Genomic DNA, 72089 nt, shown 5'->3' with positions numbered 1-72089 from the left:
GTCCCCCATTTGGGACTCTCCTTTCAAGAGCAATGAATGAAACTCTACTGTTAATGTCAGTTAGCACATGTTCCTGGAGACATGGGGGGGTTTTCCCCAGTCACCTATTGTTTGAGGAAGAGGAAAGTTGTTGAGAAATATTATAGTAACATGGAAAGATTAACTAATGATGATAAGCATGTTGTGCTTTAATTATGTAAGGAAATAAATGAGAGGATGGGGGATTAGAATTTATAGTTGATATCAAAAGGAAAATTAGAAGAGAACAAAGACCATATAATTATATTTATAGTTGATATCAAAAGGAAAATTAGAAGAGAAACAATCATATAATTATACTAATAGTTGATATCAAAAGGAAAGTTAGAAGAGACACAAAGAACCATATTGGCTTTAGTGAACTGCTCTACACCAGAATAACCTGTGTCAATACAGTATGACTGTTTCCAGCTCCCTTAATTACAACTAGATTTGAAAAAACAACAAGAAAAGATTGTTACTGTAAATCAGCAATATTATTGTGCTCCATTGTATCATTTTAATTATAATGTTTGAGGTATAAAATTTGGAGAGCAGAAAATAACCACAGTCTAATCTATCCAGAGTTCTCCTTTTTTTTTTTTAATTATTTTATTGTTGGTTGTTCAAAACATTACATAGTTCTTATTATACCATATTTCACAGATTGATTCAAGTGGGTTATGAACTCCCATTTTTACCCCGTATACAGATTGCTGTGTCACATCAGTTACATTTCCATTGATTTACAAATTGCCTTTCTAGTGACTGATGTATTCTGCTGTCTATCCCATTCTCCACTGTCCCCTCACCCCTCCCCTCCCCTCCCCTCCCCTACTCTCTCTCCATCCCCTCTACTATAAATCGTTTCTTCCACTTATATAATTTTTCTCCTACTCCTCCTTTCCTCTTATATGTAATTGTGTATAACCCTGAGGCTCACCTTCCAGTTCCATGCAATTTCCCATAACTCTCACTTTCCCTCCCGCCTATCATCCCTGTTTAATGTTATTCTTCTTCTCCAGCTCTTCGTCTCTACCCTGTCCTTGGTTACTCCCCTTATATCAAAGAAGACATTTGACATTTGTTTTTTAAGGATTGGCTAGCTTCACTTAGCATAATCTGCTCTAATGCCATCCATTTCCCTGCAAATTCTATGATTTTGTCATTTTTTATTGCAGAGTAATACTCCATTGTGTATAAATGCCACATTTTTTTAATCCATTCATCTATTGAAGGGCTTCTAGGTTGGTTCCACAATCTTGCTATCGTGAATTGTGCTGCTATGAACATCGATATAGCAGTGTCCCTGTAGCATGCCCTTGTTAGGTCTTTAGGGAATAGACCGAGGAGGGGAATAGCTGGGTCAAATGGTGGTTCCATTCCCAACTTTCCAAGAAATCTCCATACTGCTTTCCAAATTGGCTGCACCATTTTGCAGTCCCACCAACAATGAACAAGTGTACCCATTTCCCCGCATCCTCGCCAGCACTTGTTGTTGTTGGATTTCTTAATGGCTGCCAATCTTACTGGAGTGAGATGGTATCTTAGGGTGGTTTTGATTTGCATTTCTCTGACTGCTAGAGATGGTGAGCATTTTTTCATGTACTTGTTGATTGATTGTATGTCCTCCTCTGAGAAGTGTCTGTTCAGGTCCTTGGCCCATTTGTTGATTGGGTTATTTGTTATCTTATTATCTAATTTTTTGAGTTCTTTGTATACTCTGGATATTAGGGCTCTATCTGAAGTGTGTGGGGTAAAGATTTGTTCCCAGGATGTAGGCTCCCTGTTTATCTCTCTTATTGTTTCTTTTGTTGAGAGAAAACTTCTTAGTTTGAGTAAGTCCCATTTGTTGATTCTGGTTGTTAACTCTTGCGCTATGGGTGTCCTATTGAGGAATTTGGGGCCTGACCCCACAGTATGTAGATCATAGCCGACTTTTTCTTCTATCAGACGCCGTGTCTCTGATTTAATATCGAGCTCCTTGATCCATTTTGAGTTAACTTTTGTGCATGGCGAGAGAAAGGGATTCAGTTTCATTTTGATGCAAATGGATTTCCAGTTTTCCCAGCACCATTTGTTGAAGATGCTATCCTTCCTCCATTGCATGCTTTTAGCCCCTTTATCAAATATAAGATAGTTGTAGTTTTGCGGATTGGTTACTGTGTCTTCTATTCTGTACCATTGGTCCACTCGCCTGTTTTGGTACCAGTACCATGCTGTTTTTGTTACTATTGCTCTGTAGTATAGTTTGAAGTCTGGTATCGCTATACCGCCTGATTCACACTTCCTGCTTAGCATTGTTTTTGCTATTCTGGGTCTTTTATTATTCCATATGAATTTCCTGATTGTTTTATCTATTTCTACAAGAAATGCTGTTGGGATTTTGATTGGGATAGCATTGAACTTATAGAGAACTTTTGGTAATATCGCCATTTTGATGATGTTAGTTCTGCCTATCCATGAGCAGGGTATATTTTTCCATCTTCTGAGGTCTTCTTCTATGTCTCTTTTTAGGGTTCTGTAGTTTTCATTGTATAGGTCTTTCACCTCTTTTGTTAGATTGATTCCCAGGTATTTTATTTTTGGGGGGGATATTGTGAATGGAGTAGTTGTCCTCATTTCTGTTTCAGAGGATTTGTCGCTGATATACAGGAATGCATTTGATTTATGCGTGTTGATTTTATATCCCGCCACTTTGCTGAATTCATTTATTAACTCTAATAGTTTCTTTGTAGACCCTTTTGGGTCTGTTAGGTATAGAATCATATCGTCTGCAAATAGTGATAATTTAAGTTCTTCTTTTCCTATTTTTATGCCTTTAATTTCTTTCGTCTGTCTAATTGCTCTGGCCAGTGTTTCGAGGACTATGTTGAACAGAAGTGGTGAGAGAGGGCATCCCTGTCTTGTACCAGATCTTAGAGGGAATGCCTTCAATTTTTCTCCATTCAGGATGATGCTGGCCTGTGGCTTATCATAGATTGCTTTAACAATGTTGAGGAATTATCCTGTTATCCCTAATTTTTCTAGAGTTTTGAACATAAAGGGATGCTGTACTTTGTCAAATGCCTTTTCTGCATCTATCGAGATGATCATATGGTTCTTATTTTTAAGTCTATTGATGTGGTGAATAACATTTATTGATTTCCGTATATTGAACCAGCCTTGCATCCCAGGGATGAATCCTACTTGATCATGGTGTATAATTTTTTTGATATGTTTTTGAATCCGATTCGCCAGAATTTTATTGAGGATTTTTGCATCTAGGTTCATTAGAGATATTGGTCTGTAGTTTTCTTTCTTTGAAGTGTCTTTGTCTGGTTTAGGAATCAGGGTGATGTTGGCCTCGTAGAATGTATTTGGAAGTTCTCCCTCTTTTTCTATTTCCTGAAATAACTTGAAAAGTATTGGTGTTAGTTCCTCTTTAAAGGTTTTGTAAAATTCTGCTGTATACCCATCCGGTCCTGGGCTTTTCTTAGTTGGTAGTCTTTTGATGGTTTCTTCTATTTCCTCTATTGTTATTGGTCTGTGTAGGTTGTCTATATCTTCCTGACTCAATCTGGGCAGATCATATGACTTAAGAAATTTATCGATGCCTTCACTATCTTCTATTTTATTGGAGTATAAGGATTCAAAGTAATTTCTGATTATCTTCTGTATTTCTGAAGTGTCTGTTGTGATATTGCCTTTTTCATCCCGTATGCTAGTAATTTGGGTTCTCTCTCTTCTTCTCTTCGTTAGCATGGCTAAGGGTCTGTCAATTTTATTTATTTTTTCAAAGAACCAACTTTTGGTTTTGTCAATTTTTTCAATTGTTTCTTTTGTTTCAATTTCATTAATTTCAGCTCTGATTTTAATTATTTCTTGCCTTCTACTTCTTTTGCTGTTATTTTGCTCTTCTTTTTCTAGGATTTTGAGATGAAGTATGAGATCATTTATTTGTTGGTTTTTTCTTTTTTTAAGGAATGAACTCCAAGCAATGAATTTTCCTCTTAAAACTGCTTTCAATGTGTCCCATAGATTCCGATATGTTGTGTCAGTGTTTTCATTTATCTCTAAGAATTTTTTAATTTCCTCCTTGATGTCTTCTATGACCCATTGGTCATTCAATAACCTATTGTTCATTCTCCACGTGGTGCATGATTTTTCCTTCCTTCTTTTATCGTTGATTTTCAGTTTCATTCCATTATGATCAGATATGATGCATGGTATTATTTCTACTCCTTTATATTGTCTAAGAGTTGCCCTGTGACATAATATATGATCTATTTTTGTGAAGGATCCATGTGCTGCTGAGAAAAATGTGTAACTACTTGATGTTGGGTGGTATATTCTATATATGTCAATTAAGTCTAGGTTGTTAATTGTGTTGTTGAGTTCTATAGTTTCCTTATTTAACTTTTGTTTGGAAGATCTGTCCAGTGGTGAGAGAGGTGTGTTGAAGTCTCCCATGATTATTGTATGGTGGTCTATTAGACTCTTGTACTTGAGAAGAGTTTGCTTGATGAACGTAGGTGCACCATTGTTTGGGGCATATATATTTATGATTGTTATGTCTTGTTGGTGTATGGTTCCCTTGAGCAGTATGCAGTGTCCCTCTTTATCCTTTTTGATTAATTTTGGCTTGAAATCTATTTTGTTTGATATGAGTATGGACACTCCTGCTTGTTTCCGCAGTCCATATGAGTGGAATGATTTTTCCAAGCCTTTCACCTTCAGTCTATGTATATCTTTTCCTATCAAATGCGTCTCCTGTAGGCAACATATTGTTGGATCTTGTTTTGTGATCCATTCGACTAGCCTGTGTCTCTTAATTGGTGAGTTTAAGCCATTAACATTTAGGGTTATTATTGAGATTTGGTTTGTTCCTCCAGTCATATTTGTTTATTTATGTTACTAAACCTGATTAGTTTTCCTCTTTGGTTACTTTCCCCCCTTTACTGTCCTATCTCCCACTGATGGTTTTCAATGTTATTTTCAGTTTCCTCTTCCTGTAATGTTTTGCCAAGGATTTTTTGAAGAGATGGTTTTCTAGCTGCGAATTCTTTTAACTTTTGTTTATCGTGAAAGGTTTTAATTTCATCTTCCATCCTGAAGCTTAATTTCGCCAGATACACGATTCTTGGTTGGAGCCCATTTTCTTTCAGTGTTTGAAATATGTTATTCCAGGATCTTCTAGCTTTCAGAGTCTGTGTTGAGAGATCAGCTGTTATCCTGATTGGTTTGCCCCTAAATGTAATCTGCTTTCTTTCTCTTGTAGCTTTTAAAATTCTCTCCTTATTCTGTATGTTGGGCATCTTCATTATAATGTGTCTAGGTGTGGATCTCTTATGATTTTGCACTTTTGGCGTCCTGTAGGCTTCTAGGATATGGGATTCTGTTTCATTCTTCAAGTCTGGGAAGTTTTCTCTTATTATTTCATTGAATAGATTGTTCATTCCTCTGGTTTGGAGCTCTGTGCCCTCCTGTATCCCAATGACTCTTAAGTTTGGCCTTTTAATGTTATCCCATATCTCTTGGATGTTCTGCTCATGGTTTCTTAGCAGTCTTGCTGAACTGTCTATGTTCTTCTCAAGTTGAAATACTTTGTCTTCATTGTCTGATGTTCTATCTTCTAAGTGATCTATTCTGCTGGTAGTATTGTCAATTGAGGTTTTAAGTTGGTTTATTGCTTCCTGCATTTCTAGGATTTCTATTTGTTTGTTCTTTATTACTTCTAGCTCCCTGTGAAATTGATCTTTTACTTCCTGGATTTGTTTCTGTAGTTCCTTGTCAATGTGATCTTTCATTGTCTGATTTTGCTGTCTCATGTCTTCCTTGAGAGTCCAGATCATCTGAAGCATGTATATCCTGAACTCTTTATCTGACATTCCATCTGTTGCAGCTATTACCTCTTCTAGGGTTGAGTTGACCTGCATTGCTTGTGGTCCTTTCTTTCCTTGTCTTTTCATGTTGCTTGCGTTTCTTTCTGCTTTGTGAAACTGTTGTGTTTTTGAAATTTTTCCCCCTGTTTATTTTTGTTGCTCTTGTATATTTGGGATATCTCTCTTATAGGGCGGGTAGTGGCTGTGATCCTCCTCTAATCAGGGTGATCTATATACTACGCTGGTTGGTCGTAGGTCTGCCCGCCCTGCGGGCACGGGTGGCTGCTCTACTCTGCCCCCACTCCAATTGCGGTGACGTTCCTACCACGTCCTCGGATCGTTGGTCCTGATCCGGACGTGGGCAGCAGCTCTTCTCCACCCCTACTCCAATTGATGTGACGTGTCTACCACGCTGGTTGGCCTCCAAGCCTGTTCCGCCGGTGGGTCTCAGATCTGCCCACCCTGCGGGCCTGGGCGGCAGTTCTGCTCAACCCCCACTCCCAGTGGGGGTACCTAACTGCCTCTCCAACGGGTCTCTGGGCTCCTTCCAGATGCTGGCGGCGGCTCTGTTCAACCCCCACTCCAACCAGTGTGACGTGACTGCCTCGATGCTACTCGTCCACTACACTGGCCGGCTGCCGAGCCTGTCCTGCCAGTGGGACGCAGGACTGCCTACCTTGCAGGGTCAGATGGCAGCTCTTCACGGCCTCTACTCCAAGTGGGTTGACTTGGCTACCCTGCCGTCGGGTCGCTGGTCCTGTTCCAGGCGTGGGCGGCTACTCTCCTCGGCCCCAGCTGCAGTTGGGGTGTCGTGATACCACACCGGCGGGACCCTTAGCCTGCTCTGGGCACAGGAGGCAGCTCCACTCTGCCCTCCAGGCCCCCGCAGTACCCAGCAGGACCCGGACCAAGAAGCAGTCCCTGTAGGATCCCCAACCCTGAGCCAGAGCCGCTTCGGGAGCCAGGAGCCGGTCTCTCCGATCCCCGCCACTTTCTGCTAGGAGCAGGCTCCTCAGGGCAACCGCCGCGGGTTCCCCAAACCCAGGCCAGAGCCGCCCCGGGAGCCCAAGCCTGGCCGCACCAGACTCTCCCTGCTAGGTGCCCAAGCCTGGCCGCACCAAACTCTCCCTGCTTGGTGAACGCTCCCCTTGGAGCAGAGTCTAAGACGCACTTCCCGCGGGCTCTCCAGCTCCAGGTCAAAACTGTTCCAGGAGACAGAGTCCCGCTGCCCCTCGTCACAAGTTTCACTTGTGGCTGGCCTCAGCTCCCGGTCCCCACAGGCTCCGCGGCCCTGGGCTCAAGCAGCCACGAGGGCCAGAACCCAGCCTCTCCGATCCCTGCCACACTCTGCTCGGAGCAGGGTCCACAGAGGTACCCCAGCCTCAGGCCCAGGCGGCCCCCGCCCGGGCCTGGCAGCTCCAACCTCTCCCAGCTCAGTGTACGCTCAGACAGGGGCAGGGTCAAAGACACAGTCGCCGTGGGTTCCGTAGCCTCGGGCCAAGAAGGATCTCCCGCCCTGGGCCAAAGCAACCCGGGGAACTAGAATCTGGCCGCTCAAAGCCCGGCGCCCGCCTTGCCAGGGGTGAGGCCTGAAGAGTATTCTCCTCAGAGTTTCCAATCCCGAGCCTGAGCGATCTGTCTGCGCGACGCAGGCAAATACCAGCCTGGAATCACCTGTTCTGTAGTTGAATGAGCTGAGATCAGTAGAAAACAGGGATGATTGCGTCAGCTCTCCATGATGGCGGCTGCAGTTCTCCTCCGTGTTCCGACCGGTGTCGGGAAACGAACTGGGCCGATTCTCTCCTGTATTTCAAAGCTGGAATTCAGCACTCAGCGCGGCTAGTGTGCCACTGTTAGGAGCCTGCAGAATCCGCTTCGCTGTAATCCCTCTCTGGTACCTCGCGGCTAATTAACTCGGGCGCATCCCAGACTCCATCCACGGGGCGGTCCGCCGACCAAGTCGGGATCTGGCATGCGTACGGCCCGGGTTTGATCCTCAGCACCACATGCAAACAAAGATGTTGTGTCCGCCAAAAATCATCATGACTTGCCCTAATCCTGCTGTTCCGTTCCCAAACTGCTGTATTACCACAATTTTTCCAGATGCTGTGGCCAGTGTGTACATTCACGTGAGCAGCATTTCAAGAATTTCAAGTTAGAATCACTGTTTCATTCCCTGTGCTTGCTCAAAATGTTGTTTTGTTCTTTACTATTTCACATACTATCTTCTCTTTAATCCAGACCCATTTTGTCCTTTTTCTTTGGGGTTGCTGTGACGCTGTGACGGCTCCTCTGAGCTTAAGGGTCCGCAGAAAGAGAGCAGAGTTCTCCTTTCTCAACCAATGGGAAGCAACATCACAACCCTAGGCCACTTGAATTCCAGAAAAAATAATTTTAATTACTTTGGTGTGGCAAAGACATTAAAGGGAAAGAGAATATTTTTAGAAATAATAATAATAAAGATTAAACCTGAGGACATAATTGTGATAATCCCTTGGCACTATTTACCTCGCCCCCTTGTGATAATGCCTTGGAACTATTTATCTTGCCCTGCTCCCCTTTGTGTTTTAGGCTATTCAGCACAATGAATTTTGGGGATGAAACTACTGTCCAGAACTCAATACAACAGAAAGCAGTAGCTGTTCCAACTATGTGATATAAGTTTGCATTCAGTGTCACATTGGAATTGCTTACTATCATAGTATTATGTGGAAAGATCTCTGGGCTTAGAGCTGGTAAGGATTCTTTCACAGTGAATAAGCTTTTCTGAGCCTATGTTTTCTCACTTGTAAAGTGAGTGTTGTACACTAGTGTATGTGATCATGCCGTGTGATTCTTGTTCTCTTAACAGTAAAATATTATCTAATGTGAAAAAATGAGTTCTTTTTCAGAAACTTTTGAATTTGTAATAGACTTTTTTAATGGTTTAGCAAGGGCTTATAGACTTTGAACCTGTGGATTATTGGATGAGCCCTACTCAGGTGCTTCTGACCTGTAACGGATACTCACTCTATCCTGTTGTGCTCCAGCTGCTACCTAAGGTTCGAGCCTGATCCTGGGCCTCCTGGTATCTTCCCATAACTGATTATCTACAATGCTCATTACAGGCTTGGTGCAAGAGCTGATAGAACATGATTTTGTTCAGAAGCCCTTTCTCCCCTCTGATCCTGGTTTTAGAATTCTTAGCCTTTTTTTGTATTGACTATCTTGTGTGTAAGCAGAACTATAAGGAGCTTTGATCATATGGGCAGGAGCCACAGGTGACATCAGGTAAACTGAGGTTTCCCAACCAGGTGTAAATGAAATTACTCCAACAGTATTTCCTTTGAGGAGAGCAGCATTATAGATTTGAAGACAAGTGAATCTGAGGAGCCTAGGAAATTGGTTCACAGTATGACTGTGTAAACATGGCCAAGTAAGTTAAGCTTGCATCACTTCTTTTTTGAAATGTGTATAATATTTATATTTCTTTAGATTGTTTTAGGAATTAACTAAGCTGTCAGGCACAAGATGCTTAGTATATCTAGCCAAATGTTAAATATTCAACAACTGTCACCTATTATATATGAAATGGCAACTACTGAAGATTTAGGTGACCTATAGACTTCTTTAGGAATAGCAACTATATTGAGTAAAATTTGAAAGATTCTTAGAATATAGTCATATATTTTTGTGTTGAATTTCAGATGTACTTGTGAAGAACCCTTGACAAACCAGGGCATCAATCTCTCACCTTGGAGTTTATGGAAGAATCATGTGGCTTTTGCTTTCTCATAATTGTCTACCTAAAGTTATGATTTCTCAAAAGAAGTTATTAAGCTCCCCTTTAATATACTATGAATTAACTCTTACATTAATAAGAAGCACCTTAATTTAAGTATCCAATGAAGATTTTTGTTTTCTTGTGCATGATTGCCAAACATACTGTCAAATTATTTTCAATAGAAAATATTTTCAGGGCTGGGGATGTGGCTCAAGCGGTAGCGCGCTCGCCTGGCATGCGTGCGGCCCGGGTTCGATCCTCAGCACCACATACCAACAAAGATGTTGTGTCCGCCGAGAACTAGAAAATAAATATTAAAAATTCTCTCTCTCTCTCTCTCTCTCTCTCCTCTCTCACTCTCTCTTTAAAAAAAAAATAGAAAATATTTTCAGAAAAAAACACAACTAATGGAATTACACAAGAAAGAATCTAAGCCAAAAACTATTGTATATTGTCATTAGACAGTAATTGTGGGGAAGAAATCCAGTTGAATTTATTGTTCAGAAAAAAAATTGAATTCTGGATATTCTTGTCTAGTTACTAATATCTCTGGAATCAGTTTTCTCATTTTCAAAATTAATACATTGATTAGTAGCCCTTCGGTTTTAATAGATTTGCTATTACTTAATAAATAACATATGTTAATATATTAATGCTATAATGGTAGAATGAAATGTAATATAGGCTGAAAAAACAGAGATATATCCAGGGTAAAAAAAATAGACAATTCTTAATACACCTTTATAATAAGAATAATAAGAATTGTATGCAAAAAAAAAGAGAGCTCATGTATAATGACACAATTTGGTGTGAGCATACTTTATATACAGAGTTACAAAAAATTGTGCTGTGAATGGATAATTATGAATGTAATGCACTCCACTATTGTCATGTATGTAAGAAATAAAGAAAAAAAGAAAAAAAAATGATGATAGAAAAACATGTTTATGATAAGTCTATTAAGATTGTGGAACTTACTGTAGTTCTCTATTGGAATTATACAGTTTCAGTAGTCTTGGCTGTGGGCTTTGAGATTTGGTAGAGGGCCAGGGGTCTGTGAATACAGTTCTTGTGCATTTTGGGCACATTTGGCCTCTGAAGTCACTTCTCTCCCCAGATGTCTCGGTTGCATTTATGTGTCTGGCCCTGTCTGTCCACCACAGCAGCACCTGCAAACCTGCCTTCTTGAAGAACTTGCCAGGACTGGATTTGGCCATGTACAAGGTCCATTAGCTCTAAAAGCTTTAGATTTATAGTCTAATGACCGTTGGATCTGGGTCCACACAGGATCCCCCTACTTGTACACCTCTTTTATTTCCATATACTGTGATCATTCTCCCCTTTACCAGGAATGGAAAAGTATTTACAAGTATACTGAAGTATTTTAAATCATTTCTTTTACTGAAGGGTAATTAACCAAAAGTACAGTTCAGTGAATTACCAAAAAAATGAAGACATGTGTGCAACCTCCAGTTTAGGTCATGAAGTAAAACATGACCAGAACTGGGAGGCCCAGGTGCCCCTCTCCCAACCAGTTCCCATGCTCCCCTTTCCTACCCCACTATGAGTCAGCCACCTTATATCAGAGAAAGCATTCAGGATTAGTTTTTTGGGATTGTCTAACTTCACTTAGCATTATCTTCTCCTACTCCATTCATTTACCTTCAAATACTATGATTTTATTCTCTTTTATTGCTGAATAATATTCCATTGTTTATATATGCCACATTTTTAAATCCATTTCTACTTTTAAAATATGAATTTAATAAGAATATATACTACTGTCTTTATCTCCCTTTTCTTTTACAATTGTCTTTGTAGTTTTATATTTTTTTATTTTTGGTGATACTGGAAATTGAACTCAGTGACGCTCTGCCAGGGAGCTTTATTTTCAAGACAGCTCTTGCCATGATCCTTCCATTTTCTTGGGTGAACAATATCCAGTGATTACTCTCTTTGGAAGTTTCATAGTGAAAGGAGCCATACAGTCATTTTTTCCATCCTCTGGGTGAACTATATGGCTCAAGTGGCTAATAGCACAATTTCAATGAAAATTTGCCTTGTCTTCACAGTGATTTTTGTGATAAAAGTTAGTGTTTTAATCACACCTTGGGTCTACCTTTCCCCCAAAAGTATTAAATATTTTCTAGAGTCAGTAGAATCAACAGTTCATAAAAGAAAAAAATATAAATGATTAGCATGAAAAAATCCAAAACCTTAAGGAATTGTAAATTTGATGCCATTTTGGCATATTCACTGATTAAAAATATTCTTTCTTATTTAGAGAAGTTTCTTTTCCCCTTTTAGATATCGGTGGTAGACTGTGATTTTTTAAAAAATTATTGATTGTGTTTTATTCTCTGGAAAATTTTTATCCACTATAAAGAAATCCCTGCCTTAAAATTTTAAATATGTCCCTTTCTTTTTAAATTCTGGAAGAGGTTTTAGGGAATTCTGTCTCTTGTGAGGCAACATCTGAGGTTCTGAAATTTATTCCTATTCGTGTATAAAATTTTATTTAAATTAAAACACAAATAAATAATTTTCTAAACATCTGCTATATTTGCAGGTGGGCAGATAGGAACCATGTGATTTTTTTTCCTTTTATGAATGGGTATAAACATTTTGGAAAATCGTTTGGCAAGTGGCATCTAAACCATGAGTTGACACTTACTGACCTAATTAGTAAATTTCCACACAGTTTTATAAAGAATTCTGTAAAGAAATTCTAAGTCAGCTTTTATTATCTGGTAATATTAGTCCCTGTTATTTGCCTCTTCAATTTGAATAGCCAAAAATATGAAAGAAATATTGATGTTTGTTATTGAGAGCATTATATATAATAATGAAATCTGGAACCATTTAAATATCCAATGCCAGGGATGACATTGATATTTTTCAGTAATTTCATATGAATCATAAGTTTAAAGCTTTTCATTTTTTATATCTAGACATCATGTTTATTTAATATATATTAATGTTCTATAGCCATTAACAAAAATCAGGATGCCATGGTAGATTCATGATATAATATGAAGTGAGTTGATAATACAAACTGTACAATTAGGACAAATAATAAGTAAATAAATAAATTTTTAATTTTTTTAAAATTTTTTTAGTTGTAGTTGAACACAATACCTATATGTTATGTATTTATTTTTATGTGGTGCTGAGGATCGAACCCAGGGCCTTGCAGAAGCTAGATGAGCACTCTACTGCTGAGCCACAACTCCAACCCCAAAATAAATAATTTAACAAAAAAACACTGTATCCTATTTGTCATGTTCACTTTCTAAAGGTCACATTACTGAACATTATTGAAAAATAATGTTTTTATCTTTTATTGAGAAATAAATTTCCCCATGTAAATTGGGGGAGACACTCTCCTATTGGAAAAATAGCTGGTAACTCAAAATTTGGCTGATATTTACTGATAATGCATAAACTTTCAAACTATAGACTCCTTTTAATTAAATTAAACTTCAAATGGATAATGAAGTCTAGTTTTGAATAAAAGATCAGCAGTATTTGAGAACTATATTGTTTTGCTTATCTTTTTATTAAATTATTTATTTATTCTTATCTATTATACATAATCACAGAATGCAATTCATTTCATATTACACATATAGAGCATGATTTTTCAAGTCACTGATTGTACACAAAGTATTTTCACTACCATTCTTGCCTTCATACATGTCCTTAGAGTAATGATATTTAACTCATTCCATCATCATTCCTACCCCCATACCCACTCCTTTTCCCTCCCTCCCCTTTGTCCTATCTAAAGTTCCTCCATTCCGCCCATGCTCCATTCCCCTCATCTCCCTTATGAGTCAGTATCCTCATATCAAAGAAAACATTTGGCCTTTGTTTTGTTGGGAATTGGCTTGCTTCACTTAGCATTATATTCTCCAACTTCATCCATTTACCTGCAAATGCCATGATTTCATTCTCTTTTAATGCTGAATAATGTTCCATTGTGTATATATACCAAAGTTTCCCTGTCCATTCATCTACTGAAGGGCATTTCGCTATTGTGAATTGAGCTGCTATAAACATTGATATGGCTGTGTCCCTGTAGTATGCTGTTTTTAATCCCTTTGGGTATAAACCCAGGAGTGGGATAGCTGGGTCAAATGGTGGGTCCATTCCAAGTTTTCCAAGGAATCTCCATACTGCTTTCCAGATTGGCTGTACCAATTTGCAGTCCCACCAGCAATGTATGAATGCGCCTTTTCCCCCACATCCTGACCAACGCTTATTGTTGTTTGTATTCTTGATAGCTGCCATTCTGACTGGAGTGAGATGAAATCTTAGAGTAGTTTGATTTGCATTTGTCTTATTGCTAGAATGTTGGACATTTTCTCCTGTTTGTTGATCGATTGTATATCTTCTGAGAAGTGTCTGTTCACCTCAAAGTGGATGAAGGATTTAGGAATTAAGCCAGAGACCTTGCATCTAATGGAAGAAAAAGCAGGCTCAAATCTCCATCATATCAGATTAGTCCCCAACTTTCTAATACAACAAGAATTAAAACCAAGAATCAATAAATGGAATGGATTCAAATTAATAAGCTTCTTCTCAGCAAAATAAACAATCTGTGAGGTTACAGAATGGGAGCAAATCTTTACCACAAGCACATCAAATAAAGCACAAATTTCTAGGATACATAAAGCATTCAAAAACCTTATCATAAAAAAACAAATAACCCAACCAATAAATCGGCAAAAGAACTGAACAGACACTTCTCAGAAGAGAATTATATTCTTGAAACAGTGTAAAACCACAACTTTAGTTTTATAATGGCTTATGAAATTTCTTTAAAATCTTGCTTACAATTAATATTTGCTGAATTAAAACTTTTATTACATATTAAAAAGTAAATCGGTTCTATTTTATTAGTATAAAATTAAATTCAGTTGCAAATTAATTGAGACACATGGGAAAGAAAATAAATGGAGTACTTTTTATATTAAACAAGATATTGAAAAGTGACATTTTTAAGTTTCTTCCAATGTTTTTGTTTATAGACACCATTTTATCTTATAATTGAACTCTGTTGGTTTTCTCAGTTCATTTAGAGAGCTAAAATAATATGAAAATGAAGCTACACAGCTATTCTCATAGACATTAATTATGAGAAAATGATAAGAAAAATATAATACCTAACATTTATCTTAACTCTTTATAGAAATTCTAGCATAGTAGCTGTATACATTCTATGGTTTTGTGGCCTTTTTTCTTCCATGTTTTAGCAAAGTTCACAACAGAAATATAGTTGTACTAAAATATTATTTTTGTTCAAATTGTTCCCATAAATTTTTGTCGGTACATTACAGTCTTACATAATGGTGGGATTTGTCATCATATATTCATAAATACATGCAATATAATAATGTTATTTGGCCTATATTTACCCCAGTGTTTCCCCTTTTCCTTCTCTTCTCCCTTTATGTTGTCCCATCAGCAAATACATAAAATGAAAAATTAATGGGGCAAGTGTCCTTATAAAGGACTTGTCATTTATGTGTCCTTATAGACAGAGAGACAGAGTGAGGACACCACGTGAGGACAGGGGATCAGAATAATATAGCTACACCAAGGAGGGCAAGAGTTTCTGCTACCACCAGAGACTAGAAGAAGCAAGGAAGGATCCCCACATTTTCAGAGTTAGCATAGCCCTCCCACACTTTGATTTTGGACTTCTAGCTCCAGAATTCTTATAAAATAAACATATATTGCTCCAAGCTATAAAACAATGTAAGAAATCTCTCTCCCTAAGACTAAACAAGAAACAAATCATGAACAATCTAAACACAGGCAACATTTCATAAGCCATTAATTCTGAAAACTAATTAACAGAAGGATAAACTAGCATAATATAAAAAAAGTTAAGCTATTTACAAATTTATTTATTTTCAAAGAAGATATTAAAGTGCCGTAAAAAATATAACTATATCAGATATAAAGAGAGTAGAACCAAGAGGTCTTCTTTGGTCCCAGATTACAGTCCATATGCCACAAAGTGAAGCTGCCACTTTCATAGGGAACCTAAATACTTTGCTAGCTCTATGTCACACTGTATTCTTACAATGCTATCATAGAGATGAAATAAGGGCATATGGATTGGACATAATGGTTCACACCTGTAAGCCAGCTATTCAGGAGACTGAGGCAGGGTATGGCAAGTTTGAGTCAGCCTGAGAAACTTTATGAGACCTGTATCAAAAAAGGGGAGAGGGGGCTGGGAATGTTAGTCAATCGATAGAGCATTTGCCTAGCATGTCCAATCTTCAGTACCAGAAAAAAAAAAAATAGAAAGAAAGGAAAAAAGAACATATATTTGAAGAGATTACAAAAAATAGAAGTAACATATATAAACCAAATAATTATTAGCCTGGAATTGATTTACTTGTCATTAACCTCAAGGAAGGCTCTGTGCACCAGTGAAAGATAAATACTGGTGAACAAGAGGGAAAGGGGCAATGTTGCCAACCATAAGTGAGAAGCTCCATGTGCCAACACTGCCATGTGCATGATGGAGTCCTTTCCTCCCTCCCTGTGAGGGTGATGAGTGCATGAACCAGTATGACAATCCCGCCTGAGGATGCATGAAATGCCCAGAACATCAGTAAACCTCAGAAGGGGCTGCTTCATTTGCACAGCAATAAAGCTTCTCCCTGGATCTGGTCCTGAACTGATCTTTAAGAATGACAGGTGACAAAGAGTCTTTACTGTAGTCAGTCTCCTGAAGCTGCTCTTAGGCCCATCTGTGCACTTCCTTGTAAAGTCCAGCTTTAACAAAGAACTTGGCTAAATCACTTTATCAAGATGACTGTTTGTAATTTGAGTCAAATGTATGAAAGATGATATATCATGAGCTATTTAAATAATCAATAAAAAAAAAGAAAAAAAAAGATGACTGTTCAGATTCCTTAGCTGAGTGACATCACTCAGGTTATGTTTGATCACTCTGGTCAATCTTCAACAACAATCCTGTCAGGTGGGATTAGCCAGAATCCCCCTAGCCCTTGATGTTTCCTCTTAGTAACTTTCCATCCCCTGATTCCACCTTACATCCTGACTATAATTTCGCATTCTCTGAATGCTCATGCTGCATTCAGAGTCCAGCTCAGTCTCTCTGTCCACTGCAAGATCCTGTTGCATTTTCCCCATACGTATCACTATGGTCCTGAGTAAAGTGTACCTTATGGGGTCTTAAAACTTATTGCTGAATATTTTTTTCTTTATCAATAGGAACTAAACAAACAAACAGGAATGTAGTAGTATGCCTGGAAATCTTTTTGAGGATCAAAATTGATGAGTTGAAGTACCAGGTATTTATTGGGGTTAGCAGTTCTGAATAAGTAAACAAAGACCATATAGTGGAATTCTAGTCTGTTATCCAGGTTTCATCTTCAAGGTGAGGTGACTACAGCATGTCAGCTGGAAGAACAACCTGCATTAATCAGCTGTCAGAAGCAGTAGTGCTGGACACCCACATGAGGATGCTGAACTACAAAGAGGAATGGCTACCATCCAACTGTGGTTCCCATGGTTTTCAGAGTCTTAACATTTTAATAAATTGTATCACACCATACTTAAACCCCAGCTTCCCATCATAAGCCCCTTATCAATGTTCACAGGATTTACAGGATCTGGCCCCCATCACCTTTCCATTTTCATCTCCTGGCACTGTGTGATAACTGGCTTCACTCAACTTCTGGAATGTTCTGAAGGTTTTTCTGCCTTAGAACATTCATTCCTGCAGTTCTGTCCTCCTCTGAATGGTTCCCATTCTTGCTTCAGGTTTCAAAGCCTTTTCCCTATAGGGGAACCATCTTCCCCAGTCATATTCTTTCTTTTTTTTTTTCTTCAAAAGGTTTCACATATTTATTGCTGAACTAATCTGATCTACTACTACTGCCAGACAGTGGTGACATTTTCAATATGACATGGTAAAATGATCATGACCTAGATTGAACATAAACATCAGTGACATCTCAACTTACAGATCTTATAGACCCAGCTTCAATCTCCTCCAAAGTCTCCCTTTGAAGGGGTACCCAAGTTTATTACCATTTTTTTTTGTCTGAATTTACTGAGAAATAGAATATGTTTCTTTTCCTTGCTTGGCCAGGAAACGTTGTTACAGAATCAAGTGTGTGTACTACAATTGCTGAGAAAATGTGAAGAAAGGGAAGTCAAAGGAAGAAGGCATTATCCCCCTCCATTTCTTTCATATCACCCACCACACTTAAGGGCCAGGCCTGAATACATTCACAACTAATTGTTCCTAAACAATCAAATTAGTGAAAAAAAAAAAGAGTAACTCAGGAAAGAGAAGATGAGGGCTTAACTACTAATAAGAATACCATATAACAGAAGACCTCTCAGAAGTGAGAAGTCGTAAGGAAGTAGAAGGATGTTATAAGAAGGATAAGGGAAGACTTTTCAAATGCCACTCAGGTTGAGATAAGGTGTTCAGGCAGGTGATGGTAACATTGATTCAGGTAGAGATTGTGACTGAGTCATGTTTGGATGGGGGGGATGATGAGACAGGTTTAGGACTATTAGGGATAAGATGCCTGTGAGACATCCCATCAGGATGTCAGGTAGAATCTGGCACAAGGTGTCCAGCTCATGAAAGAGGTGAAAGACTTGGAAGTCATCACATACCAGTACTAGTTGATGCTTTGCTATTGGAAAGATCATCTAAGAGAAAGCTAAGGACCTAGTCATAGAGAATACATTGTCTAAACAAATTTAAGAAAGAAAATGAAGAAAGCGAATATGGCAAGGAGAAACCCAGGAAGAGTGAGAGAGAATCCAAAAAGGAAAATTTCTTGACTATCAAATGGCATGAGATCAAATGCCAGAGAAGCTGAAAAAAGCCCAGAGAATTTGGCAATGAAGAGATCCTCAGTGACTTTGTTGAGGACCTATGTGAGGGACGGAGGAAAGACTGCAGAATCAACAAGAGAATGAAGAAAGTTATTTGAATCCTCACAGGATGTGGATATATCTCAGTAATGGAGTTAGTGTATGAGTAAGGCCCTGGGTTCAATCCACAGCACCATCTAAAGCACTAATATTTAAATAAATAAATATTAAACAATGTAAAACAGACAAAAACTAATGTATAATGCACAGTGGTAACCTCTGTAAAGGATAATGGCTAGGATGGAGTGTAAGAGAAGCTTCTGAGGTATTATTAAGGCCCTTTTGAAAATTGGGGTAGCAGATATACAGATATACACATTACAAATATACATTAAGCTGTCTACTGAGATTTTCTGTACTTTATTTTATAGGCACATTTTACTTGCATAAAAATATATGTAAATAAAATACTTGTATGAGTATTGAAATTTTATTTTATTTTATTTTATTTCTTATATTTATCTTTTTTAAAATTTATTTATTTTTATTGGTTGTTCACAACATTACAAAGCTCTTGACATATCATATTTCATACATTAGATTGAAGTGGGTTATGAACTCCCAATTTTTACCCCAAATGCAGATTGCAGAATCACGTCGGTTACACATCCACAATTTTACATAATGCCCTATTAGTAGTTGTTGTATTCTGCTACCTTTCCTATCCCCTACTATTCCCCCTCCCCTTCCCTCACATCTTCTCTCTCTACCCCATCTACTGTAATTCATTTCTCTCCTTGTTTATTTTCCCATTCCCCTCACAACCTCTTATATGTAATTTTGTATAGCAATGAGGGTCTCCCTTCATTTCCATGCAATTTCCCTTTTCTCTCCCTTTCCCTCCTATCTCATGACTCTGTTTAATGTTAATCTTTTCTTCCTGCTCTTCCTCCCTGCTCTGTTCATAGTTGCTCTCATTATATCAAAGAAGACATTTGGTATTTGTTTATTAGGGATTGGCTAGCTTCACTAAGCATAATCTGCTCTAGTGCCATCCATTTCCCTGCAAATTCCATGATTTTGTCATTTTTTAGTGCTGCGTAATACTCCATGGTGTATAAATGCCACATTTTTTTATCCATTCATCTATTGAAGGGCATCTGGGTTGGTTCCACAGTCTAGCTATTGTGAATTGTGCTGCTATGAACATCGATGTGGCAGTATCCCTGTAGTATGCTCTTTTAAGGTCTTCAGGGAATAGTCCGAGAAGGGCAATAGCTGGGTCAAATGGTGGTTCCATTCCCAGCTTTCTCAGGAATCTCCATACTGCTTTCCAAATTGGCCGCACCAATTTGCAGTCCCACCAGCAATGTACAAGTGTACCCTTTTCTCCACATCCTCGCCAGCACTTGTTGTTGTTTGACTTCATAGTGGCTGCCAATCTTACTGGAGTGAGATGGTATCTTAGGGTGGTTTTGATTTGCATTTCTCTGACTGCTAGAGATGGAGAGCATTTTTTCATGTACTTGTTGATTGATTGTATTGAAATTTTATTATGTTGAACTCTCACCATTTAACATTTCAGCCTATGAAGCAGAGACTATTGTTATATCTGCTGCTGTATTATGTGACTCTCCAAGTTAATTACCAACATCAGTATTTGTTTTTCTCAATGTATTCACTGGATGTAGTTGTTAACCTTATAACCAAATGAATTATTTTTGTTTATTTAGCACTGCTAAGGATTGAACCCAGGTCCTGGCACATAGTAGGAAACCATTCTATTATTGAGTTACAGCCCATTTCATTTTATTTCATATTTTCAGATAGGATCTCCTAACTTCTCCTGGCTCACCTCATATTCGAAAGGCAGATTTGAAAGCCTTCTCAGTAGCTGGGATTACTGGCCTGCACCACCAGACCAAGCTCAAATGAGTTATTTCTTAGTTGTTCACTATCTGCTGTATAAAGCAAATTATATGAACCAAGGTGGCCCTATCCTGGCATCCGTGGGTCTTATCCTCCATTACAACATAGACACACTCTGTGTCCGTCTCTATTTTAATCATATACCCATTTTCTGTTTGTAAAAAGGAGGGAATGGAGGAGGAGGAGGGAAGAGGAGGGGCAGGGGAGAGAAGGAGGGGGAGGTGGGAGGAGGAGGGGCAGGGGAGAGAAGGAGGGGAAGGCGGGAGGAGGAGGGGGAGGGGAAAGGGGAGGCAGAAAGAAAAGAAAAAGAAAAAAAGAAAAACAAGTTTTGGGTTGGGCACTCTTCTTGAATCTGGCTGTCAGGTCCCTGGATGTTTATTGCTGACTGGCAGGGGGTGCTGTGCCTTCCTCTTTCTGTCCCTTGGCCAACCAGGGAGAGGCCACCTGTGCCCTGGCCTGGGACCAGTGCCCCACTTTGGCAAAGCCGCATCCACGCGGTCCACTCTGCCTCCTCATGGCCTCCAAGCCGCTTCCTAGCCCCCTGCAGCCCTGAATGGGGAAGCTTCTCATCTTCCCAGGCAGCCGCTGGCGGTGAGTGTCTGGCACCAGGTCAGGGCCCTGGTGGAGTCATCTGGTCCTTGATCTGGAAGGGTCTCTGCTGCAGCTGTTGGCTGTATTCCTGGGTCCACAGACTGCACTGTCCTCAGAACTTAGGAGGGAAGGGCAGCCCGCAGGCCACCACTAAGGGATTGTGAGACAGGAATTTCTGTCTTTGTTGGCAAAACGAAAGTGAATCTAGTGAAGCTGTATTGCACTTCTTCTGTAGCCAGAAGGGAGGCCCAGCTCTGACCCTGTTAGGCTGGCTGGTTGCTTGAGAAAAGACAGGGACTGGTTCTTTTTCACATGTACCTGTTGTAGGCATGGACTAGAGTGCAGGGATTTTTCATTGGTTGGGTGTACATTTTCAAAGCATGAGTGCTGTTTTTGTATGCAAGCACTTCTGCCTGGACTAGTAGACTGTCAGTTTGGAGCCCAGGAGCATGTTTGCTCCTTGTATTGGTGCTATCTTGTAAGAAATCCTTGCCTTGTGATAGGAGGAGTCCTGGCAGTTGTTAAGAGAACACAACATGGGGAAAGTACAAATCATGTACAGTAACAAGTTAAAGAAAGGCCCTGGGAGTTTGCCTTTACCCTTTGCAGAGATTCCCCAACAGTTTCATTCTTTATCTAGTTTATCCTCAGACATATTAGGAGAAGGCATCCAGGCTTTAATGATGTATCTGGGTTTGAGGTCCATAAGATTGCTTGAGAGGGTGAGCAGCAGGAAGGAACACACACCACACTTTTAATGGCAGACAGGCTGTAAGTTAAGGTCCTGGGTGTGCCTTTCCTCTAGCTGGGGTGGAGGGCTGGGGTTGGGTCTGACTGTCTCATTTCCCCTCTCATAGTTCCTACTCTCTTAGTCTTAAGGGGGTGTGTTTTTCATGGGGATTCCCAACTGTCTCTGGGACACACTGGAAGGGAGCAGACCTGGAAGGGAGCCAATGATATTTGGGGAAATCCCTTCAGGAACTGCACAACACAGATGTTTGACATCATTGCTGACAGGAAACTACTTCTTTGGGTCTGTTTGGAAGGTCCAGCTTACTCCTTTGAAAGTTTATTTAAAGACTGTTGATGCTCTGTTTCTGAGCACATCCATCCTGAGACCTAAGCTCTTGGTCGCTTGAACCATTATTAAGTCAAGTGAGCAAATTTGTGTGGCAGGAAAGGAAGATCGATATTATGTGCTCTTTTTTTTTGTGAGAAAATAGCACACAGCTAGAATGAGATGACTGAGTTTGTATTGCTAGAGTCCTAGAGCAGAGCTTCAACTCTGGGAGTCCCAACAAATGAGGTGTGATCACTTGCCCCCAAAATCAAATGGAAAAATTAATTATTAAAAGCAGGAAAGGAACTTTAATCAGTGCAGCTACATGAGAAAGACAAAGGGGACCAGTGTCTCCAGCATTGTCTTCGGGATATTGACAAGAACTTCTAGGATCTACAGACAAGTGGATCAGAAAAAAGCATAGTCCATCTGTCTTGATCCAAATGTGGCCTGGATGATCATTAGGTCAGGACTAATCGGGTGGAGTCTTGTTGGAGACAGTAAAGTTGCTGTTGCCTGGGTGGCAGTTCTTATTCTCCATAAGATGTTTATCCATTAGACATGTTGGTCCTAGAATCCAAGTTGACTCAGAACAAAGGAGAAAGATGAAAAAAGGAGGCAGAGAATACATTTTTTTAAAAAAATCCTATGTTTAGTTACCCATTGGGTATTTGTAGGTTCCAGTGAAGTCTGGGTCCTTGTTACATTTGTAACACCTGCCAGTTTCACTTGAAAGTCAGCATGAAATACAAACTGACAATTAAAGGTTTGTGGGATGCCTTTTCAGAAAATGATGTGGTGGTGCAACTGACTCTGGGTCTTGTCGTGTGTTAGGTGTGTCTTGGTTCAGGTAAAACCTTACCTGTGTCCAAACATAGGGTTGATATTGGATGGACAAAAACTTACTGAGCATGGGCGTTACCATGGATGGAAGAGAAATTCATTAACATTATTTGAAAAGTATTGACAAATGTATTCTGTCTTTTACTTATTCCCAAGACACAAAGTTTCTTCACAAGTTTGGATGATTTGCTGAAGAGTTAGTGAGCTCCTGTTTGTAATTTTTCTGTGACTAGTTGTGAATATTGAGTTTTAATAACTAACTTTAAAAATTAACCAGCTTATTACAATGCACATTGAAATCAGTACTAAAAAACACAAATAATACAGAAAAATATAAGACAAATATTCAGGTTCTGAATTTCTAAAAGTATAAATAAGCATCCCCGATTTTCTAATCTGACAAAAGCCCTCCCCCTGATAAATTCTGACATAATGATCCCCCAGACCACAGCTTTCCCAAGACTCCTGCTCTCCCTTTGTCTACTTGTGATCTGAAGGCTCATAGTTAATACACCCAAAGACAGTGCTGAAATGTGGTCTCCTTTGTTTCCTGGTATAGCTGTACTGATTGAGGTGTAACTTTAATCAGTGTAGTCCAGTTGGGGTCCAAGTTCTTCATGTCCTGAACAAAGAACTGAGCAACACACACAGGAGTAGCAGGCAAAGCACAGATTTGTTGAGGTGAGGGTGGAAATGGCACTCTGTAAGGTAGAGTGGAGTGGACACAGCAAAAGAGGGAAGCTCAAGACCCGAGTGAGTAAAAATTAGTGTCTTGCCTACTGAGCTGTGGGGCATTGTTTTCCTTACCCCATTTGCTTCTACTGGTCATTTTATAACCACCGATTAGAATAGTGTTCAGTATTACTTTAGAAAACCTAATTAGAACACTGTCCACCTTACTCCCATTGGTTGTTTGAGAAGACCAATCCTGTGACATAAGTTTTCATGGCCATAAGACCTCCATGGTGGGAGATGGCATGATAATTGGACTTATAAATAGGGACAAGATGCCTCATCTCCCTGTATTGTCCCCCAGTGGCATTTTTCTTATACTCTGCCTCCATAATCTTGATGTCCCTAAATTCCTGCCCAATACCTGCTTTTTGCTATTACTTTTTTCTGTTTGGTTTTTGAGGCAAGTGCCCAGACTTGATTGATTGGGACACAAAGTCAGTCAGTTGTCAGATTTAGGATTCTGACAAGAAAAATTGCAACTACAATAAACCATCTTAAGAAGCTCACTTAGATCATTCAGTGTTTTATGCATTATAGGTTAGCACCGAGGATGTTCCCATTATGGTTACTCAGTCTCCTCTATGTTCCCATGTGACACACACAAGATGTCTTCAAAAGTTAATGCCAGAAGTGTCTAGAAAGTTAATAAGGCTTTGAATCTCCCTCTGGGTCCATTGGAAGTTAGTGACTTACAAAGAAAGAGAAAGGACTACCCAGACCTGGTGGTGCATACTAGTAATCCTAGCTATTCAAGATAGAAGCAGCCTGATTTCACGTTCAAGGACAGCCTGAGCAATTTAGTAAGACTCTGTCTCAAAATAAAAACAAATGGCGGGAGAGCCTAGCATTTGTGAGTCCTTGGTTTCAATTCCCAGTAGAAAAAAAAAAATGAGGAAATATAGGAAGCCAGTCTGAGAGATACCCAAACTTATCATATCTTCAGCTAAAGGTCAATTCCTTCTGCTTCCCTTTTCCAACAGCACTACCTCAATCATGCCCACCTTGCTTGTACTTTAGGGTGGGGAGAAGGGACGGCAGAATACTAAGAAGGAAGAAGAAAACATTATACTTTACCTTACCCTTTCCATGAGTTTGAGATGGCTTAAGATCTTTAGATCTTATATTGGCCAAATAATATTGTTATATTGTTTTCATGTATGGATACATAACAAAACCCCACCATTATGTATTACTATAATGTACCAATAAAAATATGGAAAATTTTTCAAAAAAAAATTCTTTAAGTCTTTCACATAATAGAAGGAAGTGGCCATTAATGAGCAACTGAATGCTACTGTGTGCATTTGTCATTTATAATCATTCCCATGTTCACTCTTAGCTTCCAGGTAGGAATTTTAGTCATCACATATGTATAGGAGGAATTTGAGAATTCCTAGGGTCACTCAAAGCTGGGACAAGTTAGGAGATAAAGGCAGAGCTCAGTGGTAGAGCACATGCTCAGTATGTACGTTGCCCTGGTTCTGTCCCTACCTTGTCTGTGTGCATGTGTGTGTGTGTACCCCCTCCCCCCCACACACACATACAGCTTGGGTAAAGCTTTTCCTGGTAGGTGTTATGGTGCAGTATTAATAGATAAGGAAGGTGAGAGTTCATTGGTAACAAAATACTGCTGAACTTTGTTAATGTGCACCATGTCTGTCTGTCCATCGCTATGTCTTTATTCCTCCATGTCTCACTTTGTTCCTATCATCCTCTTTTATTTTCGTCCTTCCTTCTCTTCTTCCCTTGCCCTAACCTGGTAGTGAGTTTATATCTCCCCTAGTTGTTCATAGAGCAGCTCATGTTGAAGGCCAACAAGGAGGAGGAAACGATAAGCTTCCTGCTCTGTGTCCTTTCTCAGTGTGCCAGAGACATCTCCACAAGCCTGATTTCTAGAGGAATCTCATTGTTCATGTCATTTGAATATCAGTTAATTACAAACATGCCATATTAACCAGGAAGGGAGATTTTTGCTATGTCATTCTTCACAAAACAATGTTTCATAGAATAAGCTTTGACTGGGCTGTATAGATTTTGATAAGGAAAACTTCAGGAACAATGATGGTAGATTAAGTCCAATACTACACTTCTAATACAAATATTGAAAAATGTTACTTGTTTTATATTTAATTTTATTTTATTAAGGAGGTGGTACCAGAGATTGAACTCAGGAAAGCTAATCACTGAGCCACATACCCAGCCCATTTTATTTACTTAAAAAAAATTATGTATGACAGCAGAATGCATTACCATTCTTATTACACATATAGAGCACAATTTTTCACATCTCTGGTTGTATACACGGTACATTCACACCAATTCATGTCTGCATACCTGTACTTTGGATAATAATGATTATCACATTCCACCATCATTAATAACTCCATGCCCCCTCCCTTCCCCTCCAGCCCTTCTACCCTATCTAGAGTTCCTCTCTTCCTCCAATGCTTTTTCTCCCTATTGCACTATAAATCAGCCTCCTATACCAAAGAAAATATTCAGCATTTGGTCTTTTGGAATTGGCTAACTTCACTTAGCATTACTTCTCTAACTCTATCCATTTACCTGCAAATGCCATGATTTTTTTCTCTTTTATTGCTGAGTAATATTCCATTGTGTATATAAGCCACATATTTTTATCCATTCATCTGTTGAAGGGCATCTAAGTTGGTTTCATATTTAGCTATTGTGAATTGTGCTGCTATAAACATTGATGTAACTGTGTCCCTATAGCATGCTGTTTTTAAAGACTTTGGGGATATAGACCAAGGAGAGGGATAGCTGGGTCAACCATTTTATCTCCTTTTTAAAAAACAGAGCTTCATTAAGTTACTCAGAGCCTCACTATGTGGCCGAGTTTATTTAATTTTGAAATAATTTTTGACTTAATGAAAAGTTTAAAAAAGTGGAAAATCTTCATAACATCTTGCATAATTAGAATACAATCATCAAAACTAATAAACATCCATTGCAGACTACTATAGTATTATTAATTAGATTCATATCACTAATTAAATTATTTGTAATACATTAGTTATATACTTTATTCCAAGATTTATTGTCCCTCTACTACCCTTTTTCTCTTCAGGATCCAATCCAGTTTTTCACATTATAGTTCACTGCTATAGATCTAGTTTTCTCCTCCCTATAATAATTTTTCAGCCTTTTTTTCCCCTAAGATCTTGATACTGTTGAAGATACCAATTAGTTTATGGGTAGAAGCACCACATTTTATTTGTTTGATGTTTTCTCATGATCACCTTGAGGTCCTGCCTTCTGAGAAAAATACCACAGCAGCGAATGGCCTTCCCAGGCATCATATCAGGGGTGTGTGATGTTGGTGCCTCTCATTGCTAATGATGTCAGCCTTGGTGGAGGTGATGTTGGCCAGGAGTCATCATCTTCCCCTTGTAATGAAGACATATCTTGGGAGAAAAACTTGTGTTATGTAAATATCCTGTTTGTTCTTAAACTTCCTCTGATGAATTTTGGCATCTACTTTTGGAACATGTTGTAAATGATATTATGTCAATCTCAGGATGGGTTTTTAAAAAATGGTTCATTTCTTCTACACTTTTATATTTTCCTGTAAGGAAGAATTTCCCCTTTCCTTCTTTTATTCAAATTTATATTAGTATTGACTCATGGGTATTTATTTTGTTTTATGGGTTGCAATCCATTATTACCTTTATTCGATTTGCTGTTCTTATTGCATTGGCTTTTGCCACTAAAACCTCTTCTTTCAGACTTGCCCTGTGACATTTGTGTGTAATAGATTTGTGACTACTAAGTACATCACCCCTCTCTGCTGTTGGTCATCTTGTCACAGTGCCAGATTGGTGAGGCCAACCTTGGGAAAGGAAAAGAGAAAGAGTGATCATGACGGATAACAGATGTGAGTGGTGGAAACATGGGGTTCAGGGGGCAATTCTATAAACTGTGTTGACCCCCACGTGCTTTCTTTTTGAAAGCAATTTACCTGAAGCTCTGTCTGGCTGGTATTACCTTAAATTTTATCCACTACATAGGACCTGATTGCAGTTGGCAATTTGGATTCAGCCTTTTAAGGGTAAGGAGATCAATTTGCTAGCACTTTGGAATTTTTAAAAGTTCCCAGCTTATCTCAAATGATGACTTGTAAGTGTTAACAGAACAATCAGTGTACACATGAGCTGTTTATTTGTCACTAGTAAGAAGCCCAGAATATTTTATTAGCTTACGAGCTTGATTAAACTTCATCTTGACTAATAATTGACTGTATGTGAAGGGAAGATATAAAAAAAAATCCTGTTCTTGAGATGTTTAAAATATTCTCAAATGAATTATGATATTTACTCGCTCTCTGTCATATTGGGGCAAGCCTGTGAGTCTGGGTCCTCATTCCAGAAATAAAGATTTTAGGCAATAGTTTTTGGCTCCCATGCTCTTCTTGCATGCTCAAAATACCCCTTAATATCCAAAACATTTGGGATACTACCTCTATTTTAGTTTTAATTTCAGTATCTGCTGACTGAATACACAGTGATAAATGAACTCAGTTAAAATTTAAATCCATATTTATTTTAGTCATAAGAGCACTGATGTTATTGATACTAGCAATTCTAGTCCTGCACACATAATGAGACACACATAATCCTTGCAGACCAGATTAGGCTGCTTACTCTTTTATAAAAGGCAAGTGATGTAAAAAGAAAAAAAATGTATTTTATGCACTTTGATCAAACTGTGGAGAAGTAGCTATATTGCTTTTATGCTGGTGCCAAAAGAGGTTAACATTTATAGAAAAGATAGGTAAGTGATATAAGTATAACTAGGCTGTGTTTAACCAGAGACTGTGTCAGTTTTAATTTTCTTGACATCTATCTTCAGCCTGTGCGAGTTTTTATTCTCATGTGAAATTTAGGAGCTCTCTGTTTCAGAAGGACTGGGTTTAGATCCTGTGATGTAAAGCTTCTGGTAAATTCTAACTCAAGTATTCAGCTTGATCTTAGCCTATTCCTCTTGTTTTCCCCTTGGATCTCCTGATTCTACAAATTTCTAATCATCCCTCTTTGCTGTTGGTCATCTTGTTACAGTGCAGATTAGTGAGGCCAACCTTAGTAAAGGAGAAGAGAAAGGAGAAGAGAAGATGATGATGGATAACAGATGTGAGTGGTGGAAACATGGGGTTCAGGGGGGCAATTCTATAAACTGTGCTAACCTCCACGTGCTTTCTTGCCTAAGATTCATCAGTAAGCAACATTTTATCTGCTGGAGAAATGCAGGGCCAAAGACTCCTTCCTGTTAATAAAAAGAACACAAGTTCTCTGAAGGAGGGATTTTGTGACTTTTATACAGGGCAGATTCCAGGACTCAATGAGACAGAATAATGGAGTATTACACAGCCATAAAGAAGAATGAAATTTTGGCATTTGCAGGTAAATGGATGGAACTGGAGAATATCATACTAAGTTAAATAAGCCAGTCTCTCCAAACCCAAGGCCAAACATTCTCTCTGATATGTGGATATTAATCCACAACAAAGGAGAATGGGGAAGGGAAGAATAGAAATCCATTGATTAGACAATGGAAAATGAAGGGAAGGGAGTAGGGAGGGAAATATCAAGGACAATAGAATTAATGAGACATACTTTCTTAGCCTTTTATTTGAATACACAATCACGGTATCTCCACATCATGTTCAACCTCAAGAATAGGATCCTAATTAGAATAAGTTATAGTCCCTGTATGTATAATATGCCAAAGTACATTCTTTGTTATGTTTATATAAAAAGAACAAATAAATTTAAAAAAAGAAAATGTGATCTTAAATGACACTTCTTAAAAAAAAGAGACAGAAAAATTAAAAGCAAAGCACACTATCAATAAAATTTGTAAGAACAAGTTCTAATTAAAACTGGACAGCATGGGCCAAAGTGACTCAGAGTTGCTTTGGATTTTTAACATATTGTTATAATATTAAAATGTCTCCTCATGGCAAAAGACCCTGTGCAGTGGTGACTTGATAGTCTAATGCAATCCTTCTATCAGTGAGAAGTCAAGAGGTGGACCTGGTGTGACTCTGGAAACTTCCCTGGATCCCCAATAAAACTAGAGGTCAGGAGGGCTGCACCTTCCCTCTCTTCTTTGAGAAGATCCATTGTCTCCTTTTTTCCCTGTCTCTTCTAATAAACTCATGCCTTAGCTATTCTGAGCAACTCCTCTGAAATCTTTCCAGCACGATCACAAAGAACAAGTGACCAAAGACATCTAGAGGAATTTTGGCTCCATAGATGGCCTTGATCTCTAACAATGACTTTCCCTGGGGGTTTCATAAAAAGAGTGAAAAGAGGTGGGATTTGAGTTTGTTGAAGATCTTTCCTATTCCCAGAAAATATATGGATATTCCTCATTTTTAGTAACCTGTCCCCCTTCCTCATTATTTGTATCCTATATTTGTAACCTCTAGAGTCCAGAAACTGATTTATGAGTAAATATTCCCCTTCTTTATTTTTTGAACTCTGAATAAAACCATCTCTTAAACATTGATTTTCCATGGGATGAGCTTCCATACCTAGGAAGAAAAACACTACAATAATCTATCATCCCTAGAGAAGTTCTACAAATCTAATTCTTAAGGTGATTGCTCCTGACTTCTTGCTAGTGACTATAGTAGTTGTGGTTCATTGTGTTCATAGTAGTTGTGGTTCATTAGTCTTTTATTCTATATGAATCTTTGAGAATAGGGTGTGAGGAGATCCAAAGGGCTGAAATAACTAGATATTATGATATTAAGTGAAAATTCAATTTTCAAATGCAATTAATTTTCAAATACAAATATGATTTTTAGAAATTGTGGTTTTGCAATAAAAAGCTAAAGGAGATATTTCTGTTAATATTATTATTTTATTTACTTTAAATAGAGGAGACAGGCTAGAGCAAAGAGGCAAAAGTTCATACTCTATGACTGAACTCGAAGACCATTTTAATGCTAAATGGAATCATAATCTAAATACTGGCATACATGCTTAGGAATCTTTGGGACTTTTCTAGGAAAGGCCTAAGGGTGGGAATTCCTGGAAAGGTTATAGGTATTGGAATTGTTCTTGTTTTGTTTTCTTTTTTTCTTTATCTACCATTGCTATTGGAAATTTGGAATACAAAAATATGAATCTCACTTCAGGAATGAAGATGTTATGTTTTGATGAAAAATAATGTGAATTATCTTTAGAGATCAGATTTAATTCTTTGGATGAATCTCTTTTGTTTTGCTTGAAGAAATGGATTGCATTTAGCTCATAGAAGGCAGTAGGGGCATTTTCTTTTAGATTTTTCCCACACTTTCTAATTTTGCACATTTAATATTTTGAAACTGAAGTACACACCATTTTTGTTACTAGTACTGCAGGTTCCTGTGTTCCCCCAAAGTAAAATCAGGCAGGAATACTGTTTGGCAGGAACAAGGCTTTGATTCTTAAGCTCTAATATAGGGAAGGCAGCAGGTGGGAATGGGATTAACAGTCATTCAATAAGAAAGAGAAATACACAGTTTGTTGTTGTTGTTGTTTTTTTTTTGTGTGTGTGTGTGTGTGTTTAATTGCATATATAGGCAGGCAGAAACTCAAGTGATGTCATTTCATATAGAGATGCAGTCTTAGAGCCCACCTGGGCTCTTTGCATCATAGAAGAAGTAGTCTTCATGTGCTACCTGTCTCATTATCATATTAGGTCTCTGTTCTGTGATATAATTTTAATATGCTAGTAAGGAAATGGTTATCATGGTTTATTCCAGTGACTAGTTTCCACATGGCTTTCTCCTCTTTAATTTAGGAAAGCCCTTAGTACTGTGTTAGAGGAAAGTACAATATTAATATGTATGCCTGTGCATCATTGATAGTTAGCTTTATAACTTTGCTTTTCTCAGTCTTCTGTTTCCTGATGTTTGCTGACCCCATAGTCTTAAGGACTGAGTGTGCTACCTCTTTTTCCTACTTAATTCTTTTTTAGAATTTTGTTATTTTTGAAAAAAAAATAGGGGCAGAGAGAAATTTCTTCATGGATGACATTGTCTTTTCAAAAACAAAGCTAGGTTTTTTGCAGGTAACATTTCAAACCTCTTGCACAAGACCAGTTCGAATTAATGTCTTACTCTAATTAAATATTTTAATGGGCCTTTGCAACTTATTTAGTGAAATGTTGTAAATCTACTTTATGAATGTAATATTCAGTTTTTGCTTTAAAGTATGGAGCTTCTTAACTCTTGGCTTGATTTACTTAATAATTTTCATAGTTAATTTAAAATTTTGCTAGAATTTAAATGACCATTAAGGAAATGATTTGCCATTGTGAAAAATTATGATGAAGTTTACTTTCTCAGCTGATTGAAGGTGCATAACAACCAGAAATATAAAGTCTAGAATTATAAATTCAGAGAGCTTTCTCCTGTGCTTGACTGCTTGACTAAGGTTGTATTCATAATAACAATGTTATAAACTCAAAAAAAATGTGGCACATGATGATGGTGTAGGCTATCCCTCAATGTAAGTTGTGTCATACTATGTTTTCAAGTACTATGCCAGGCACTTAAAACTCTCACCTGTCTTTTCCCTCCATTATGAGTTTTGGGTACTTTTTAATTATCAGGAAATTATTTGGCATCTAATTTTGAGTGTTTCATCTAATTGAGGATTCAAAGTTGTTTTTCCTTCCATTATGGGTTCAAAGATTGTTCTCATCATAGTGATGTGGGCTGACTATTAGAAAGGAATCTAGTGCAGCACACTAGATTTAAAACAGAATTGATTTAAATATAGTAGCAAGGGTTTACAATCATATTTATATGGACTATCAACTTACATTGTTTCCCCTTCTACAGAAAGGCAGAATATGTCAAAATGTCTTCCAGTAATGACCAGGATTATATTCCATTTTTACAAAGAAACAACCGTGACCTCCCTGAGATGACCTCCAGTGATCTGAAGACATTTCCTGAAGGGGCTGTGTTAAGTTTCCATAACATCTGCTATCGGGAAAAAGTGAAGACTGGCTTTCTATTTTGTAGGAAAACAGTTGAGAAAAAATTACTATCAAATATCAAGTATGTATATGAACTTTTTAAAAGACCACTTTAATGACCTATCTCAGGCGTCACAGGCTTTGCCTAATACCAATAAGTTACTGTGAGCATTTGTGTTTCAGTCTTTGTGCTGGTGTATTGACACATGCTTTCATTCCTTTTGACTAAACTAGGACTAAAATGATTCCATTTAGTGAATTAAAATTGACTCATTAAAATTGATTCATGAAATGCCGACAAGATTTTTTGTAGAAAGTAATGTCATTGACCACATGCATATTGAATAGTTGTTCAAACATACTGTGGGTATGTATATTTACCTTGCCCTTCACTTTATCCCCCCCCTTTTTTTTTTGTTGGAGCGTGGAGGAGTGTGGATTACAGACTTTACCCAGGGCTTTGTGCTCCCTGGGTCATCATTCTCCCCCTGAGCTACACTTCCAATTCCTCTTGCTTATCTTTTTTTACCTGGTAGACTACTGACTCAATATACTAAGGGTCTCCTCTATTCAAGAGATCACACTGAGTTTATGGCTTAGTGGTCTGCATCTCTACAAAGGAGGAGGCCATTGTTTTGTGCTTTGTTAGGCTTATAAAATGTAGTAAGTTTTGAAGCTTTTATTTTGTTTTTACTGTTACACACATAGCAAGCATTGGTTTTCATGCTTATTCACATTTCTGGTTTTTTATTCATGAGAAGGTCATATTTTTCTGGCTGCAGTGTTTCCAAACTTTCTCCTATCTGCTGGACTCAAATAATCTCTGATGTGTGAAGGGTCACTCTCATTATCTTATTTTTGGTTTGTGTTGGATAACTCTATCATTATTGAAAATGATGGCAATATTTCAAGAAAAGGTCATGAGAATCTTGGTTTTTCTTTGGATTTTTGCTTTTCTGTTCATTGTTTAAGAAGACAATAAGACAAAAATTGATCATGAGAATTTATTAATTTTCCCTACTTTCTTAGAGTTTTATTTTGCTTAGTTTTTATCCATATCTAGCATTTGAGCTTTCTCTTACCAATGCTAAAATTATCAAAAAAGGGCTGAGTATGTAGCTCAATGGTAGAGTGCTTGCCTTGCATGCATGAGGCACTGGGATCAATTCTCAGCACTAAATATAAATCAGTAAAGAATAAAGGTCCATTGGCCACTAAAAAAAATATTATGAAAAAAAATTCTCCATTCCAGCAGATGTGTGGATATCCCATAATTGTGAGGAAAATTCTTCACCCTGTTTGAGAGATTGGTCTGGTTATCTATTTTGAAATAATTTGAGATGTAAAGCTGCATGTGCATAACCCTTTCACCAGATTTCTTAACTGTCCACACTGCACGGTTTGCTCCCATTACTGTGTCTCATTTGTGTCCATTGTTACTACTGATTTTTGTGAGTCACTTGAGAGCACACTATCCACATGATACACCTTTATCCCTAGTTCTTTTAGTACTACTTTCTAGAAAGATGATTCCTGTCCTGTATAATCACTCAATTGTTTTCTGGTAGCAACCAAGAAATGATGTATCCTCAGAGTAAAGGCAGGAGAGGTCCTGAGGATCACTCTTCACTGTGTTCCTCACATAAGTGACTAACCACCACATCGTGTCTCTGCAGTCTTGTCCATCCTGGTACTTTCTAGTCCCATCCCACTCCAGGTGATGTTAAAACTGATCACCTGGTTATGTTGCTGTCTGTCAAACTTCACCATCAGATCACCATTTTCCTCTTTGTACTTGATTAATATGAATAGTGATACTCTGATATTACTCCTGAATCTTGTTGTTTATTAAACTTGAGTTTCATTCCACTGTGGTGACTCCTGCGTAGATCAGCAACCACTATGATCGTTGATAAAGGGTGAGTTCCTATTTTCATTGTCTCATAATTTGCATTCCAATTATAGGAAAAATCTTCATTCATCATTTCTCCTTTTAATTACTGTATAGACTCATGGATTGTATTTTTTTTTTAAATTTCCTTTACTGGGGACTGAACTAAGAGTTACTATACCACTAAGCTACTTCCCCAGTCCTTTTATATTTTGATTTGAGACAGTATCTTGCTAAATTTTCCAGGCTGGCTTCGAACTTGCACTCCTCCTGCATCTGCATAAGGAGACTTTGGATTACAATAGTGCACCACAGTGTCTAGTATGGATTTGTATTCTATACAATAACACTCAATTGTAATGCTTCATTAGTGTTATTTATCTTCATACTCCTATTGATGCTGATTTAGTCAGTAGGAAATTTTTCAAGACAGGTTAATTTTTTATTTTTTAACTCATCCCACCAATCTTAATTCTTTGGCATAGCAAGAAGTTCCAAATTTATTGTATACTTGCCTTCCCAGTCCTGGAATCCTCCAGTGTTCATTTTTGGAGAATGATATTGAGAAAACATGATCTGGGTGATTTGAACACTCATTGCTATTCAGGTGTCATTGCTCCTGTGCCTTCTAAATGGACAGACCTAGGGAGTGTATGTATGCAGGTACCTACACACATTGAATATGTCTGTTGCATTTGGTAGTATAGCCATTTGGACAATATTAATTCTGCCTATCCAAGAATATGGGATGTCTTTCTATTTTCTAAGTTCTTCAGTTTCTTTATTCAACATTGTGTAGTTATCATTGTAGAGGTCTCTCCCCTCCTTGGTTAATTTAATTCCCAGTACTTTATTTTATTTTTGAGGTTATTGTAAATGGAATAGTTGTCCAAAAAGGATCATGGTTTAAAGAATAATTGAAAGGAATTTAGAGGGACCTGATCCATCTTTTTATAAATATTGACTAATAATAACATCCTTCATAGACTAGACTTCTGTTAACCAATAAGTCTTTTTTCTTTGATTTGGTGCTTGTTTTCTGTCTGCAATTTCTTCAGTCTTCCTTGAGTGTATCATTGCAGAGTCTAAATAAATAGTACTGCATCTAAAGTAGAACGATAAATCATCATGCTTTTGTGTTTACAGTGGAATCATGAAACCTGGTCTCAATGCTATTCTGGCACACCAAAGTAGAGGGAAATCTTTGTGAGTATAACAGAAAATATGTCTCAACCACTTCTGTGTAGTTGTTGTGTGATTTTTAAAGATGACTTTTAAAAGTTTACTAGGGCATAACTAAACAATTGATATGGTGATGTTGGCCATATTAGAAGTGATTGGAGAGGGGAGAAAGGGAATAATGATAAAAGTGGGAGGATGGAGCTGAAAGAATAATTGAAGACAAGAATTCTTTTTTTTTTTTTTTTTTGGTAAAGAAGCACATTGCCTGAGCTGGATCCACCAAATTCAGACAGCTAGAAACTCATTTGGGAAGACTGTGCTGGATCAGCCAACATGGCTTTGCTTATATACCTTTGGGTTTTCTTGTAACAACAACAACAACAACAAAAAGATGATGATAATTTAAACATATAAATAATTTTAGTTAAACCTCATATTTCTGGAGTAGTAAATTTTCTAAGTTTAGCAGAATATGAGAGATATGGCCTATAATGGAGGAGAGAAATCTGTAACATACATGTCCTTTTATAGGTTGCTAAATATCTTAGCTGCAAGGAGAGATGCATCTGGATTATCTGGAGATGTTTTGATCAATGGAGCACCTCAATCTGATAATTTCAAATGTAATTTGGGTTATGTGGTTCAGGTAAGAATTCGTAAAATTGCCTTTTTTGTTTCATCTGTATGAGCATACTCTTTACTTACAGCTTATTATGCTTCTAGTTGTTTATGTGACATGCTCACATAACCAATATTCATTCCACCAGCTTTCATAATCTTCCATCTCAAAAGTTAAATGGAAAAGCAACAAGGACTTGGAAAATGATCCTGTTGGACAATGTTATCAATTCTGGCTTGTGTATAATTTACAAGTGTCCACAGTTGTCCTTTTTACCCTTCTAGCATTTTTTCCTTTCCCTAGAAGATGTGTTTGCAAATCCTTGTACAAAGCAACCTGGCTGTATCTGGTTCTAGTGGGCATGATTACCTGGGCTCAAACCTGGTGTGCGGATTGAGAATGAAAATGACTTCCTTGGACTCTGCAGCTATCTTTATGTGGGTCACTGCAATTGGTATAGTTGAAAGTTTACTATTAGCTTGAACTTTACCTTGATTATGTTATTTTTATAGATCATGGATTAAGTTACATATACTGAAATATGACTGAGGAGATTAAAATGAGACAGAAGAAGACACATGTACAGGGAAAATTACACTCAACTTAGAAAATTAGTGAAAAAAAGTCCCAGAGAGAAGTCAGTCCAGCCTGGAGCAGATTTATGATTAAGCATCTAAAATCATTACAGAGTAAAGAAACAAGTATGAAATAGGGAAAACTGAATGGAAATCTAATGATATTAAATATTATCACTAACAAATTTTAGGTATGATAATCATATTGTGGTTACGTTTTATATACACATAGAACTATGTACTATGATGTCTGGAATTTTCTTCAAATTATAGATGAGACAACACTGATCATGAGTTTATAATTACTGAAATTGAATTTTGAAGATGTGGAGTTTATTATATTATTCTGTCTATTTTTGAATATGTTTGGCAATTTCCTAATGGAAAGTAAAAATAAAACATTTTTTGGTAAAAGGAAAATGTTGATTCCTGATTTCAAAAATAAAAAAAAAATTGCATTTAGGATGATATCGTGATGGGCACCCTGACAGTGAGAGAAAACTTACTGTTCTCAGCGGCTCTTCGGCTTCCAATGGCTATGACAAATCATGAAAAAAATGAAAGGATCAATAAAGTCATTGAAGATTTAGACCTGGATAAAGTAGCAAATTCCAAGGTAGTGTGAAAAAACCTGATAGTATCATAACCATGAAAGATGCCCTCCTGTGTAGATGCTATGACCTAAATGTGTGTTCCCCAAAATGTGTGGGGTCAAAAGTGGCTGCTTTCTGTAATGATGAGAACAATGACTACTTACATACTATGAAGGTGGAAATTAAGTGGGAAAATACTCTTAATAATGGTTGTATCCTAGGAATGGAGTGTGGTCTGGTGTGGGGAGTGTTCCTCACAGGACCCTTTCCACCCTCATTGTTAAGTCATGGCTCATTTGATGTGTTTGAACTAACCCTTCTTCCTGTTTCTCTTCCTGCTATTAACTGCTGTTTTCTTTCTCTTCCTCCTGGGACCTTTGTCCCATGACTTTTTTGAGGTGAATTTCTGGAATCGATAAATGACAAGAATCCAAGGATTATTGCTTTGTATGTTTAATTTTTCTTTCAAAATTGTATTTTGTCAAATTATAATTTACTTTTAATTCATATAGTCACCAAGAATTTTTGGAGCCTTTCTTTGTCAGTTTTCTTATCCCCACCTCACTCTCTCCTTTCTTTCCTTTCCTTTGCCAGTCCTATTTCCAGATCTATATTCCAGGCTTCTTTAGCTTTGAGAGGTACAGTTGTGAACAGTGTGACAAAGAGTGAAGTGTGACAAACAGTTAATGCCTACTTAGGCATCAGAGAGAAAAATTGAGTGGAATGCATCAACTTAACACTATTGAACAGTTGAACAGTCTGTAGGCAGGGATTGCTGAGCAGACATTTGAAGATGTGTGTGATAATGAGCTACTTAGACTGTAAATGGTTCACCTCCTTAAGAACTCCCCGACTTAGAAGCAATGAAAGTTGGGGTTCTACTGGCTGATGCTTCCTGTATTATTGTGGATATTCTTGCATGTGAAATGTATTTGTTATGGAAGAATAACCCTAGGATGACACTATTTACCATTTATTTTTTGTGTACTTAGTGATTGAGTTGTCTTTGCTTTTCATCTGTTTATTGACTTGACTTTTGAGTTTCTTCTGTGGGATTCTACTCTTTTCTTTAACATTAAGCACTCGCAGCCTTAAATTTCTTGCTTATGTTTGCTGGAAAAATATGCAGAGGTAGTCACTGACTGCCTATATTCAAATAATCTAATTGAATTCCATAGTTCAATTTTTTTTTTACTTTTGGCATTTGCAGATAAATGGATAGAGTTAGAGAAGATAATGCTAAGTGAAGTTATCCAATCCCCTCAAAACAAAAGCCAAATGTTTTATCTGATATAAGGAGGCTGATTCATAATGGGGTAGGGAGGGGAAGCGTGGGAGGAACAGACAAACTCCAGATAGGGCAGAGGGGTGGGAGGGGAAGGAAGGGGGAATGGGGTTAGAAATGATGGTGGAATGTGATAGACATTATTATCCAAAGTACATGTATAAAGACACAAATTGGTGTGAATATACTTTGTATACAACCAGAGATTTGAAAAATTGTGCTCTATATGTTTAAGAAGAATTGTAATGCATTCTGCTGTATATATAAATTTTAAAAAGTTAATTAAAAACAGAAAAGATAGTCTCCTTACTATAATGTGATCGTTGAATCATTAATAGAAGAGTAAATTCCTAATTCTATTCCCTTAGATTTCTCAGTTGTTAATATCTTCTTCCTTAGTTACTATAGCTATTTCTTACTGAAGTATTTTATAGAAATTATATATATATATATATATATATATATATATATATATATATATATATATATATATATATAATATTTTACCTCTTGTTATGCATCTCCAACAAACCAGAACATTGTCTTCCTTGTTTTAATACCATTATCAACTAACACAATGAGTAATGTATTTACATCATCATCTATATGGAGTTCATATTAATTTGGACACATTTTCTAAATTGTGTCCAAATGTCTTTTATGGTTCAATTGTCAATAGCACCCTTGTTTGAATCCTGTTAAGAGACTCTTTGGGAACTCTGAATTTCATAATTGCTTCTAACTTTCTGCCTACCTAAAACCTTCCTTCTCTACTCACACACAGAATGACATTGACTCATTCAAATGAGTGAGCCCGTTGCCCTGTTGAACAACCTGTCTTCTTTTAAGTCTGAAAAGGTAAAGTAGAAATTCTGCATTCAGTTAGGGCATGGACAATGTCAGTATGGAAAACCTTGTAGAAACTGAAAAGGTGCCAGTGTGGTATGGTAGATAGTGAACATTTCCTGGCTCTAAATGTTCCTATTTTTGGTAAGTCCACTTGGGGACTTTTGGTGAAAACAGTGTGGGAAGTTGTTAGAAGTCTAATAAATCACCATAAAGTTTTCCCCTTTTCCTCTCCTATTTTTCTCTCCCATTTTAGGCTATAATTTCACTATGTCAGGGCAATGACTCTTCATGTTCTAATAGACTATCTTAAACCTAAATATACTTAAAAACATGCAGGACTGTTCAAAGCACGGGCTTCATATCCAGTCTCGGCACTTACTTAGCAGCTCTGCTCTGACCCTCAGTTTATTCACTTTTAAGAGAAACTTCTTTCTTCTCACCCATGTTCATTTATTTGTTGCTCACAATAATTAGGACAATGAGATAAAGTATTTCTGTCAGGACTGTTCAACAATCATACTGACTGTGCCATTCTTGCTGATAATGTAATAATAATCTGTGCTTTAGGTTTTATCTAGGGGAGAAAGAAAAAGGACCAGGATAGCAATGGAGCTGATCACAGATCCTCCCATCTTGTTTTTGGATAAACCAACAACTGGTTTAGATTTGAGCACTACAAATGCTGTTCTTTTGCTCCTGAAAAGGTAAAGTTCTTTCATTTATTCAATATATGATTACTTCTGTTTACCATATATTCTTGGTTCAGGGAAATCAGAATACATTGCAGGCTTTCTTACTTCTTTGTTAGAGGGAAATTATAAACAAACAAAAAAATGTTATCGAGATTGATGAAATAAGAATGTAGGGAAGGAAAGTGGTAATGGGGTTGGGAAGCTGTTTTAAATAGTAGGAGGGTCAGGGAAGACCACAAGCATGTGACAGGTGAGCTGGAGTGAGACCTGATGTATTTGCAGAAAAGAGTTCTGGGTGGAAGGAGCAGCCAGTGGCCCTGAGCAAGAGCATTCCTGGTGTGTGTGGAACATCAGAGAGACCACAGAGACAGAACCTAGTAGATAAGGGGAAAGGAAACTGGGTGATTTTGGTGTAAAAACAGAATACCACAGACTGGAGGCAAACAACAGAAATTAATTTCCTTCTAGTTCTAGAGGCTGAAAGTTGATATCAAGATGTTCCACAAGGTTGTTTTTCCAAGGCCTCTCTTATTGGCTTGTAGATGATCATCTTCTCCCTCTGTGCCAGTTTCTAATCTCCTCTTAACTGGACACCAGTGAGTGAGGACCTTCAAGGTTCTCATGCAATCATAATGACCAATTTGAAGACACTTATCTCCAAAAGTAGCCACATTCTGAGAAACTGGGGGTTAGGACTTTAACATGTGAATTTTGGGGAAGCCAGAATTCATCCATTCACAGTTAGAAATGATGTGAGATGAAGTTGGGCTGGCCTAGCTCTCCTAGGCCAGTGTTAAATATATGGCTTTCTATTCTTTTTGCTAGGGACATGGGGTCATTTTTTGTCTTATTAAAGATACAATAAGCTTTCATTTGCCATTCTAGAATTGGGAACAATGAATGTTCAATGAACTGAGCAAAGGGGGTTGGCTTTATAGGAAGAAAAGGGCAGAAGAAAGAAGAGAACATATAGCAGAGAGGTTATTAGAAAGTTACTTTCCTTAAGGGGTTAAACAGAGGGGCCTTCCTTGTAATGCAACTCAGGTAATATAGAGCTCTTATGATTGGTTACTGAGAATCTTATTTTGGAAAACAGACCCATTTAAATCTAGTTTGATTACCTTTTACTTAACACAAAAGACTCATGGAAGCATTTTGAGCATATTAGAGCAGGGCAATGGCTATAGGGAAGGCTGTGAAGTTTGGATAGGATGAGTGAAGGACTCTAAGAAGGAACTGTTGAGGCAGGATGGGGTCTGGACTAAGGTGCCCATGCTGCAGTGGTGAGGAGCACAGGTTCTGAATCTGTTTGAGGCTGGAAAAAACAATCAGTTTGGGAAGTGGACCTGGGCTTTGAGAATTGAGAGAATGATGCCTGAGATTTGGGGCCTATTAAGAGGAAGAATTAAGCAAAAGAAATGACAATAGCTTTTATTAAGAAGTAAGAACTGGGGCTGGGGATGTGGCTCAAGCGGCAGCGCGCTCGCCTGGCATGCGTGCGGCCCGGGTTCGATCCTCAGCACCACATACAAACAAAGATGTTGTGTCCGCTGAGAACTAATAAATAAATATTGAAATTCTCTCTCTCTCTCTCTCTCTCTCTCTCTCTCTCTCTCTTTAAAAAAAAAAAAGAAGAGAGAACTGTGGAGCTGGGCATGGTGGCATATGTCTGTAATCCCAGCAGCTTGGATGCTGAGGCAGGAGGGTCATGAGTTCAAAGCCAACCTCAGCAATTTAGTGAGGCTCTAAGCAACTCAGTGAGACCTGTCTCTAAATATAATACAAAAAGGGACTAGGGATGTGGCTCAGTGGTTAAGTGCCCTTGAGTTCAATTCCCAATAACAAAAAGAAAAAAAAATGCAAGACTGTGAAAGTTTATAGGAAACAACATTTCAAAAGTTAACTTTTAAATTCATTTGAAAGTATAAAAAATAATTTCAAAATTATAAGATGGCTCCAAGAATATTACAAATAAAATCCACTCTTCTCCCCTAGACTCTCCAATTGTTACATTTTACTGCATTTTCTTGCCCTCCATGTCTCTGCTCACCATTACATAGATTTTTTTACTTTACATCATCCTCTATCACTACTTAATACTCCTTAGTTTAAACTCCAAGATATAAAGACACTATACCATATCAACCTCCCAGTGAGGAACTTAACAATGACAGCTTCACAATTATTGAGTCCTTCAACTCCAGTCAGATGTCACAAGCTCACCCTGCTTTCTTTCTCTCTCAGGATTCTGAAGAAACACATATTTCCTGGATGTTTCATTTTTTCCCCTCTAATCTGGAAGAGATGCTCAGTCTTTCTCTGGCTCTCATGTGGTTGAGTTAGGACATTTCATGAGTGACCTTCAGATGGTCTATTACAGTTGTTTAGGCTGACTCAGGCATGAAACCATGCTGAGTTCCCAGTATAACACACCTGAGCTTCACCCACCACAGCTGGTGTACACCTCCATCATCTGATCACATTGGTGTCTGCTGGACTTCTCTTCTGATAAATTACTGTTTTCCCCACACTGGAATAGATTAGTATATTATTGGGAAATAAAATAGACTATTTAGTGCCAACTTCTATTCCTCATCAAATGTCCCCCACCAATTGTAGATGCACCCAAATCTCCTGCTCTTGTGGTAGCTGCCTAACATGTAATTGTTGACAGCATATCTAAGAAAGAGGTGTTTCATCTTCCCTATTCATTTCCCATATGATTCAGTGAGTCAGAATCTCTATTACTCCCTGTTTTAGTGATCAAGTTGATCCTGATTGGGCCTATTAGAGTTAATTCAATGTGGCTTTTGTGTTCCTTTGACTTCTCCCTAATCATTTGTCCAGCATTTCTTTCCTTTGTGGTCATTATGATGTTCCATGCTCATGTTGTACTATATCAGCCATTTGTAGAAGGTGCCCTTGGTTAGAAACCAAGATCTGGTTGTTTAGTGCACTTACTATTGGAGTGGCTTAGCTTCTAGTGGCATTGCCTTTAGTAGACAAATCTAGGAAATATACATGTGTAAGTGTGTGTGTGTACACACATATAAAGTAGAAATCTGATTCTATACTCTATTTGTTCAGATAATAATTATAAATATACTTACATGTGCATTTATGAGTCTCTGTGTGATTTGCACATTGTATGTACCCAATCTGCCACTGAGCAACATTACCAACACCTACATGTGAATTTCTGATAGTCACAAATAAACATACATCTGCAAATGTTGATATTTCTTTTAGCATTTAATGTTATCATTAAAATCCCATGAATTCATAATAATATTCCTAATTCCAATCTAACAATTCAGTGTATTTTAAAATATTTTTTTAGTTGTAGATGGACAGCTATACTTTATTTTATTTATTTATTTTTATGTGGTGCTAAGGATCAAACCCAGTGCCTCACTCATGCTGGGCAAGTGCTCTGCCACAGAGCTACAGCCCTAGCCCCCTTCAGTGTTATTTTAAATTTTGTCCTTTCAATCTTTGCAAGTCACTTTAGACAGTGAGAAATATGGCCCATTATCTCAATATATTTGCTTATTTTCTCAGTTAAGTAATTTAATTGTTTAATGCAATCAGTATCCCAGTTGCTTTGGTCTACCACCTCTGGAACCCCTCTGCCTCATATATTAAGCTGCCAGTCACACCACCTTCATGGCTCACCCTCTCTATCACTGTGTCACTTCCTCTGGTGCCCATGCCCCCATAAGCAAGGTTCTGTGCTAGCAGAGAAGAAACAGAAAGATGCAAAGATGGATAATTAAACATGTTCATTTTGAAATGTAAAGTGCACATACAAGTGTAGATGCCAAGTTATGGGTCTAGCCTTCTGGTACCATTTCAGAATATACCCAAGATATTTTTATTATTTAGAAATATGTTAATGATGTTTATTAGCAAATGATGGATTGATACAAAATATATAACTGCTTTCTTTATGCTTTGCACTACGTAGCACACAAGCATGCTGCCTACTTCAGGGAGCTCCAATTGGTCATTCTAAATGACTTATGTGTATTCTTATCATCAATGGTCTAGTTATAATGCACATTCTATTTCTTTAGTCTGAGATAGAGCCTAAGATTCTCCACAGGAGAATCAAACAGGGGATTCTGATAACATTGCCACTGGTCCTCAGACAACATTTTGGGAAGCAGGGCTGTCATGCAATTATGCTTCCTGCTTCTAGTCCAGCTCCCTATTACCTGCTGGCTACAGTTGTGTTTTTTGAGTGAAGACTTAATCATCCCTTTTTTGGGGGATCTCTTTAGTTATTTTCTTCATCCAACATCTAATATCTCACTATCAAACACACACACACACATAAGTCCTGCTTTGTAAAAAAAAGAGCTTCTTTTAGTTTCCAAAATAAGCATTTTTATAATTTCATGCTTTGTTTATTTTTTTCTCCAAGAATGAGCTGTCTTCTATTCTTAGATCACTCCTGTTGAGACTTTTGATGTTCTACTAGTATTATCTTCATAATGGGATGTAAGTCTCCTATTTTGCTTAAATGGAACCCTCATCTAATTCTATTTCCCATTGTACTGAAATTATTGGCCTACTGGCTTGATTATCTTTGAGGCAAAGCATCTTTCCACACACAGTTAACATATACTAGGTGCTTCTCAAGTATGCATATTCAAGCTGTCTTCTCATAATTTTTTTTATTGTTGGTCGTTCAAAACATTACATAGTTCTTAATATATCATATTTCACAGTTTGATTCAAGTGGGTTATGAACTCCCATTTTTACCCCGTATACAGATTGCTGTATCACATCAGTTACACTTCCATTGATTTACATATTGCCATTCTAGTGTCTGATGTATTCTGCTGTCTATCCTATTCTCTACTATCCCCCCTCCCCTCCCCTCCCCTCCCCTCCCCTTTTCTCTCTCTACCCCCTCTACTGTAAATCATTTCTTCCACTTGTATTATTCTTCTCTTACCCCTCATTTCCTCTTATATGTAATTTTGTAAAACCCTGAGGATCACCTTCCATTTCCATGCGATTTCCCTTCTCACTCCCTTTCCCTCCCACCTCTCATCCCTGTTTAATGTTAATCTTCATCTCAAGCTCTTTGTCCCTACCCTGTCCGTGGTTACTCCCCTTATATCAAAGCAGTCATTTGGCATTTGTTTTTTAAGGATTGGCTAGCTTCACTTAGCATAATCTGCTCTAATGCCATCCATTTCCCTCCAAATTCTATGATTTTGTCATTTTTTAATGCAGGGTAATACTCCATTGTGTATAAATGCCACATTTTTTTTTTGTCCATTCATCTATTGAAGGGCATCTAGGTTGGTTCCACAATCTTGCTATCATGAATTGTGCTGCTATGAACATCGATGTAGCAATGTCCCTGTAGCATGCTCTTATTAGGTCTTTAGGGAATAGACCGAGAAGGGGAATAGCTGGGTCAAATGGTGGTTCCATTCCCAGCTTTCCAAGAAATCTCCATACTGCTTTCCAAATTGGCTGAATGCTAAGCAGGAAGTGTGAATCAGGCGGTATAGCGATACCAGACTTCAAACTATACTACAGAGCAATAGTAACAAAAACAGCATGGTACTGGTACCAAAACAGGCGGGTGGACCAATGGTACAGAATAGAGGACACAGTAACCAATCCACAAAACTACAACTATCTTATATTTGATAAAGGGGCTAAAAGCATGCAATGGAGGAAGGATAGCATCTTCAACAAATGGTGCTGGGAAAACTGGAAATCCATTTGCATCAAAATGAAACTGAATCCCTTTCTCTCGCCATGCACAAAAGTTAACTCAAAATGGATCAAGGAGCTTGATATTAAATCAGAGACAAGGTGTCTGATAGAAGAAAAAGTTGGCTATGATCTACATACTGTGGGGTCGGGCTCCAAATTCCTCAATAGGACACCCATAGCGCAAGAGTTAACAACTAGAATCAACAAATGGGACCTACTCAAACTAAAAAGTTTTTTCTCAGCAAAAGAAAGAATAAGAGAGGTAAACAGGGAGCCTACATCCTGGGAACAAATCTTTACTCCACACACTTCAGATAGAGCCCTAATATCCAGAGTATACAAAGATCTAAAAAAATTAGTCAATAAGATAACAAATAACCCAATCAACAAATGGGCCAAGGACCTGAACAGACACTTCTCAGAGGAGGACATACAATCAATCAATAAGTACATGAAAAAATGCTCACCATCGCTAGCAGTCAGAGAAATGCAAATCAAAACCACCCTAAGATACCATCTCACTCCAGTAAGATTGGCAGCCATTATGAAGTCCAACAACAACAAGTGCTGGAGAGGATGAGGGGAAAAGGGTACACTTGTTCATTGTTGGTGGGACTGCAAATTGGTGCAGCCAATTTGGAAAGCAGTATGGAGATTTCTTGGAAAGCTGGGAATGGAACCACAATTCTCATAATTTTTTTAGTACTAAAGTTTGAACCTTGGGGTGCTCTACCACTGAACTATATCTCCAGTTCTTTTAATTTTTGTTTTCTTTTTTTTTTAAAGACAGGATCTCATTCAATTTCCCAGGTTTGCCTCAAATTTGCAATCCTCCTTCCTTACCCTCCTGAATACCTAGGTTTAAAAGCATGCACCTTTATGCCCGGTCCCTAAAGTATTTCAAATATAGTTTTTCAACAGTGATTTTGTCATTGTGTCTTCTACCCATAAGCTATAACTCCTTTGTAAAGGAAGTTTAGCACTGCTTATACTGTAGAATTAAACCAGAAATCAAATTCAAAGTTTTTTCCCTAGTATTTGATGACCCTTTGATCATCTGCTTGAACGTTAAGCCTAAAATGTAAAAAGAAGAAAATAATTATATTGGAACTGCCTTATAACAATATTGTGAACATGAAAACATGGCTGTTTCTAAAGCATTTAGCAAACACATAGTAATGTTAATTGTTTTATCAGGTTAGAAGAATGAAAATTAAACCTAAAAGATATAAATGATCAAGGAGAATTTACCATATGACACCTTTAATAATATTTACTCTATAACTCGTTTTCAAACTCAAGTGTACTTACAGATTACCTGGGATGCTTCTTAAAAATATGGACTCCTGCCAGGTGCAGTGGCCCATGCCTGTAATCCCAGCAGCTCAGGTGGCTGAAGCAGGAGGATAACAATTCAACACCAGCCTCAGCAACTTAGCAAGGCCCAAAACAACTTAATAAGACCCTGTCTCTAAATACAAAATAAAAGAGGGCTAACTGGTTAAGCACCCCTAGATTCAATCCCAGGTACAAAAAAAATAAAAAATAAAAATTAATCCCTGTACCCACCCCTAGATCTTAATTCAAAATCTGGGAAGACTATCCAGGAATCTTTATAGTAGATTCCAGACTGTTGATTCACAATCCTTTAAGAAGTCCAGTTTTTTTTTTTGAGAGAGAGAGAGAGGAGAGAGAATTTTAATATTTATTTTTTAGTTTTCGGTGGACAGAACATCTTTATTTTTATGTGGTGCTGAGGTTCGAACCCAGTACCCTGCACATGCTAGATGAGCTACCGCTTGAGCCACATCCCCAGCCCATGTCCTAGTGTTTTTAATAAAAATATTGAATTTCATTTCCCCAGTAATCATGTAGATAATATAAAATGAGATGAGAACTCCATAAGAGAAAATCAAGTGGAACTGGGAACAAATGGTCTAATAGCAAGAATAAAATATTTTACCAAGAAGTTCAGGATTCATATATTTAATGATTCATTGTTTTCCCTTTTAAATTAGGATTTCTCAGCAGGGACGAATGGTTATCTTCTCTATTCATAGACCTCACTATTTCATCTTCAAGCTGTTTGACAGCCTCACCATCTTGGCTTCAGGAAAATTAATGTACCATTGTCCTGCACAGAAGGCTTTGGAATACTTCTCATCAGCAGGTGTAGTAGACTTTTTGCATGTACTTGATCCTTCATTCAGCCTATGTTGGGAGAGAGCAGAGAAGTCCACAGGAGTGCTGTTTGATAATATAGAGGTACCTGGGATTCCACCTCCCTAAAACATCTTTGGTTACTTTGGTGCCAGAATTTTTCTTCATTTTGGCAGTGCTTGTTTGTTTTTTAGGTCTCTTTCTTTTTCCTCTCCTATCTGAGTATGCATGTGTGTGTGCATCTGAGTATTTTTACTGGACCTGTCTGTTATGATTCTCAGTTATCATTGATTGGTAGTCAGATTTCCATTGTTGTGACAAAACACCTGAGAAAAACAACTTATAAAAAGATAATTTATTTTGGCTCACAGTTTCAGAGACTCCTGTCCATGGTCAGCTGGCTCCATTGCTTTGGAACTCAGCTGAGACAAGGAAGAATCTCATGAGGAAGAATATGGTAGAGGAAAGTTGCTCAGTTCATGGCTGCTAGGAAGCAGAAAGGGAGAGAGAAAGAGGGAGAGAGAGAAAGGGAGAGGGAGAGGGAGAGGAAAAGGGAGAGAGAAAGGGAGAGGGAGAAGGAGAGGGAAAGGGAGAGGGAGAGGGAGAGGGAGAGGGAAGAGGAGGAGGAGGAGGAGGGGGAGGGGGAGGGGGAGGAGGAGGAGGAGGGGGAGGGGGAGGGGGAGGAGGAGGGGGGATAATGATGACTAGAGAGGAGGGGAGAGGTGGGGAGGGGAGGGGAAGGGAATGGAATTTCAAATCCTCCCATGGCATGCTCCCAGTGACCTATTTCATCCAACTAGGTCCCACCTCCCAGTAGGAATAATTGGAATTATTAATACATCAAATGGATTAATCCACATGAAGTTAGAACTTTTATATCCAATTGTTTCTTAAAAGCCCCACCTCTGGACATTTTTCCACTGAGGACCAAGCCTTGTACACAGGAATCTTTGTGGGACAGTTCATATGCCAACCATAAATTTCTACCCTGGTTCCAAGAAACTCATGCCTATCTCATAATGCAAAATGCATTCAATCCCCAAATCCCCATAGCCTTAACAGTTCTACCAGGTCTCAAAAGTCTAATTTCAATATCTCCTCTAAGATTCAAGACAAAACCTTAGCTGTACACTCTTATATATATAAAAAAAAAAGTTCTATGCTTCCAACATATAATGACAGAGTAAACCTTCCCATTCTAAAAGGGAGAAATAGGCACATAGAATGAAGGGATTGGACCAAAGCAGTGAAAACATTAAATTCTGTAGGTCCACGTTTAGCTTCTGAGACAGTGGTAGCAAGATCTGGGCTCTTAGGGCTGGGGAAGCCCCTCCGCCTCTGTCCTTACTGGTTGTAACCCCTGTGGCTCCTTCTTCTGGTTCTGCTCCTAGTCTGCAGCTTTCCTTGGGAGACATTCTACATTCTAGGGATCTCTTAATTCCTGGAATTCCACTGCATCATTTGCTTCACTCTCAAAGTTTCACACTTTGTCTTCTCAGGGTTCACCTTCAGGGATTCCAACTCTGAAACACATTATCTGGCTCTCAGGCCTTCATTTGAACTCTCTGTTGAAGTCTGAGAGACTTCTCTAAATCTAGCATCCTGCATTCCTGCAAAACCAGCATCATGTGGATGATAGCAAACTGTACAGCCAGCCACAGCTCTCTTCTGGACCTCTTGAACCATGGTTGCAGCAGTTCTGAATGCATGCGCAGCTAAGCGTGGTGTTTTAGTTAGCTTTTTCACCACTGCAACTAAAAGACCTAATCAGCACAATTGTAGAGGAGGAAAAGTTTATTTTGGACTCACAGTTTCAGAGGTCTCAATGGATAGACAGCAGGCTCCTTTCCTCCGGGCTCAAGATGAGGCAGAACATCAGAAGAGTGTGGCAGAGGGAACCAGTTCACATGATGATCAGTAAGCGGATACAGGTCTTCACATGCCAGATAGAAAAGCCACGCCTCCAGTTCCCACCTCTTCCAGCAACTCCCTACCACTTCACTTACTCTCAGTTAATCCCTATCAGGGGATTAATCACTGATTGAGTTAACACTCTTACAACCCAACATTTCTCCTCTGAATCTTGTTGCATTATCTCACATGTGAGCCTTTGGGGGATACCTCACATCCAAACCATAACACAGGGTGAAAGGAATCCTAGGGAAAGAACTTCTTAGTCACCCCTAAGAAGGACTCTTCTTAAAGTCTTTCAAGGACTCTTCTTAAAGTCTTTCAACATGTTTTCATTTTTACACACTTGAGCCTGTTATGCAGGTTGGTCAATTCCTGAATGTCCTCAAGGCATCTCTCCTATTGTCTCTATGAGAAATACTTGTTTTGCTTTTAGTCATGCTAAATTCTGGCCAAACTACAAAATTTTCAAAATCTTTCTGCTCTGATATTTAGTCCTGATTTTTTATTATAAAGATGGTCAAACAGATCAAAATGCTGTGCTGCACTGAAATTTCCTCCACCAGATTAATTAATCCATCACATTTAAATTCAACTTCATACAAAGCCTAAGGACATGGAAAAGTGTACATATGTTCTTTTCCAGGATGTATTACTAATGGCCTCCAGTCTGGTTCCCCAAAGAGTCCTCACTTCCATCTGAAACTCATGAATGTAATCTTTACTGTCTGCATTCCTATGGTCATTCTAGTCTTCTGACCTCCCACCAGAATTGTTCAATAAGCTCTGTTTAAAATATCTTAAGGCTTTTGTAGCTGTCATCACCAAACCTTTCCAGATTTCTCCTGCAAATCACTTCCAAAGGCTTCTTAACCACATGGGTAGGCACAGTCACAGCAATGACTCCTCTTCTTGGTACATATTTTCTGATAATCGACTTTTCATCACTGTGATAAATACATGAGAAAATCAACTTTGATGAGGAAAGATTTATTTTGACTAATGATTCCAGAGGTTTCAGTTCACCTTCAGTTGGTTCCATTACTTTGGGACTGTGATAAGGCAGAACCTCATGGCAGAAGGACATGGCACAGGAAAGCTGCTTAGCTCAAGACATCCAGGAAGTAGAATGAGAGGGGGGGGGCAAGGGAAACATAAAACCTTTAAGGAGATGCCCCACTCACCAACTTCCTCCATCTAGGTCCCATCTCCCAGTAATTTATTCATATTTTTAATTAATCACATGTATTAATTCACAAAGGAGATTATAGTCCTCATGAGCCAATCATTTTCTAAAAGTCCCACCTCCTAACATTGCTACATTGGGGACCAAGTTCTAAACATATGAATCTGGGGAAGGAGATACTTCAAATCCAAACCATTACAATGCTCTTTTCCTGAAAGTTCATTATTTAACTGGTTGTACTGTCATCTAGTTATTCTGTCATTTCAATATTTTTGGAAAGTACCAGTATTACTTTCTTCTTGATCATAGAATCAATTGTGGTTTTTCTATGTTGACTTGGCAGTGATCTTGCTCTGCCTTGATAAGAGCTCATGAAGATGCTACACCACTTTCTAGGAACATTATATTTGATTTATATGAATTGAATGGGTGTGAATAATAGTCAATAGAATGTGTGGTTCTAAATTCATTATTAATGAACCAATGTTTCTGAGCTGCCTGGTTCTATTTCATATTGAATTATGTGTTTTTTAAAAATGGCTCCAAAAATCTACTTAAAGACATTTGGAGATGATCATACGTGTTTCTCCATGACTCCAAATGCAGTACTGAATACTCACTAGCTAATTTTTTATTTGTTTATTTTTTATTTATTTATTTTTTTTTAGAATTTTTTAATCTTTATTTATTTTTTAGTTCTCGGCGGACACAACATCGTTGTTTGTATGTGGTGTTGAGGATCGAACCCGGGCCGCACGCATGCCAGGCGAGCGTGCTATCGCTTGAGCCACATCCCCAGCCCTTATTTGTTTATTTTAATCTCTGTCATTTAAATATAACCTGGGTTTAGGTTGTGGCTCAGTGGTAGAGTGTGTTAGGCACAGAGTTCAATTCTCAGCATCATAAGTAAATGAATAAATAAAATAAAAGTCCATCAATAACTAACAAACTATTTGAAAAATAAAATAAAATAAATCTAACCAAGCATGTATGAGTCTGGAGAGTCCAGTGGAGATGAATTTGAGAGTCAGACTTCAGGCTCTCTTCAGATGATTGTGCCAAAAGAAGCTGAGGTGGCAGTTCAGGTATAACCTGCTGGTCATGTTCTCAAGAATGCTGCTCCATATTTGGAATATGGCAGCATGTGAGGTGATCATTTGCACCTCCAAATTCAGTAGGCAGAGAAGCAGTCATTGCTGCATGCACAGAGAAGTTTCAGCAGTCCCTACGTGAACTCAAAAACATACTGTACCCAGGCCTTTAATACTTTTTTTCTGGACCTAGTTTTAGTACTGGGAAGTACTAAAGTTTAGTACTGGGAAGTACTAAGTTTACTGGGAAGTACTAAGCTTAGTATTGGGAAGCACCAGAGCATATTGATAGCTGTTTGAGTTTCATGATTTATGATACCCACACATGTATTGCTGGCAGATAGAATATTGTTGAAAGTCTGCATGAATGAATAGGATGAAAGAAAGTACAAATTTGTAAGGTGAGAAGAGAGCAAGAAGAGGAGGGAGAAATTTTAAGATTCTGTCTTCCCTCCATCACCATCTGGAAATGAGACCTGTTTACATTCCAAGACCATCATGCTGAGTTCTTGGGGTATCTCCTTTTATAGGTTATTCCTGTGAGCCCCACAATGACCCTGCTGACTTCTTCCTGGACGTCATTTATGGAATTTCCTCTGCTGTGGTATTAAACAGAGAGGAAGAAGACCATGAAGGCATGTGAATCTTTTAGATTCACAGATATTTGCCTAATTGGTTTGACCAAAGCTTAGCAATGTGGTGGCTCATTAAAACTTAGCTTTGTGAATTCACGTTTATGCCATGTTCTGATGCCAGCCAATAGATAGACTTTATTGTCAATGAGTGCTGTGTTTTATATTCAATTTATGAATGAGCAATTATATGATGCTGTTATTGTAAGAGGAAAATTCACTAAAAATAAATTTGCTTTTTATTGTACTTTTATAATAAAAATTTGGTACTTTATGTATTTTCTCCTAGTAGAAAATAAGGACAAGGTTTTATACTAAGAAATATAACTCTTTTTGGTAAGAAGTCTATTTCAAGAACTGAGATCCAAATTGTTAGGGAAAGGTCGAGTGAGTTTTTTCTATCCATATGATTATGGCAGAATCTGGCCAATTAGCTGTTTTTACTAATGTTTACATCAATGACAACACTCATGATAGCTTTAGAATAAAATTGTTGTCTCATAAATGAGTCACAGAAAATTGGGTTAAGTCAGTTCTTGTCTGCTAATAATATTTCCCTTCTTTATCTATTTTTCTTCTAAAGTCAGCCACAATGAAGAACTTCCTAAGAGAAAAAAAAAAACAGTTACAAAAACATTAGCTGAGTTTTATGCTAACTCCTCCCTGTACAAAGACACAAAAGCTGAATTAGAAGAACTCTCAGGTGGTCTTAAGAAGAGGAGACCAGCCTTCATGGAAATCACCTATGTCACCTCCTTCTGTCACCAACTCAGATGGATTTCCTGGCGTTCATTCAAAAACTTGCTGCCTAATTACAGGACCTCTATAGAGAGGGTAATCTGAAAGATTCTTTTCATTTTGCTGTGAGATTCTTATGTGGGAGCAATTGGGTCTGATATAGTCTACTTAAGAATTATGAGTATTTTTTTCTTTTTCTTCTTTCTAATGTAAGAATTTTCACTTGAAACTTCTTAAAGTATAAAATAGTTGCCTAATATGTTGGTACATGCCTGTATTCCCAGCTACTCAGGAGGCTGAGGTAGGAGGATCACAAGTTAGAGACAAACCTGGGCAATGTAGCAAGACCCTATGCAAAACAAAAAGTGCTGGGGATGTGGCTCAGTATGAGCATATTTGCCTTGCATATGTGAGATCCTGGTTGCAATCCTGATTATGGGAAATGGGCAGGTAGAAAATGTGCATGTTTCCTGGCAGAAGAGTTGAGAGGTCAGTTGAAGTCATCCCTCTTAGCTGCATGGTCTTTAATTTGTTCCCAGATCAACTTTGCCAGGTGCCTGCATTGCTTTGCTACTATGTTGTAGGACATTCATAGGTCCCGCTCCTGAACTGGGCCCTGAACTGGGAATACTTGGTAGACACTGAGAGGTGTCTTGGCCATTCCAATAATCTGCTCTGTTATTCTCTCAACTCAACAAAAACAGGTTAGTGTTCAACTTAATTTAGAAAGTAGTGTAATAGTGTGCACTGTATTCTGATTCTCTCAGAGACTTTGGCCAAGCCATGTAAATTGTTTATCTCAGTGGTGAAATCTGATTATGAAGCTGTATATTTTATCATAAATGGTGTACATTTTTCACTCCTAATTGAAACTATTTCCTTTATCTTTTTCATTTTCCTTTTTTAAAAAGATCATTACCACAATCATAGGTGGACTGGTTACAAGTTCTATTCTCCTTCACCTAAAAAATGATTGCACCGAAATCCAGATTAAGTAAGTAAATTTGAATCAATGCTGTTATTTTTTTCAAGCTTGGAAAAATGCATTTCATATTTTTTTGAGTATAAGTATGGAGTAAACATTATATTCATTGTGGGTAGGATGTGTTCATGCATTGAAAAATGAGTGGAAAATTAATTTTATTTTTCATATATATTTGTATCTATTTATTGTTGAACTGGATACATCATAAATTTTACCCTTTTAACCCTTTTTGAATGTACAGTTACTGTTCAGTGCATCAAGCACCTGCTCATTGTGCAACAATAGCCAATATCCAACCCCAGAATGTTTTTTTTTTTGACTTCCCACACAGAATTTCTACACCCTACACTGGGAGAGACCTCATGGGGTCATTCTTCCTCTCTCTTTTCACCAGAATAGTAATTTTTTCTTCTTCCTTTCTTTCTTTTTTTATGGAAAAAAAAAAACTATGGTTCTTTTGTTTCTGTTCTGTCCTGGCAGGACCTGGACACTCTGTCTGCTAATTGGCTTTCAGTGTTTACCCAACCTGTCAGCAAAGGAGACCTTTGCACTTGAGAAGAAGCTCTTTATGTGAGTAGATCTCTATTTTAGGAAGGAGCTTGATGTCTGTTGACTAAATTGGTGATATCCATAATTGGACCAAGGATCTGATTGGGAGAATATCAGTATTTTTCTTTTCTTTCATATGTTGATTTGTTTAAAGGATGAATAAAAATCATATATACCTATTATGTACAGTATGAGCTTTCAAAGTATGTGCAGAGATAACCAGTATTAACTGAAAAAAAATGAACAGGGTAGAAAGTCAAGTGTATGGGGCCTCTTGCCAAAGGAAGAGTGAGTTTTGGGGTGAGGTGTAGTCAGCAAATTCCAGTGCTGCAGAGAAAGCAAGTAATAGAGGGGCTGAAATTATCTTTTTGTTTCTAGAAAATAACAAATCAAGATGACTCTAGCAAGAACATTTTGAGGAGCTAGGTAGAATTGTAGTGGTGGGTTAATCAGCAAATTAGCAGTAGTAGATAAAGCTGACAAAGAATTGAAGGTGTGCAGCCTTCAGTGGATTTAAGAATGGAATGAATCAAAGGAAAAGAAGAAAAGGTTCAGTTTTTCTCTTGAGATTTTCAAATATAAAGGAGATTTGCCCATGCTTACATATGCACCAAGGATAGCAATCATCAGAGAGGGAAGGAATGAAGATACTGGTGGAACAGTTTGAAAATACAGGAAATCCATGTGAAGAAGAGGAAAGATGAGGATTTAGTATCTGAAAGGGTGTATTGTTGAAAGACATGATCATTGAAGGAAAAAGTCTTTTTTCTTCTTTTTTTTTATTATGAGAGTAGCAAAAGTAAAAGGAGAGGGCTGGGATTGTAGCTCAGCACTAGAGCACTCTCCTAGCACATGCCAGGCCCTGGGTTCTATCCTCGGCACCACATAAAAATGAATAAATAAAATAAAGGTAATGTGTCCAACTACAACTAAAAAAATTAAAATTAAAAATAAATAAAGTAAAAGGAGTTTAGGAAACTGCACCTGCTTGTAGTGCCTTGAAGAATAATAAAGCCACCTTTGTCACAATCATAAGTGGGAAGAAGAAAAGCCTCTGTTATCACTTAGATTAGCCCAACATTTTGCTCTTCAAGCAGAGCGCAGCTCAGAGGAGAAATATAGCCTCTGAGGAAAGTGAGGAGATGCAGACTCTGTCCCTGGAGGGGTGATGTGGGCCAGAGTGGGCAGCACAGGAGGAGTGCTGTCATGAGAGGATCCCGGCAAGAGCCTTGGTGGGCTGATGCTCCAGGGAGGCTGCACCTGAATTGGAGAATGACGTGGGGGTGGGGGTCAGCCTACAAACCTTGGACATCTGCAGTGTCAGACCTGGTGGCAGCAGGAGTCTGCACAGCAGAGTCTCCTCTGGGCTGTGCCTTCCTGGACTAATCTGGGATGTATGGTATGTGTTTTTGTTCTGCAGACAAGAGTACATCAGTGGATACTACAGAGTGTCTTCTTACTTCTTTGGAAAACTGTTATCTGATTTTCTACCCAGGAGTTTGTTAACAATTATTCTATTTACTGGTACAGTATACTTCATGTTAGGTAAGTAACAAGATAAAGAGGATGTGTCCGTAGTCTTACAAATGAAAGGAAACTAATTTCGCTTTGTAAACATATTTATGGTTTCCAAAACAAAAGATCAAGTCATAAGCCAGGAGAGCAAGTATTCATTCCTCACTTTCTAAAATGGTAGTTCAGTTGTCAATACTGTTCTACACAAATTCTTTTATTTTTATTTGTTACTTGTGTGTGTGTGTGCAGTACTGAGGATTGAACCTGGAGCCACTCACATGCTATACAAGTGGTCTACCATTGAGTTACATCTCCAGCCCTATTTTACACTTCTATTTTGAGATAGGGTTTTGCTAATTTGCTCAGGCTTGCCTTAAGCTTGGATTCCTCCTTTCTCGGTCAACCCAATTCCTGGGATAACAGGTGTATGGCACCGTACTGGACTCAACTGAACTTTCAAAGCTATAAATACACTTTATGTCAGTAAAATGCTGTGATTCATACAAAAACATGGAAAGAATCCCTTCATATTTGAGACTATGCTGGAGATAATGGGATATTTATTGCTTTTCAATTTTTCTCTGAGTCTCTGTACATATACCTCTACATAAAGATAAAATATAAATGGAAAAACTATAAATAGGTATTAGAGATACAAAGAGAGAGCTAAAAAATCAACATACACACATACACATATGCGCACACGTACGCATGCATGCACACACACACACACACATACACATATTTATTCTCCTTCTCCTTTTCCCTATTTAAAGAAAGATGATGACTTTTGGATTCAGGGCTTTAACAAGAATACTTGTTTAATGGCTATAGACACATTCATTCGTGCATTATGCTCAGACTTCTTCCCAGGCTCATGCTGTAAGAATGTAAATGTATTTCTTTCTCTCTCTCATGCACTCACATGCACACATACACACATCACAGAAATATCTATTTTTGACAATACACTGCAGAGTAAGAACCACTGAGAAAGTGTAAACCTTCCAGTTTAGAAATAAAAGTTGTTTCATAAAAAATTAATTATGTAATCTAACCCCTCCCCCACAGTCCTGATTGGTGTTCCTGCAGCAATTACAACATTGTAAGACTGATGGTGAGCATTAACTCATTAGAGTTCATAAGGTGGTCAAAGAAACTTCATTTGGCTCCAATCTGAATCAGAGTAATAGGATTTGTCTAGGGGGATTCAGCATATGGATTCTTTATCTTTCCTTCCCATATATTAAAACCATTGTTATAGAATTGTGATCCCAGGTTTTTTTTTTTTTCTGACAAATGCATTATAGCAGACAGTGAGTAATGTAGAGATGTCTGGGTACATGGATGTGCTGTTGATGAGTTTCCTTTAATAGGAGAAGGCAGTATAATTTGGCTAGATATGTTGCCTGTGTCCACCTCACCAATTCTGAACTGGTCAAAATTACACATAGGGCAGCATCAGTGTTATATGGGAAAATGCTTTGGTAGAAAGTGTAATAAATCTGTGTGGTAACGTTATACAGTGGTGAACACGATGCAATTAATGTCCCTGGGTATTTCGGTCTTGGATGACAACTTTTCATCTTGATACTATTATTTTTCAGAGTATTATACTGTCATTTGTGCACAGGTGTATATACACACACACACACACACATACACACACACACATACACACACAAAAGTGTCAAATACATGGGAACCTAGGCAGGTTGACTGACCCTTTCTTTTCTTTCAAAGGATTGAAACCAGGGGTGAAGGCTTTCTTCATAACGATGCTTACCATTTTGATGGTGGCTTATTCAATTGGTTCCCTGATCCTTGCTATTGGAGTTCACAGTATTTTTTTCACAGCAGCAATTCTGGGATTATATTTTCTATTGATGATGGTGAGTGTGAACTGTGATTGTCTGAGAGGGAATTTTTCCCCTTGTTCCTTCGCACTCTTTCACCTGTCCTTTAAAACCTGCTTTGAGGATTCTGTGCATAGACCTAAGATGCCTTCAGGAGGCCATGGACTAAGATCCTGTTTATATTAGAGAATGTACCACTTTCCTCCTGGCACTTATAAAAACACTGGAAATCCCAAACTCATAGTACAAGGTCACCCTATTAATGGGTTCCTGATGCTTTTTATATCAATATTTTTCTGCTTACTTTTGTTTTTAATGATTCCTTAGTTTTAATCTTTTATGCCTTTAATTTTGCACTCACAATGATGAATCAGCAGAAACTAGTTACCAACCTTTGCCACACAATGACATCAAATAGGAGTGGTTCTCCTATTAATACACACATCCTTTCTTCTATAGTAAGAGGAGTTGTCTTTCAAAGATACATAATTAGCATAAGCTCTTGCCAAAGTTTAATTCTTTCATGTATAAATTTGGCAAAAATCAATGTATATCACTGAGAAAGCAATGTCATGTTTATAGTTTCTACACTGTCATACAACAAATAAAAGATATGATTAATTATTATGTAAGGTTTTCTACTTAGAAATTTAAAAATCAGTCCCAGGATCACATTTTACTCGGAGATGCTGACTTATATACTAAGCAGTTGGTTAGGTCCAGTTTTAAAACATGCAGACAAAACCACAACATTGTCATTGTTCTGAATATCCCAGGGTACCTCACGCCAGTTAGGACAAGCATTATGTGCACCTCGCCGCTGTCTCTTGTGTGTCTCCAGCAGTCCTTCCTAGCATCTTCATTGCCACACTGCTTTCTGGTAGCTTTAAATGGAGGGATTGACTATGTATGTTTCCTGCTGTATTTCACCACACTATGTTGTTTATCAGGTCTAGGATTTGGGTTTTCTAAGGCCTCCTTTCTGAGCTCCAGGTGATTCCTAATGTAATGGATATATAGTGTCGACCCTTGTGAATAACAAATTACCTGTTGTATGAAAGTAGAAAAGGGCATGTGATGCTTAGGATTGTTCTTAGACTGTCAAATTCTTTACTGGGTACATATGATTTAGTATAATTTGAATAGTCAGTAAAATCAGCTCTTCATGTCCATGGGATCCACATTCAAAGATCCAACCAACTGCAGATCAATACTATGCAAAGCAAAGATTATATCTACAATGAGTATATGTGCTTATTTCTTTGTCATTTTGCTCTATTCATATGAACTATTTGCATAGTATTTATGTTGTATTAGGCATCAAGAAATATTAAAATGATTTTTAAAACACATTATATTTTTATTTATGCATAAAGAATGTATGTGGGTTACATGAAAATATTATGCCATTTTAAAAATAAGGGACTTGAGCATCTGTAGATTTTTGGTATCTGTGGACTAGATATCCTGGAACCAATACCGTTGGGCTACCAAAGGATAACTGTACTTCTTGGTATTCTTTTATGTGCAGTTACAGAAAAATTAGAGGACTTAGTCTTGATAATTACAAATCTTCCAAATAAGTGGAAAATATAATATAGATAATTTTGTCCTGAATCTCCCAAATAAATGAATGTATAATATAGACTATAGGTATGCTAAGAGCCACAGCCAAGTAATATGATGCATGGCATTTTTGGTTGAAAGGTGATGCCAGCTAGCCATTGAGATGATATGATTATGTTAAGATTTGCATTCATATGGATATTGGACTCCTGCTGTTCACCTTGGCCTGCTACAGGACTCCTGGAGAGTTCCCATTGGTTGGGGAAGTGCAGTAGGAGGGAATTCCAGGGGAGGAACTTCCTCTGGGGTTCTGAGAACTCCGAGGGAGTGGGTCGGCAAGCTTCCCGGGCGGTATGGGGGGCATTGGTGGCAGTTTTAAAAAAATAAAATTTGTTCCTGCTTGAGTGGCTCGTGATTTTGTGCGCAGCCAGACTGCGGCATAGGTATATTGTCCTTACTTTAATATATAAACTATCTTAGCTGTGTGGAGGTATAGATATGCAAGGGATGAAGGATGAAGCTTACTGTCTAGAATAAGTTGAAGAAATTTTAAGAAAGAGTTGGTCCTAGCAGAAGTGTATAGAAAATTCTTGAGTTCTTGGAGAGACTTATCTAGAATTTCTCGTAAAATCACTGGACTTGGTCCGATTCATGGTTTTTGCTTTTTTTTTTTTTTTTTTGTAGATTTTGATAAATTTTTCACTGGATTTTGGAAACTTTTCCCCTTGGCTGTCATGGATTCGGTACTTAAGTATCCCTCACTATGGTTATATGGTAAGTTGTCCTCATCTGTCATAGGAAATGTATTCTCAAGCTGTCTGCAACAAAAACAATGCCTATCCATATTGCTTTGACCATGAGCAGTGAAGGAGTCCTATCCAGGAGTTACCTTTCATGACTGAGAATCTCCTATTAGCCTCAGTTAGTACAAACGCCAGGAGTCACATGGGATTTTCCCCAATCACCTCATTGTTTGAGGAAGATGAAGGTTGTAGAGAAATTAGGGAAAGTAGAAGAAGCAAAAATAAGACCATAATACACTCTTAACTGTATTGGCTTCAGCAAACCAATCAACTCCAAAGTGACTGTCCATCCATGTATAACCAAATTTCTAACTCACATAATTACAACTAGTTTTGAGGAAAACATAATTATCATAAATCAACATTACCTTTGATCACCACTGTATTATTTTAGTTGTAGTGTTTATGGGACTATAAAATTGGGAAGAGATGAAGGAATGACTTCTTGGCCAATGGGAAGCAACATCCCAAGCTTAGGCCTCTTGATTTCCAGGGAAAATAAGGTATTTTGTGGGAAATAGACTGTGAATATGAGACTTTAGCATGTTGTAAATACAAAATTAAGATTAGAATTCACATCATTGGGATAATTTCTGGGAAACTTTTGGAATCCAGGTCTGTTTCACTTCTGTTCCCCCTTGTTGTAGGCTTTGCAGTATAATGAATTTTTGGGACAAAACTTCTGTCCAGGACTCAATACAACAAAAAGCAGTGGCTGTTCCACCTATGTGATGTAAGTTTGTGTTCAATGTCACAAAGGGTTTGATTACTCCTATGATGTGATTAAGAAAGGCCCCCAGGTTTAAAGCTGATTTGAGTCCTTTCAAGGCTAACAAAACTTCCTGATTCTAAGTTGTATCACTTGAAATATGAGTCCTTGTACAGTAATATATATGAACACCCATACAGTTCCTGTATTGAACATAAAATTGTGTTTAAGTTTAATGTGGAGACATATTTGTTTTGAGACTTTTGAGAAATTGTTTTGATGTTTTAGTTGTGGGATTCAGTTCTTATTTTTTCAGAACTATTGATTTTGAAATTAATTGCTTTGACAGTTTAGTGAAGGATAATAGTCTCTGATCACTTGGAGTCTGTGCTACCAGTGAGCCCATCCCTTGGAGATTAGTAATAGCTCAAAGAGCAGCAGTAGCATAAAAGTGGTTAGCGTTGCTTTGTTGAGATCCCGGCCCTTCTCTTTGTTCACACTTATGGGAAATCAAAGCCTGCATAGTTGTGTGTGTGTTTGTGTGTGTATATGTCTATACATTGATTCAGTATACTCCTTATCAAAGGCTATATCCTCTAGAGAAAGAAATACATATTTCAGTTTGTTGACAAGAAAATTTATTTTTGCATAATGTCATTAAAACTGAAGTGCAAATTTCAATCAATTTAGAACATCTCATTTTTAATTTTTAATACTACTTTTGTTTTCTATGATTGCTGTTATCTTTGACTTTAACAGATAAATTACCAAGGGAAAAGAGAATCTGGCATGTTCAATCTCTCCTAGATTTTTCAAATATATAGAATTTAGTCTTTGTAAAAACACAAACCCTATTGTTAATGATTGATAAAGCCTCTACTAAGAGGAGTTTTCCTTACCCACTCTTTTTGTTTTGAGCTGGGCATAGTCTTTGTGACAAAAAGTTAGTGCCAGGTTATTAGTTAGGATAAAATGGATGGGAAACATTAGACCACATAAGGAGAAGCTACCACAGGCTTCATGCTCACAGAAGCCTCCTTCACATAAGAGAAAATAAGAAGCTCCTCTAATAGCACAGAGAGGTCAAGGATATTTTTGAAATGGCTGAATTCCAAGAGATGCACAAGAATGGCAGCAGGTAATAATTATGACTGCACAAGGTGTTTTTTATTAAGAGCCACTTTTCTACCATGTGGCAGGAATGCTCCATCTTGCTCTGTTCCAGGTGCTACCTAAGTCTGATTCCTGGGTATCTTTCTGTAGTGGAGTGTCTGTGATGATTATTACCATCATGGTACAAGAGCTGACAGATCCTGACTGCCTAGAAGCATTTGTTTCCTCTATCTGTAGTTGTAGAGTTCTTGCCTGTGTTTTTTGGATAACTATTCTGTGGGTGAGCCAAACCAGAAGGAACTTTTGATGCTCTCAGTAGGGTCTATAGGTGTCATCAGTTAAAGCTGAGCTTTTACCCACTAGGAGTGGTGAAAAGTTCCTTCATCAATACTTCCTTTGAGAAGAGTAGCATTATAAATTTGAAATGGAATGAATCTGAGGAGACTAGAACTTGGTTCATTGTGTGACTGTAAACTTGGCCAACTTCATTAATCCTTATTAATGAATCCTCCTCTTTGAAATATGTGTAATACCTATACCCCCTTGGGTTATTTTAGGAATTCCTTAACTTACTAGGTGCAAGGTGCTTAGCACAGTATTTAGAAAAATTTTAAGCACTCCATGATAAGTATTATATATGAAGTGATGATTTCATACTATTTGGTTACTTATTGGCTTCTAAGAAAGAAATAGTGAATATATTGAGTAAACCTTGACAGATGCTACAAATGTAATCAGAAATTTTGTGTTGAATTTTAGATGTACTGGTGAAGAATACTTGACACTCCAAGGCATTGATCCATCTCCGTGGAGCTTGTGGAAGAATCACCTGGCTTTGGCTTGTATAACTACTATCCTTCTTGAAATTACCTACCTAAAATTGTTACTTCTTAAAAAAAAGATTCTTAAAATCCCCTTTAATTTACCATGAATTACCCTAATATTAAAAAGGAACACTGTAATTTATTTCACCAATGCAGATATTTTTGCCTTTGCTCAGTAGCCTGCATACTGTTGTTCAGAAAAAAATATATATTTTTAATAGAAAATATTCACAAAAATCACAACAAACTGAATTACACATGAAAGAACCCAAGCCAAAACAACTGACCTGTTATATTATCTCATCTCATCAAACAGTAAAGAAGTCCAGTCTAATTTATTGATCTGAAAAGTAGAATTAAATTACTGAAACGCTTAGAAAGTTAATAATATCTCTGGTATGAGTTTTCTCACCTTCAAAATGCATGGGAGGTTAGTAGACCTCTAGTTTTAATAGATGATGAGTCCATTATCTGCCATTCTACAATAAATAACATATATATATATATATATATATATATATATATATATATATATATATATATTAATGCTGTATTAAAATATGAAATCTAAAATGTGTTGTAATAACCTGTGTTATTTCTAGGGGACAAAAATCTATGATGATATAAAAACACATCTTGATGAGGTTATTGATGATGTTGGAAGTTAGTGATACTTCTCTAGTGAAATTGTAAAACCTCAGGAGTCTCAGCTGGGGGCTTTGGGTCATAGTTAGAATAGAGACCAAAGGTTTGGGGATGTAACTCCTGTGCCATTTCTGAGACACTCTACTCAGAAGTCACTTTACTTCCCTGGTTGAGTCAGTGGTATATGCATCAGATTCTCCTGAGAGCTCTTGTTAAGACACAGATGCCTGACCCTGCTTGTCACACCACAGCAACACATGCAGAGCCAACTCCCTGAAAAACACCAGGGCTGGATTTGGTCATTTCCAAGGTCCTTTCAGCTCAGAAAACTTTGGAATTATGATTCAATGACTGTTATATCTGGGCCTACACAGGATCCCCCTATATACCTCATTGATTTCCACATACCATCTTCATTCTACCAATAATGTCATATTCTTGTTACTATGTGAACATCAAGGCCAATGAATTTTTTGGGTGTTGACTACAATTCCAGCTTTTTATGTAACTATGTTTTACTAAGTACAGACTTCCTTATTATACAGAGAAATGCATATCTATACCTTGTGCTCAAAATATAACTTCCAGAAGAAAGAGAACAGTCAAAATTACTAACATATACATTTTAATAAGAATTTAATAGCATCTACAAATAAATTATTATGTTTATCACCCTTTTGCATTATTATTGACTTTTTGTATAGTGTTTCATTGTGATAAGAAACATATAACATAAAATTTATCATCTCTATATTTTAATTATGGTGCATTTTTAAATTATGAATTTATTTTTCTATGAAGTAGAAAGAAAATGTTAGTTTTAGATATTTAAGAATATGACTATAATCTTTATAAAATGTTTTTTTGTTCTTGGATGTCAGAATTAATCTATAATGAATAGGACCAATTAATTTGGGTTAAACTAAAAGGAACCACGGAAATAAATGAATTTCTGTTTCTATTTATACTCCAATTACTTTTTCAGACAGTCAACCAAGATTATAAAAAGCCTGTGGCTATGGAAGGCTACTTGGTAAGTTGGGGAGGGAGGAAAAAAGGGGAGAAAAAGTGAGTAGTTTGGAGAGGGATGTTAAAGAAGAATATATTCTTCTTCTCCTGCCTTTGAAGTCATCCTATATATATTTAGATTTGAATTTTATTAACATCCATAGCAAATATACATTGGAAAAGTGGGATTACTCATTTATGAAATGTTTTTCACTATTCCAGTGCTTGCTTAGTAGGCATTAGAAGAAAATCTTCAAGGTGGCAGGAATGGAGCTCTCAACTGGTCCTACAACAGCTGGGGCTGTCACAAAGGCTGAGGTACTGACAGCACTGCTGGTGCTAGAGCTGTCAGCAGCAGGAGCTGATGCTGGGCTCTTGGTATGTTTATGACATTGTAGGAGAGCAGATGATTCAGCAAATGGGTGTCAAGATGATAGTGTGCAATAGTTGAGTGATCGTCCCTAACATAAGTGGTGATCATGTCTTGGGCTTTAGGTCCTAATACAGGCATTAACTTTGCAGAAATGTTTTTGTATTATCTGTTTTTGCCCTTTCATGGCAAAGTAGTTATGACAAAGACCATTGTCACCAACAAAGCCTAAGTATTTACTATCTGTTTCAGTAATTTTTTTTTTTTTTTTTTTGCTGCTGTGACTAAAGGATTTGACCAGAACAATTGTGGAGGAGAAAAAGTTTATTTGAGGGCTCACACTTTCAGAGCTCTTAGTCCATAGAAGGCTGGCTCCATTCCTCAAGGCTCAACCTAAGCCTGAACATGATGATGGGAAAGGAGAGTGGAGAAAGGCAGCTCACATCACAGTGACCAGGAGGCAGAGAAAAAGACTCTACTCACAAGATACAAATATACACCCAAAGCCACACCCCAATTCCCACCTCCTCCAGCCACACTCCTACCACTTCAGTTACCACTCAGTTTATCCCTATCATTGGATTAAATTACTGATTGGCTTAAGACTCTTACAACCCAATCGTTTCTCCTCTGAAACTTCTTGCATTGTCTCAAATGTGAGCTTGGTTGGGGGGGGGGCACCTCTCATACAAAACATAACACTATCTATTCCTTTGTATAACTTTGCAAATATCTACATTAAACCAATAGAGCTTGCAGTATGCTTATATTTAACTACAAGACTGACTAGGATTAATAATAAAATTTATATTCATAGCATTAATTCATTCAAATGCATCTTTTAGCCAGGCATGGGGTGCAAAACTGTAATCAACCTAACTGAAAAAACAGGCAATGAACAAAACATACTCATTTCCCATTAAGTCAAAATATAAAATTTTAAAGGTTTGAATCGGAAATATATAGAAAGGGAAACTCAATTATGTAACAACTCTAGAGTATATATTCAATGTTACCAGGAATCAGGGAATAAAAGGGCTCAATCTCAACTCATTCTATCAGGAAGTATATGGTACCAGTGCTGGTGAGGTTATGGCTTAAACTGGAGTCCTAGTGCACATAATTAGATTATCTTGGGCAGTCATTCTGATGGGAAGCCTGATAGTCCTGGGTAAAATATTTATTCACTTCACTCTTATTACTCAAACCCTTATCATACATCCTGAGAGGAACACATGAAAAGTTAACAAGGGAATTATGTTCATGCAAAGATTTTGAAATGATGGCAATAGAACCAAACATTCACTATAGGAATGCATAAGTAAAATATGGTGGCTTCATACTAGTAAATACTACACAAATATCAGAACAACTTACTGGATTTACATAATACAGAAGAAATAAAATGTAATAATTAAGACATGAATACTACATTAGTAATACATAAAGAAAGACAAGATCCTATATTATAGTATAAATTCACTTACTTATAGTAGTAAAACCTCTTTAATTATAACACATAAACAAAATATTTTTCTACATATCCAAAATCATCAGAGGGGCCCATTTTGGGAGAAATGACAGTAATGGAACAGTATACAAATGGAGAGGAAAATATAATAGCAGTGCATAAGATAAAATGGCTAAAATATTTATTCGGTTTGATATGAGAAACACATGACACTACATCCAACAAAAATCGAAATCATTAGCCAGGCATGGGGTGCACAACTGTAATCACAATTATTGGGAAGACAAGCAAGAGGATTACAATTTCCAGGGCCAGCTGGGAAACCTATCTTAAACCTGTCTTAAAAAAAAGGCTGAGGATTAATTCAATTGTAGAGCACTTCCCTAGACTAAATGAGGGTTCAATATCCAGTAGAGAATTTTGTTTTTGTTAATGCACAGGATGCATTTTACTAGAAATCTTAGAGGTAGAAAACAGAGTAACTGACCAAGAAACTGTTTAGTTTACTTAAAGACTTTGGACAAATTTGCTTGGTCATATGCAAATAAACTATCAAGATAAAATAGGTCATTTACCATGGCTTTACTAAAAATATTTTTAGTTGGGATTCAAATTGAGACATGGAAATTTGCTTTTCAAACCTTTATAATCTTATACTTTGATTTAGTGGAAAACAAATGTGTTTTCTTCAGGTAAAGAAGAGCCATTAGAACATGTTATTCAAATGTCTTTCTAAATTATTTTTTTCTAAAAAAGTCTGGACTAAAATAACAACTTTATTTGCAGTTGCACATTCTATTATGCAGTATGCTTATATTTAACTACAAGAGTGACTAGGATTAGTAGTAAATTTATATTCATAGCATTAATTCATTCACTACATCTCTTTAGAGTTGAAGTTCATAGGCATTAGATTTTCTGGGAACACTTACTGCCTCCAATGGTTAATGTACATTGCATTTCTCAAAGCTTTTTAGTTTTCTAAACCACTTGAGAGCTTTTAAGTGTAACTTACAAAAGGTACATATCTTATTTTTGATAACAACTCTTAACCATAATCCTTTAATTTTCTGGGTAACTTACTGAGTCCCAATCATTATGGCATTTGTTGGTTCATAGTGAAAAGTGGCATATATTCCCTTTTTTTCAATCCTCTGAATGCATACAGCACAAGTGGCTAATACCAATATTTCAATGAAATGCCCTTGTCTTTGTAGTGCTAATATTGTGTAATAAAATTCTAATAGTCACCTTAATTTCATCTTGAGTGTATCTGTGGCCCAATAATATTAATATATCCTTTAGTTAGTACAAGAACCAGCAGTTGAGCTGGGAATGAAGCTTAGTTGTAGAGTATTTACACAGAATGCTCAAGGACCTGGGTTAAATCCCTAGAATCATTAAAAATATCAGTTCATCAAAGAAAAAACCTATAGATGATTCATATAACAATCCTTTAGGAATTGCAAAATTGATGCCATTTTGACTTATTACACTTGCAAAATACATTCTGTTTTAATCAGAGGATTTGTTTTCCTTCTAGAGACCAATTGAGATGCACCAAGTCCTGTCCAGATTTCTTATTGGCCACATAGGGTAGTTAAGGCCTGTGGGTTGAGCACAGTTTATTTTAGTCAATTCATGTTTGGTGTCCCTTATCTCTTGATAACAATTTGTGAGCTGGCACTGTTTAGTGGTGACTATACAGAGAAGCTCAGGAAAATCAATGGTTGAGTGTTTAGCATGCCTCCTTAATATTGGCTTTACAGCTCACATGTTTAATCTCTTGACAATAAAATGAAACTCCCTTACTATGTTTTATGGAAATCTACCCATAAGATAAGGATATCAATTACATATTAAAAAATGGGAGCTATGAACACCAGGTAGTGGATAAGCAGCAGGTGTCTAAACTGAAGCATATGTGTTGACAGCTTGAACCCTTACTGTTTTTCCCATCACACCCATCAATAGCAGTTAACTTGCCCGAGACTTTGTCAGGAATATAATATATCAATGCATATTCAGCTTCCATATCCACCAATACTGTTAATTTCAATATTTTTGAAGACCAATGTACTACTAATTTTATATATGGCCTCCAGTCCAGATACACAATTCAGATGCCTGAACCTTGACCCCCAACTTACTCATCCTTTAAGCAAACAGCCAAAAATTCATCAGGCAAGTTCATGGTGCTTTTATTATAACTCTTTTTAAATTTTATATTTTTTTTAAAAAGAGAGAGATAATTTTTTTAATATTTACTTTTTAGTTTTCTGCGGACATAACATCTTTATCTTTATGTGGTGCTGAGGATTGAACCCAGTGGCCCAGGCATGCCAGGCAAGCGTGCTACTGCTTCAGCCACATCCCCAGCCCCTATTATACCTCTTAATAGCAGGAATTTGTCTTTGCCTCTTTGGGGAGCAGGAGTTATTTTTTTATTCATGACTATCTCCTCTTTCTTTTCCTTCTTGGAAGATAAGGGTAGTTGCTTCCAGATTGTACCATAGTGGCATTAGGTTGCTTATCTATTTTCTTTTCCTCCACTCTTGTTTGTATTAATTCTACCCAAATCTGTTCACAGGAGAACTGAAGTAGTCCTTCCCAATTTTAGATGGATTTCATGGGACTCCATTTTCTGCTACAATCTTTCTATCTCTCCTAGATTAGCTATCATTTGTGTGATATATATGAGAGACTGCATTCCCACTTTGTGGCAGATGAATTTCTTCAGATGTTTTATGAGTACATTTCTTTACTATATAATGAAGATTCCCACCTACAGATTGGAGACAAGGGAAGTGGCCAGTTTTGATCCCCTTTACCAGAATAATCACATTCCTTGAAGCTCTTTTTATCTCACCATCATGAACAACAAGCCTTCCTAGGCACTGACCAATAATTACCCCAATGACATGTAATTGTGCCTTATAACTATAGAGTGGTGTATTTAGTGACATTTCTCCACAAGTTCATAGAATCATCATCACAGTGGGGTTAGGATCTGCTTTATTTGCCATGGTATCCTCAGCATCTACCACGTCTCACACTGTATGATATAAGTATAGTATACATTATATATTATAATATATAGTATACACAATATAAAATATTTATGGAGATATAATGGTGGAGTATCTATTTGAACATTAGGGCTATCTTATTCTGAAGGACTAATAAATCTTTATCAATTAAGGGAGAATCTTAATATTCTATAGCAGATATGAGAACAGAACATAGAATACATATAAGTTCCTGGCCAAAGGCTCCATTTTCAGGACTGATAATTTCAGTTGGAATGTTGTCCAACTTCTCTTTCCCAACAGAGGCATCTAACATTTTATATTGGTTTCCAAATTGCTAATTGATGCATACCCATGTCTCTGCTGAAATGGTTAAAGGGTGGGTCATCTGAGCAGGCTTTTAATAGCAGACAGGGGCTGAGACAGGATTTCAAAATGGTGGCAAGATGAAGCTTGCCTACTTACTCCCCATTCAATAATGCAAGTGTCACATAAGTGTCTCTGTACTAGGAGGTCTTTTCCTCTGTGTGTGGTGGTAGTCATTTCTATCTCAGTCATTTCACACCCCTGTGGGTGGGTTATTTTTAAATGGAGGATGGGATGAATGCACCCTACAGTTTGCTTCTCATTGGCTAAAAAATGATTTTTGTATTGAAAGTAGCCTCTATATCTTATCTATTATCTATCATTCATCTATCCATCTATCAATTATATATCTATCGTCTATCTTTATGTGAGGACTTCAAGAAAAGCAATCTCTTCTTGTGCAGTATTATAAAATTATTTTAATATAAAAAACAAGGTTTTATTTTCATGTTGTGATATTTGATCTGATAAAACGAATTGAATAACCTGGAAGGTTCTGCCTATTAAGGCACAACATTCAAATGAGACCTCATTTGAGCAGTTCAAGTCACCACAGTTATGTTCCTCATGTAGGTGACTGATAAACTGAAAACTAGAAGGCCAGGGTCAACTGAAGGATCCACTGAAGGATTCTCAGTTCCTGGATTGAGGCTCTTTCATTCCGGTGTCCCCAAGTCCTAATACTACCAATGTTACAGGGTAACAAAGAATTAAACTTCCCCTAGTGTTTCTTTAAAACGTAAAAGGGAGAGGACATTTCAGAGGGTTAAAAATTAGCTATAGGTAGGCTTGTTGACACATGCATATAAACCCAGTTACTCAGGAAGCTAAGGAAGGAGGATCAAAAGTTTGAGGAAAGCATGAGAAATTTAGCAAGATCCTGTCAAATAAATATATAAATAAGATAGGGGTTGTGGCTTGGAGGTAGAATGCCTAAGGGTCCAATCCCCAGTACAGAGAAAATACACAAAGTTTTATGCTAGTGAGTGACTGTGAAGGTGCTGACATTAAAGTTAAAAAAAAAACATGTGGGAATATTCTATTATTGAGATAAAGTACTATTTGGGGTAATTATAAATTTGTACTTGCTCTAATTTTTTTTTTATTAAACACACTTAAATGGATAAATTAAAGACCATAAAGATGATATTTGATTAAGGTCTGCAATGGAAAATAACATGAATTTTTTAAAATCAATTTTGTCTGCTCTTTGCCATGATGGGAAGTAAAGTGTGAGAAAAAAAAGATGCTCATTTATAAACATGGAACCTATATCACCACACTATAAACAATAGTGTACATACTCAAGAATGAAGTACAAATGTAGTAAAATACAGTGGTTCTGAAACTTTATTAACTTCCTAAACTCTGCCAAGTTGATATACCAAAATGATGCAGAACTGAGAGAAGATATAAAAACAAAGCAAAACATCAGAATACAATACTGAAG

The 72089-nt window shown here is 37.5% G+C and overlaps 1 protein-coding gene and 2 long non-coding RNA genes across 3 annotated transcripts; all 3 read left to right on the top strand.

Moving 5' to 3' along the window:
* Positions 1-20979: 20979 nt before the first annotated feature.
* Positions 20980-53098, top strand: LOC308642318 (broad substrate specificity ATP-binding cassette transporter ABCG2-like). The gene is made up of 8 exons (XM_081281194.1): positions 20980-21051; positions 32544-32765; positions 35721-35780; positions 36288-36402; positions 37414-37566; positions 40245-40381; positions 48131-48284; positions 52991-53098. Exons 1-8 carry the CDS (start codon positions 21014-21016, stop codon positions 53069-53071), a joined length of 960 nt encoding a protein of 319 aa, XP_081137320.1. The 5' UTR covers positions 20980-21013; the 3' UTR covers positions 53072-53098.
* A 1653-nt stretch (positions 53099-54751) lies between these two features.
* LOC308642319 lies at positions 54752-57016 on the top strand. Its single transcript, XR_014020531.1, has 3 exons — positions 54752-54824; positions 55296-55385; positions 56785-57016. It is a non-coding gene; the product is annotated as an uncharacterized lncRNA (long non-coding RNA).
* Positions 57017-61002: 3986 nt separating this feature from the next.
* LOC308642320 lies at positions 61003-64037 on the top strand. Its single transcript, XR_014020532.1, has 3 exons — positions 61003-61075; positions 61752-61837; positions 63686-64037. It is a non-coding gene; the product is annotated as an uncharacterized lncRNA (long non-coding RNA).
* Positions 64038-72089: the final 8052 nt, after the last annotated feature.

This window comes from Spermophilus citellus, assembly GCF_964194105.1.
Source record: "Spermophilus citellus genome assembly, chromosome: 2".
NCBI classification, from domain to species: domain Eukaryota; kingdom Metazoa; phylum Chordata; class Mammalia; order Rodentia; family Sciuridae; genus Spermophilus; species Spermophilus citellus.
This window is presented reverse-complemented; position numbering and strand designations above follow the sequence as displayed.

Coding starts and splice junctions, on each gene's coding strand:
- LOC308642318 (XM_081281194.1), top strand. CDS start 21,014: ATGGGGAAGCTTCTCATCTTCCCAGGCAGCCGCTGGCG. Junction 36,403..37,413: donor ATTTGGGTTATGTGGTTCAG/GTAAGAATTCGT, acceptor AATTGCATTTAG/GATGATATCGTGATGGGCAC. Junction 40,382..48,130: donor GTTCTTTTGCTCCTGAAAAG/GTAAAGTTCTTT, acceptor CTTTTAAATTAG/GATTTCTCAGCAGGGACGAA.